This window comes from Cryptomeria japonica, chromosome 11, assembly GCF_030272615.1.
Source record: "Cryptomeria japonica chromosome 11, Sugi_1.0, whole genome shotgun sequence".
NCBI classification, from domain to species: domain Eukaryota; kingdom Viridiplantae; phylum Streptophyta; class Pinopsida; order Cupressales; family Cupressaceae; genus Cryptomeria; species Cryptomeria japonica.
The window spans coordinates 684,045,499-684,117,587 of NC_081415.1; positions in this window are offsets into that span (position 1 = coordinate 684,045,499).

Consider the following 72,089-nt stretch of genomic DNA (forward strand, 5'->3'; position numbering starts at 1 on the left):
ACTGATACAATAGCAGCCTGCACATGCAGGAAACTCAACAGCCTAGAGCTCACTGCTCAATCACAAAAAGGAGTCACACTGACTACAAAATTGGATGATTAAATCCAATGGCAATGTACTGCTCAAAATAGGATCTGCAATGCTAGAATCAGTACCAGTTTAAGCTCTGTCAAATACCTCTACCATAAACCTTTCTTCACTCTGCTATGCTCTTATTCACTCATCAAAATTATTACATCAAAATGCATATACAAATATTCTCTCTCATTTACCACTTGCATTAATTACCTATACATATTTCGTATATCATTTTACACTTGCAAAATGACCTATAATATCTCATACATATATGAGTCTTTACAGTACATCATGTCGGCTATACAATAATATTACAATACTAAAACAATATAGTTTCCATGTTGGTTGGGGTGTTGGTAAGATCTTCTATCAGTGTAGACTGGGTGTCGGTGAGAATAATCTTGTTGTGCCTACTAGTGCCGGTAGATGATGTCTATTACTGTTGTAAGCCATGAACCGTGTTACCAGTTGGTTGCCATCAATGACAACATCAACTATTCTCATCTAAGTGTATAATGCCAATATTTACATCAAGCAACACACTTTCTTTTGAGTCATTTTAAGTCAAAACACCTGTAAACATTAAGTCCTCATCAATACTGTGTCCTCTTGTCACAAATAAATGGTCAAAAAATTTAGATTTGGTCACAACATCAACTTTACAAATTGGAAAAATTGCACTCAGATTTTGGAAACGCGTCTCTGTCTAGCAGAAAGACGTCAATGTCATGTAACCACATCTATGTAGGATATAAATGCATCTGTGTTATCATAGCAAATTACATTCACAAAATTCTCAGAAACATGTCTGTGCAGTGTCTAATCATGCCTATGTTGGGTAACCGCATTTGTGAAGTATACAGGCATATTTGTGTTCAATATTGGAAAAAATCTATAGTCTAGCAAACAAGAGCAATCAATTTCAAAACTCTTGAGCTTCCTAGGTTATTTCTCCACGTTTTCATTTAGCATTTAGCCTATTTTTGGGTCTCGCAAAGTTCATCATTTCTTTACATCTTGCATTACATCCACATTTCTCTAAACTTGAGTCAAAAGGTCACTTTCTTGTCCTCATCTTGCTTTGTTAACACAATACATACAACAAAATTTTGCTAAGTGGTCCCTCATCAAGGTCTATCACCTTTGGGTCTCATTTAGTCTTACTTGGAGTTAAGGTAAACTTACCTCATCAAGAGATCTATCATCTCTTTGGAATCCACACCTACTCTACTACATACATACTTGGTCTTACACTTTGGACATTGCAAGTACATGTCATATTCATTTGCATTCCATCCAACTCTTGGTCTTCCATACTATTTCCATTTTGATACAGTCTCACACATCTTGGTCAAGACCTAGTTCATGGTTGAAACTTGTTCCCAAAAATCTAGGAGGGAAGCTAAAGAGGCTCAAGAGTCCGCAAACATGAGTGGTTATGAGTACGACAATGATATCTTTTCAATTTTGAACGTACCACATTACCTGACATGGACAACTATAGACACTTTGAGAATATTGAGAACATGGACAATATAAACAACAATGATGCATACGATGAAAATGTTGACAATATTTTAGTACACCCAGCAGAGGTAGAAGATGCAATCATGGAACCTCATTTCAACGAAATGATACAAGAAATCATGAAAAAATATAGACAATATTTCCTACAAGTGATGGCACAAAGTGGAGCTAAGATACCTTATGATTTTGACATGTCTCAAATAATAGAAAATCGGCCTACTCAAGGAAATCAAGTCAACATGGATAAAAGGATACCTAATAGTGGAGGCAGTAGAAGACCATCTCTCGTGCCTGAGTCACCATCATCCTTGTTTCAAAAACCTCAAATCCCAAATACATATGGTCAAGCTTCTGATACTCAAGAAAGAATACCTCATGACCAATTCTATCTACGCAGACCCTCATGGAGATCCTATGTAGATAAATACACCCAACTGCATACTAATACTAAGGACCAACCTCAAAAGCAATTAGGTATCCAGAGGCATGCTCAAAATTTGGACACAAGAAAATCCCGTGTCAAATTTGGGGGCAACACACAAGAGAAAACTCATGATATACCTTATGACCCTGTACCAAGTGGTCCCTACATGCAATATCATTATAGACCTCCTCCATATGAGTATGTTTAATATCAATACCATCCATATATGAATTATCCTCCTCCTCCACCAGGTGGCTCATGCATGGTATATGGTCCAAGAAGTCGGTCTCCACCCAAAAGAAATTTGGAACAACAGATCAGGGACTTACAAAATAAGATGGAGGACATCAATACACTAAAACCATATTATACAATGAGAGATATATGTGCCTATCCATTTGATAAAATAATTCCAATGCCTCCATTTCCTACACACTTCGTAACACCAAAGTTTGATAAATACAGAGGCAAAGGAGACCCTAAGGCACATATAAGATAATTTTTCATAGCTTGCATTGAGGTGGCAATAGAAGAAACGTACTTGATGAGATTGTTCCCACAAATCTTAGGTGAACAAGATATGGAATGGTTCTCCCAGCTTCCACCTGAAATTAAGTCATGGGGTGATCTATAAGAAGCTTTCATACAAAATTTCTCATATAACATATAGATAGATATATTAGTTACCACTTTGTGCAATACCAAATAGAAAGATGGGGAGTCATTTTCATCATTCTTACAAAGATGGAGGAATTTAGCTAGCAGATGCTCTTGCAAAATTCCACAAAAACAAATGGTAAAGATGTTTACGCAAAATGTAAACAGAGAAATTGGTTATTGCTTGAGGAAATCTTGCTTGTCCACTTTCAAGGACGTCATTAAGAAAGTCTTAGCAACAAAGAAGGTCTTAATTGAGCAAGGAGTCATCAAGATATTCAAAGAAAATAAAGAGGATTTTAAAGGAAAGGACAAGCCACAATTTTGGAACAAGAACAAGAACACAGTAAATGATGGTGTTGTTGATGCTAACAGAGTGAGACCAAAAATCATTCTTTTAGGGTCAAGTTATTCTACAAATAGCCAAGTAAATACTCAAGCAACTTCAAAACCACTAAGGAAATACACCCCATTGGGAGAACCATTTGAGTCAGCTTTTAGGAAGCTAGTGGCAAACAAGATAATAAAAATTCAAGACAATCCTCCATATGAGCCAAAATTCAAACCAAATTGGTGGAATGACGATGAGTACTACGAATATCAAAAGAGTAAGGGATATAAAATAGGAAATTGCCATCGCTTGAAGAACATTATACAAGATCTTATTGATAAAGGTGACATTGAGAATGATGGACATACATCCAATCAAGAACATGAGATATTTAAGAAACCATTTCCTAAACATGACAAGGGAAAATCCAAAGCCATAGATGAGAAAGCTAACTATACCAAAGTCTCCTATGATTATGATTCAATCGTTAACCAAATATCGATGGACAACTATGTTTCTACTATTATCATAAAGGACAAAATGCCTAAAAGTTATACTCAAAGAGCCAAATTTGTCTTAGAAGGCATTGGAACTTCTTTTGAATCTATCTTTGAATGTAATGTCACAACTTGTTGAGGTAAGGTGACCACTTCCTCATTGATCAAACCTGAGTATGACCTAGTAGAACAATTAGAGAAGACACTCATACTTATCTTAATCCTAGAACTGTTGCATATCTCTCCTTCACATAAAGCCTTACTTGACAAAGTCCTAAGAGAAACCTCTATACCCACTGATATGAACGTGGACCAGTTTCAAGCCATGGTGAGATACCTTTCTATTCCACATTCCCTTACATTCACAAAAGATGATGATGCCTATGTAAGCCAACTGCATAATGTACCTTTACACATTGAAGCCTTCCTACACAAACATCAAATAAAACAATTTCTGATAGATGGAGGAGCTGGTCTCAATATATGTACATTGTATACTCTTAAGCAATTGGGATATTCTGAAAAAATTGTGAATGCTACAAACTAAATTACCATCAAGTCCTATGATGATGAGGAGCACTCATCCAAAGGCATAATCACTTTACCTCTCAGAGTTGGGCCAGTTATGAAGGATATGGTTTGTCAAGTCCTTGATCTAGATCTCACATACAACATACTCATGGGATGCCAATGGATTCATGAAATGAGAGTTGTTCCCTCAACATATCATCGATGTATCAAGTTCCCACACAATGGAGTTGAAGTGACCATCAAAGCTGATCCAAACCCATTCATATTACAACAATCTATGACCTAGATCAGAAGTAACAATCCTAGTCAATCGAGAAGATGATCCATCTTCAACATATGTGGATCTAGAATCATTGAAAGCTTATACATCAAAACAAGTAGAGCTAAAAGAAAAGTTAAAAGTTAAAGACATGGGATGTGGTGAGTATATCTTTCATGTTGATCAACTCCCACTATCTCCTAAGGTATTAAGTCAATAGGAACAATCTATAAACAATTTGTAAGGAATTGGGTGTGAACCACCTAGTGTTGTGGCTACTAAGTCTGAATGCAAATCTCCTCTAGTGGTGCAAGCATCTTTTGATATCAATAGTCCTAAGAGTGGTTCCAATGAATAATCTATTGAATATATCACCAGCCCTATTGAGAACTCACATAGTTTTACCATTCCATCCACTCAATCCATTTCCACTCTGCTCCTAGGCTTGGATCAACAAGAATTACAAAATCCCTCACTAATTGGGGATCGAAAATTAGTCTTTGAAAAGAAAAATCTAAAAGTAAAAAATAAAGAGAAGTCCTTTAGTCCAAATCAAAATCAAAATTTATTGGACTATGCAAAAATCAAGGTCAAGGATAAAAATCCTCTAAAAGAAAATGAGAAAGAGTTGATCTTCCCTTATATCAAAATAACTAGGGGCAAAAGTTCTAAACTTTTAAGTAAAAAATAATACTTGTTGATCCTAAGTCTCCATTATGCCATCCCACTTTCACTTCTTTTCGCAATCATAAGCCTTCATCACTCATCCACTTGTCTGCAGATCCTTTCCCTTCTGGTGATACATCATGGACCTTTAATGGAGCTTCCTAGCAAGACTTTGTTGTTAGGGATGCCCAAACTTCTTTAGGTGACATGCATATGGGCCTTTGTAGATCACACACTAGTAATTCTATCTTGGTTCCTTTATCAAGGAAGACAGTCACTCAAGCTATATATCATTCAGTCCAGGAATGATGCAACTACAATCATAAGGTAAAGCCTCACACATTAGAGGTGGGTGACTTAGTTCACAAAGAAAATCCTAAAAATGAGCAAGACAGACAAAAGAAGGGCCAGTTCGAACCAAATTGGCTTGGTCCTTATGTCATCACACCCATCTATGGATCAGGTGCATACCATCTTTCGACACCAAAGGGAGAACCTTTAGAGGATCCTATCAATAGCATGCATCTTTGGAAGTTTTACACATAGCTCTTCAGAATATCTTAATTCAAAAATACAAAAAAATAAAAAATATCAAAAATACAAAAATATCAAAAATTCAAAAATACAAAAAAAATCTTAAAAATAAAAAATCGTTACTTGGTGAAAACCTGGCAAATAGGCGCCTTGTGACACAAAAAAATTGACAAATCAAAAAAGGTAAAGAGAAATAAATTCATCCAACAGTGAAAACCAATTCAGTGGCACCCTGGACAAGTACCATGGTGAAAACCTGGTTACTGGTGCCATGCGTAGAGACATTGCCACTCCCTCCTTCAGGATTCAATATCATCCTTCACTTTGCACACACTCATAGCCTATCCATCCATAATAAACTTACTTATTACCATCATGGATTTTTATTGATCTACCTAAGATTGGTTTGCCATTCGTAATAATTCTTCCTTTTCCTCCCTTTCCATCCATAATAAATCATCTCCTATCTATGGCTAAGGCAAATCTTCTATCTTCCATCCCCCTTTCTTGATTGACCTCCATCATCTTTTCTTGGGTCTGTGAATCTTTCTATCACATGACTGAGTATAATGGCATACCAAAAATATATGCATTTCATGTAGTTTGTACCTGCATTTCCACATATTAGCATTTCATACATATAGATATCACAATTGCACCATATCCTGTAGACAACACATGTTAGCACATTTTACATTTTCATCATGTAAATAGTTATTTGCATTATCATATTCATCTACAATTCACACATTCCCATTTTCATTTGCATAACATATCAAACATAAAAGAACAAAAAAAATATTGCATTTCATCATGTATATATATTTGCATCCATATTATAAGAATCACATAGAAACATGCATCACATAGAAGCGATATCACCTGGGTACAAATGCATATAGTTTCCACAAGGATGAATCATCTCATATATATATCAAAAATCATAAGTGTCATGATACAATGATATCAAAATACATATGGATACACAATCACCCAAAGGTGTCTACATCATCATACAAACATGGTAGAAAAAACTAATACATAGGGAGCCCTCTAAGGCTATGATGAACTCCCTCCCTTGAAGCTAGCTGGCCTCAATGGATTCTGAGCCCTGGAAGTCCCTGCCCCAAGATCATCTCTCCTGCCCCCTCTATTAGGTAGTGGTGGAGGACCCATGACCCCATCACTAGATGCATGTCTCATGTCTCTCCCTCCAGTGGTCGTCGTAGTCCATGATGGTCTTCGGAAGCTCCTAGCCCACTGATCTAGTGGCACCACTCCATAATACAGGTCTCTCTAGTAGGTTATCTCATCCCGTGCCCACATAACACAAGCATATCTGGCCCTTGTGTCCTCTGCTGCTTATTTTCCTGCCCTCCATGCTATCTTAGCCTCCATGTAGCACTAAATAACATGATCTCTCTCCTGCTTAATGTCCCTCAAATTTGTCCTGAGCCTAGCCCCATCTCGCACCAGATCCTGGATCTTAGCTGCTTGTCCTTGGTAGATCTCTTTCTAGTATAGTAGCTCATCCACCTCCTCTCCTCCCCCCTCACCTTATCCCTGTGGCTGCTCCTATGGATGTCCCTGTCCCTATTCCTATCTAGGAACCTGTGTTGCTAGCACTTGTAAAGGCAATCCACCTCTACCCCTAACTACATGAGCTTGCCTCTCCTCTCCTCCATCTCTCCTTTGAGCCACTCTCTACTACATCATCTTCCCACTCCTCACAATCTCGATAAGGCCTCCATATCACACTTTCTACCTCATCGATCATTTGACGCCAATAATCTAGCCTCCCAATCCATGGCTAAGAAGTAATCATATCATACAGATGCACATAATTGTGCCCATGTTCCCTGCCTCTAAATTTTATTGGTCATGTAATTGGAAGATGCTCATATGCCCATACCTACAATAATGTCACTCCACACCCCAATCCCACTAATTCATGATACACAAACTGATGCAACTCATAATATAAGTGTTCCAACAAACATGGTCCCCATGCAAACTTGGTGTGCTTAGTCACCAATGTCTCTAGAGTCCTCCCCCATCCCACAACCAACCCTCGTGTCGCCCTGTACGAACAAAGGAACCCATTGATAACTCCTACCAGCACCACCAGTAGCGCCAATCCTATCATTGTCATGGTGTCCCAAGCCACACGTCTGACCCTCATCTCCAATCCTGGATCCTAGAACACTCATCTCAGTGCATCTCAATCTCCCTCTCAATCATAAGGAACAAACTCCCCATCAGTTGGTATCCACAGTATCCTGTACACATCCTCTAAGGTGACTGTCATCTCACCCATTAGAAAATGAAAAGTACATGTCTCTGAGTGCCATCTCTCAGCTAATGCAGTCAGAAATCCCACGTTCTCTCAAAACTCAGGCATATACATAATGTATTGTAATCCCATGGCCTCCACTACTACTCTATCCTCAAATGTTAGCTCTACTTGTAACCCCTGCGTCAAAGGAAATCTCTCCCATGACTCCAACATAGGTAGGTCCTCCTGCAATCAAGAAAATCAACTGTGTCAATCCTAGTGGTACTCTCTGTTATCCTAGTGCTTATATCTATCATATGGCACTCTATCCTAGTAGTACTCCATGTTCATCACAAAGTGATACTCTTTTATCCTAGTTCTTATATCTATCATATGGCACTCTATCCTAGTAGTACTCCTTGTTCATCACAAAGTGTTGCTTTTATCCTATCTTTTTGGGCACCTACTTGAGTGCATCCTCTTGAGTATCTTATCCAATTGACAACGTATGTTCTATCACATAATTGTCAATTTCAGCCTAATCCAATTGACAACGTATGTCCTATCATAGAATTGTCAATTTTCTATGGTACTCCCTGTTCTTCACAAAGTGCCTCGTTGTATCCTATCCCAGGGCCTTTGTTTGAGTGTATCCTCTTGAGTAGTTTCCTGATTGGAAACATATGTTCTATCATAGAATTGTCAATCCTAGCCCTATCTATTATCCTAGGTCTCCCTAAAGGACCTGTTTGAGTGTATCCTCTCAGTAGCTTATCCAATCAAAAGCGTATATTTATCATAGAATTGTTGATTCGACTTTGAAGACATAAATGTGCATTCATGACACAAACACGCTTACATACTTCACAAACGTTTCTGCATTTCACAAATGCGCCTGAAACACATAGATGTGCCTCTGTTTTGCACAAACCTACCTACCCTGCATAGATGTGCCTGCATTTTACATACGTGCTCACATTTGACATAGACACTTTTCCAACTATAGATGTGGTTACATTCGACGTGGACATGCCTAACCTACCCAGACGCGCTTGACACTAATGCAGATGCGTCTGACCATTTTTTCCCCTGCTTAACAAGTTTCTACAACATACCTAATGTGCATTTATTTCCCTACCTAACATGTATTTATGACAACAATTAATGCAACAAGGTACAAGAAGGTTTTTTGGTACTCATTGGCTCTCCTGCATCTGCTGGCCTCTGATATCGGCGAATGCGATCGAATCTGTGCACCAATGCCATCATTGTTGACTATCGACTACTATTTGTTCTCTCTACACTCTGATCTCTTAGGTGTGTGGATGACAATGAGGATGTTTTCCCTCACAGTCTATCTTATAAACTACCCTAGACCTAGTCTCTCGCATCAGTCTTTTTTATTCCATGACTCTGTCACTTTATCCTATCTTGTCAGTCCTTTCTAGCCTTTCTTTCTTATCGAGAGATTGTTTGAGATCTTTTCAAACATTTTCATCCAATCTCTTGAGGGGGCATATCATTCCCATCTTGGGGCAACTTTGTATCATTTTATCTTATCTTGTTTGAAACAACATGACAAGCTGCATTGTCTTAAAGAGGGGCAAAATGTAGACACCTAAAATTGTCCTGTCTAATTAAATAGATATTTTTATTTATTTAATTTTTTTATCCTAATTCTTCTATTAATTAAATAAATCTTTATTTATTTAATTAATTCATTAATCCTCTTCTACCCTTATTTCTCATTTAAATAAATACATTTATTTATTTAATTGATCCCACTTCTTCTATTAATTAAATAAATCTTTATTTATTTAATTAATTCATTAGCCTTTTCTACCCATGACACGTGTCATTCATCTCTTAATTCCTACATTACCTACCCTCTCATTATTTTCTTATTTCTTCTACCTACCCTCTAATCTTATCCGACCATTTATCTTTTACACCTCTTAATCTTATCCCTCCATTTCGTACAGCTTTTTCTATATAAGAGGATACTTCCTTTATTATCAACCCTCAACTACACTTTCAAAATTTCATATGCGATAAAGCCTACTTGCAACTACATTTCCATTCTTTGTTGAGCTCTTGTGCACACATAAAATCTAAGAGCAAATATATCAAGCAAGATCAATGTAGATAGGAAGAATGGAGAATCAAACCCTATTGGACATGTGATGGTATAATCTTTTTGATTTTGTTGATTTGCATTGTCTTAGGTAATGTTCATATGTTATGGTGGATCTTTGTTGTTGTTAGGATAGGGTTTTGTGGTTGAATCTATTTTAGTCTTTCAATATTATTGTTCCATTATTCACTTTTCACCATAAATAAAATTTATTCTTAAAAACTTGCAACCTGAAGCCACAAAGGAGGAGATAGATGAAATTCTTGTAAAGGCTAAATCATCTTTTAGATCTAAGAAAAGGTTGATAAGACTATTAATTGGTGAGACCCAATTAGTTCATATGGAAATTGAGCAGATATTGAAGAAGTTAGTGGGTTTGATATGTGATGAGGAAGAAGAGAAATCAGAGAAGTTTAAGGAAGAAGATCTCCTAGATGATGTAGGTATTGATGATTTTTCACCGGATGAGATTTTTTTTACTAATCAACTGGAAGATGACAAACTAGTTAATGTACAGAGTGAGATAGTTATAATTTTAGATGATGATATGGAAGTTAAGGTAACCAGTACTGAAGAGGAAAAGAAATATCACACTGAGGATATAGATGATGAAGGTGTTCAGATGAGTGAACAACATGAACAAGAACCGAAGAGAGGAGAAGAAAATCAAACTGAGCAAGAGCCACCGGTAATCACTCAAATAGTTGATACACAGACACCATCGATAAAGGACAAGGAGAAGGAAGAGGAAAAGACAAATGAGAAGAAGAAAGAGGAAGAATTGAAACCAGAACCTAAAGTGACACCCCTATCATTTACTTCTAAGCAGAAAATTGATGATGATGAAGACAATGATGCATTAAGTATACAAGGACCCATCAATATGAATGTATTAAGTTTTACAGAACTAATGGAGATTGCATTTGATGTGCAATCTAGATCTAAGAAGAAAATAATGAAGGAACAACAAAAGGAAGATCAATCAATACAATGTGTAGTTGAGATTTTGTCTAGAATGTTACCGAAGGACACAAATAGACTATTGACAGTGATTGATAAGTTAGGTCAATTGGTTGCTGATGTTGGTGAACAAATGAAAATTTTTGAAGATGCAACATTTCTAAATGTGGAAAAGGAATACAAGAAGAAAAGGGTAGGACATTTGATGAATGATATTGATAAAGACAAAGTTTCTCTGATGGTTAATAAAGATCATATTAAAGATGCAATTGAAACCAAACATAAAATCCTTTCCATTGTTGCAAAGTTTTCATTATTTAGTGATGATCTGATAAAAAGGAAACAAGAAGCTGAAAAGGAACTTGAAGTTCTAAGTGAATCATTTATCCCCCTAAATGATTCTGCTATAAATTATGGTAGATCGGTTATTGAACTTCAACATAAGCTAAAAGCTTATGAGGATTAACAAGTCAAAAGGACTAAGTCACTACAGGAGCTACAAACACTTTTGATCCCTAAGGTTGAAATTTTGCAGAGAGGCTACAAGGAAGCTGAAGCTATTCTAGATACACCTAAGATGAGTAAAATTTATGCCATGGAGGAGCAAGCTTGCCAGATTCGAACACATGTTGAGATAACTGACACTCTTTTGGAAACTTGGCACAATGACTTGAAGTAGTTAAAGTCTCATTTTGGAGATGCATTTTCTAAGATGGCATTGTAAAATATTTTGAACTTTTATATCTATATATAATAATGCAAATTTTTCTATATATTGCATTTATCTTTCATGTATTTGCTTACCTTTTCCATTGCTGTCAAAGGGGGAGTAGTAGTATGAAATTGTCTATTAATAGTATATTTTATACCACTTTGGGTCTAATTACCAATTATTTTTTTTTTGAAAAACTCAATGTTTCAACAACTCCTACTCTTGTAAATAATTTTTTTTTTAGATGTAAAAATACCCTTTTATAGATCTATGAGTTAATTTTCTAGAATATATGTCTTTTAATATTTTAATTATTTTTAATTTTTATTGAAAGTAGGTCATCAACACTAAAATATAAGGTTGATTATCTTGTAAAGGAAAAATACTAAAATTTATGTAAACAATTTGAAAAAAATAAATGCACTAGAGAAAAGAGTCTATGTCAAGATGATGTAATTATTTTCTAATTTGGATAAATAATTAGGAAAAAAAAGTGACACCAAATGGAAAGAGTTATTTTTCAGTACATGCAAATTTTCAAATTTTTTGAAAAATATATATACATAAAAAATAGTTAAAAATATATTTTTGCAATAATGTTTCAAGTTATCAATATACACAAAAAAATTGAAGAAAAAAGGTAGAATTTACTATATAAAGTGTGGCACCTCGTGTAACTTCAATTTCAGCATTTTATCAACAACTAAATTATAGTGTTTACTTATAAGAAAGTATATTCAAATAATTTTTAAATTTAAAAAAAAATTAAAATCATAAAATACACAAAAAAATATACATTTTATTAGTTTACATCATTTCAAAATTCAAAACATACATTTCACTTTCTATTGATTCAATTTAAAATGTTGAATGAGCATTGGCCATTTCCTTTATAAAAGTGTGACATAGTTTTTTGCTTTTATGATTTGATCTTATATTCTTTATGTTATCTTGTGGTTGTCATGATGAGTCCCTTGGTTGATAGGTGTCAACCTAGGTCTTGAGTGTGATTTGGAACCCCATGTCATCTGCTAGCATGGGGGGTGGTTCCTATTTGGTTCTAGATGGTCAGGTGGTTTGATGCCTTCTTCCATTGGGATGTTCTTCTTTGATGCTAGTATGTGTGGCTATGGATTCTATGATTCTTCATTATGCAATGGATGTGCACTAATTTATATGTATTGAGATTGTACAATGTATTCATGATGGTATTGTAAATATAAAGAAGACTATGTACTTGTATCACGCACTCGTATGTAATAAGATACAATATTGATGTAAAGACTATGATCTTGTAATGAAATAAGATGATGTTTTGTCCTATGGTTCATGTTGTATAAATTCTCATTATGTTAGGATTGAGATCATATGAAAGATTAGGAATTGGATGATTAGATTTAGTATATTCTTGTTATGTCATATGATTCATATTGGTATAATAGCATGAGTATCTAATTGGAAGGTAGAATAGTATTTGATTTAATAATCTTGTATATGTGAATGGTTAGTAATATTGATGCATTGTGTAAAGGATAATATAAGGGAAATAATCTAGTTCAATTTGTTGAAGAAATATGTAGGTAGTTTCATGATGTAAGATTAAGGGGGAATAGGAACATTTGATTTGGTGTTGTAAAATGAACCCAGATAGTTAATGGGGTTGTATGAATATGCCTTGGTAGATCATAATCTCATGATAGGAAAAGTATTGAGAAGACCTTAAATACAATGGATGTTAATGATTTCATGATATGGATGTATTATTGTGATTTTGCTAGTAAGTAGTGGCATTAAGATACCTTAGGGAGAAAGTGAATGGATGAATGAAAGAGTAGATGTAAGCATTGAGATGATAATTGTTATGATATCATTTCCACTTGCATTTTGTGTTGTTATGGGTATGGTTATGTTCATGATGTTATATGCATTCCTATGATGTTGATCTATGATTTAGAGTAATGATAGTTATTATGTTGCATTAGCTAATGTTCTAAAAATAATTATCTCTATTTGTTGGTTAATTTAGTTATTTTCTTTAGGGTATTTTGGCTGGCATTACATCCTTCATCAACACTATCTCTTCTTTTATGAATTAGTGTGAATCTTTGTGAATTTTTGGATGATTCTTACTCTGTGACCTAGTGCAAATATTTTTAAAAAAATCTAACAAAAATACCCAATATGTTATGTTTTGGTGGATGTGCATGTCCTAATTCAAGGCTACCAATGGAATTGAAGAAATGTCTCAAAGGTTGTGAGGTGATCAATGACTAATAAATAAAAATATAAGGTGGTGTCTGGACTTTTGGGGATTCCTAGTACCAAGGGAACCTCCAAATCATTCACATTTCTACATTAGTTTCTTATGAGGATAAAAGTACTAACAAAGGATAAATAACATTAATATAAAGTGATGTTGGGTTTTAGAGTGGATTAGGAATCGTCGGGACTTAGGGGTAGATTAAGAATTGTCAAGGGTTTAAAGTGGAACATTTAATGAACATTGAAAAAAAACCAAAGTATTTAATAAACCAAATAATGTTTGCCACAACTTCCCATGAAAAAACAAAGCAATAACCCTAATTATGAATTTTGTTGAAGTCTCTTAAATCATAGTATATTTAAAAATTTTAGGAATCTGAAAATGGGCTTAACCATTTTTATTCCAATTCAAAAAAAAATTCTTCATATCCTAAATATTTCATGAATCATTATTTAATTAAAATTTTTAATACAATCTCTAAATTTATTCTTAAGTAGAAATTGCTAACAATTTATAGTCATATCATTTAAACAATCAATGAAAATGAAACACGTGATCTACATGAACAAATTTCGAATGTAACACATTAATAATAAGTTATTAACATTGTGAGGTATGAATTAGGCATAAGCATCATAACATATAAATTAGCCAACCACAAAACTAAAATGATATGAAATGTAATCCTAACACATTCAATAGAGGCATGAAAATGAAATATAAAGAAAAGAAAACCAAATGCAAACCATTTCTTTCATTGTTCCTCCATTGTTCTTCTTTCTCCTTCAAATTGATGTGGATCTCACCTACAAAATTCAAGTGTGTGGCAAGAAAGTTGATAGCAAAAGAAAAATGAAAATGACAGTTCAAGGATACTCAAAGTGTTGCTAGAAATGAATAAAGAAAGAGCTCAATTTATAGGACAAAAATCTCCAAAATTGAAAAGGGGTATCAGCTAAAAAATTAGCATGATTTGGGAGACAAAATATGACAAATGCTATGTCAAATTAATGAAAAGTTTCTATGCAAAAGGAATGACAAATTGAAAGTGATTTATTCTTCCAAATTATGAGAAATTAGCCTCAATTATTGCTCATTGATTGATGACAAAATGGAGAGAAAATAGCTTCTCAATTATGACAAATTAAGTGCAAAAAGAGGAGCCCAAATTAGTGGAGAAAATAGAGGGAAATGTTAGGAGAGAAAAATGTGGGAGAAATTAATCATTTTAATTTATTAGTTTCTCTCACAAAAAACCAATTAGACAATTAAATATATAATTTAATTGTGACTCAAAAGACTAATGAATGATTAAATATGATGAAAGTGAAGAATGTTAGGGAATAGAATTGATTGATGGATATAATAGTTGATATGACGAAATTAAACTATCATGAATTCTTGTGTCTTTGTTAGAGTGCAACATTTTCATCATTGAGCATTATTATATATCAATGGAGTTTTTTCACACCAGGGTATGAAGAACCAAGGTGTGAATAATGTCCCATTGCAGTAACAAACACATAGTAGATAAGAAGTGAATCCATACATTCTAGGGTTGTTGTATTAAGGGTTGAGGTATGTGTGATAGTCACAAGCATAATTATCCTTGACTTTTATTTTTGCATAGGATAATCACTGAATTAACAAACCAAAACAGATAGCCAAAATCCCTATCCCCTAGTACTTCATGGAAACGCACCACAAACAACAAATAAAGAAAAAGGATTGTGAACCCTCCCAACTCCTCTCATCACTTGTGGGCATGCTTGAGTAGCATAGGAACATGACCTATCATCAATTAATAAAGATAAGACTAACAAGGACAAAATCTAGTAGCCATACTAATTTATGTCATTATTTTGATTGCTTGATGATTGATAAGAATGTCTGGTTTCAGTAAGTACCTTGTATAAGACCAATCTGTCTAGTTTCAAGTGTACCCTTTCCTATATATGATAGGTTGATGTTTGATAGAGTTTGATCTATGGATTGATTAACAAGACATGTGATTGGTATGATTGTAGACCTTTGAGAGTTTCTCTATTTTTTATTTGATTTGATGGATGGTCTTGATAAACTTATAAGGTACTGAGAGGTAGGGTGAATCAGTGCAAGCAAAAACAACAACACAAATCTGATCACCACTTTTATCAATTTGAAACTTAACAAGCATGCAAGGAAAATAACCACATAAGCTAACACCCAATAAAACATGCAACTCACAACATAATATTTTTCACTTAGAAACCTGAATGGGAAAAACAACTATGGGAATTGGTACCCACAAGGTCAACTATCTACAAAATAGGGATCCGACTAGTTAAGGTCTTACAACTGCTCTATTAGGAGCACACTCAGTTAATAGTGTCTTAGCTTGGTTAAGAGCTATTACAATAAGGCCTGCTAGGACCAAAACTGTTAGGAGCTACCCAGCTATGAGATTTACACAACACAAGTTAATGTGTTATGTGGTTAGAGGATTTAAACCTTCGGACCTATAAGGATCCTACTGCACCCTATTAGGAGTGACCTTGTTAGAGGATTTTATCTTGCTGCAACTGTTAGGGAACAACAAGTGACTGATCTGTTGTTAGCACCTTTGTGCCTGATTAGATCTACTTCTATCACTAACTAAAAATAAATACAAAGCTTCTTATATCACCACACAATAAAATTTGCACTATAGATCTCATGTCTGATACATCATCACACAATATACTCCTTTTTATAAACAACTCTGCTAAGTTGGCTAAGAACCCTTGGAACAAATTCCTAGGTTGAATGTATCTAGTCAATCTTTCTCAACACACTTTACTCATGACGGCCACATAATTCATAACTAAAAAATAAAACATTATGTCTATCGGTTTACCAATCTAAGTAACTCTGCTCTACCGGATAATTGTTCTTCTTGACTGTTACTATTCAGTATATCATAACTCACTCATTCAGTTAAATCTATCAATGCAGTTCAAGTCATAGAATTTTACAAATTTCATGAAGATAAATTCCAAACTGAAACACTTAACTCTTCACCGATCTTCCATACCGTTCGCTTGATCATAACACTATTCATGTTTATCGATTCATTGTTTAACTACTTCCACTACTAGTTAGGCTTTACCAGTTGGACTAAAAGACTTAGATGATTGACAAAACATGGTTGCCATCAATGACAACACAATACAAGTAAGAAATCAACCTATTACATCAATAACATCATCATCAAGCCAACAATATCCCCCTTTGGCATTGATGGCAACACTTAGGAAAAAATTTGTCAACTAACTGTCACATTACAAAAATTATGACTCATGACTCAAATACATACAAAACTCCCCCTTAGAAATTAAATGCTATTAAAAAAAATTATGTGATCAATATACTACTCACCATTTGACAGCAATGACAAAGGTAAGCAAATACATGTGAAACAAAATGAATACAATACACCAAAATTTGTATTACCGGTGCAAAGAGTATAAGAGTCAACAAGTTACATATTACATTTTTGAAAACATATCATCAAAATTAATCTTCAAAGCTTGCAAGTCATTATCCCATGTTGCCAACAAAGTGGATGTCATCTCAATGTGTGTCTGGATATGGTATGGAAGATCTTCCATGGCATCTAGAGTGCTCATCTCTAGTGTTAGTAATATTGCCTTTGTTTCCTTGTAGCCTCTCTGTAAAATTTGTAACTTGGGAACTATATGTGTCTGTAACTCCTATAGAGTTGCAGTCCTCTTAACCTTTTCTGCCTTGTATGACTTCAACTTATGCTGTACACTTACAATAGAATGGCCAAAAATTGTAGCTGAATCATTTAGAGGATCAAATGATTCACTCATAACCTTTATTGCCTGTTATTCTGCCTTGATCTTCTTCTCTATATCATCAAGAAATAATGAAAAATTACAAATTGTAGACAGTATTTTACCTCTGGTCTTTAGTGCATCTTTTATCTATTCCATATTATCATAAGACCTACCTTGTCTCTCTCAATTTCCTTGATCAAAATTGCAATCCTTCTCTTCTCACATTACTTCTCAACATTCTTGATTGTAGCTTCTTCCAGGCTCTTCGTTTGCTCACCTGTTGATGTAACCAAATGTTCTAGTTTGTCAATAGGTGTAGGAAGACTATCAATATCAATCTCTGGTAGTATACTGGAAAGTATATCTATTGCACTTTGAATAGTTTAAGCTTCTTCTCTCTATGATTTCATAATATTTTTCTGTGTCTTAGATTTCATAGCATATGCAATCTCCATTAGCTCAGTAGGACTCAATATATCCATATTGATTGGTCCTTGAATACTCACAATGTCATCTTCCTCATCATCATCAATTATCTTCTTTAATGTAAGTGACCAAGAGGTTACTTTCTACTCATGCTCTTGTTCTTGCTTCTCTTCATCTTTCTGCTTCTCATCTATGTTTACTGGTGGCTCTTTGGTTTGCTTAGCATTTGTATTCATCGGTTGCTCAACATTAATCTGTTCACTTTCCTTCTACATTTCTTTTGTATCCACTAGGGGCTTAGTAATTTGTACATCAGGTGTCTGTACATTTTCCTCACTCTCAATCTCTTCTTCATCTTTGTCTTTATCCTTACCAATGTAGATATCTTCTAGTAACACTCTCTCTTCATCAATGATAATGATTGTTTCTTGTTTAGTGTTTGTATCAACTATTATGTCATCAAACATAATTTCATCCGGTATGATATCATCAATGTTCATATTATTAGAGAGATCTTCTCCCTTTAATCTCTTTGGTTTCTCTTCTTCAGGTACCAATCCTAAAAACTTCTTCAAAATCTCCTCAGTCTCATCTTGTACCGACTGGGATTCTCCAACAAGTAATCTTGTAAGCCTTTTCTTTGATCTAAAGAATGGTTTTGAATTCAAAAATATATTTTGCAAATCCTCCTTTAAGGCTTCCGGTTGTAAACTTACAAGAACAAATTCAATAATTTCCTTGTCTTGTTTTATTGTAGCTTGCCATCTTGCATCTAATTTACTGTACAAAGAATTTGGTATTTTCCCTTGCAATTCAATTAGATCTTTACCAAACTTATTCATTAACAAAAATACTGCATCTTCAATTTGCCTTTTCTCTTCTTCACTAAATTTGTCATAAAGTTTATTCAAACCGGCTAATATACCATACTCCTTAATGTGTAACAATAATTTTTCAAAGGGAGTAAGTTTAGTTACCATTTTCTTAACTGATTTTACATTAGATGCTCCAACAACCTTTGATTTCTTACCACTCACTCTCATCTCTTTCTTCTCTCATTCACACTATGTTTCTTCTTCATCTGGAGCTCTCTTGCTTGCTCCTTCTTCCTCTTACCGATTACTACTGGTGCTTTAGGTGCAGGGGGCTTGACTTCTTTCCCCTTTCTCTTGAATTGAATTTTAGAAGGTTTCTCCTTAGCAGTTGTGTTTCTTGTTTGTCTATCGGTACTAGTATTGGTTCGGGCACTAGAGGATTCAACAACCTTCTTTGCTTGAAATTTTTCTCTGGCCTCAGCAATTGCCTCCTTTGTAAATCCTTGTTCAATAGAAAATTGTTCCACTTCTTTTCTTACCTTCTTTTCAATAAGTGGTTTGGCAAGCTTAGAATGCACCTCAATAGAGTTTCTTTAAAGGTTCCAAATCTAGTTGCATTAGAATCTACCAATTGTTCTAGGAGATGATCAACATAAGTAATCAGTAAATCAGCTTCAACTGCATAACTAATCAGCATCACCCATGATGTCCTAGGGTCTACTACCTCCATCTGACATGTGTCAATATCCACCATGAAACAAATAGTATCTTCATGCCTTTTAACAAATTGGTTCGGTATCCTTCCTCTTTCATGCATCCTCTTCTAAAATTATTTGAAATATTCTCAAATTATCTTTGTAAACTCATTACCAATCATCTTGATGTTTTTCTTAATCTATAACATTGTCAGTGTATCATTTGACCATTGAATATCACCGATACTGGGAAAGGAGTTCAAGAAATAGAAAAATAAACCAATAATCAACTATCCAAATTTAAAATTCTTCCCTTTATCCTTAATAGATTCAAGATTTAGTATCAACTGGGTTCTTAAGGCTTCAACAAGATCATAGTTTGCATTTTCTTTTATCATCTGGTAGGCAATGTGAATTAAAGCTCTGAGAATGTTGTTTGTTTTGCTTGAATGATAAACCCTATATCCAATGATCATAGATGAAAATTTCACCTCAGGGTCTTGAATCTCATTTATAGTCATAGCTCGACCACCCCATTTAGACTTTGTCAATTGAGAGACTTTATCCTTCAGGATTGTCCTCAACATAGGAACTTCATCAGTTGCCCATAATCTGGTGACCACATGAATAGCTTCCTTATTCATCTTATGTGAGTGATCTAACCACATGAATTGATCATGTATCCTACTCAAAAATTATTTGATATGATCTCCTTCAAATTCATCAAGAAAGTTCATGGCATGGTGAACACCTTTGTTGGTAACCTTTCTGAATTGATCCTTTATAACTCCTTTCTTATCACACAAAGTCTGATACTGATCAAAGATAGCAAAGGTTCTCAAATCTTCTAGTTTGCAATGAATAAAGGATCTAATATCTTTGACATGCAACACATCATAAGGTACGCCGGATAGGGATCCAGTAGGATTGGTTTTAATCGATTTATGTGGATGCCTCTTCAATTTAGGTTGAGGCCTTTTAGTAACATCTACAAAGTGTGGTGTATCCATTGCAAGATATCAAACACATAGTCAGATTCTAGATAAATACCTTTCACCACCTCCATAGCTAGGGTTTTTGAACTAAAGACACTTTTACCAACTCACTTCACTGCAAATCTCTTCAATCTACAGTCAACCTACACCAATGCAACAATCACAGGTTGTATCTCTACTTCAATCGCTCTCCAAATTCTCTCAAGAATGCAAAGGTAACAAATGAAACTTGTAAAACACTTTTAATTTACCTGTTACAAACTGCATTAAATGCAATACCGATTGAACTTACCCTAATCATCGTTCAACCCTAAAAATTGTAACCAGTTCTCATAACACATCCAATATATGGGTTATATGACAAAATCACTTCTCAACATCATAATGCATCAAATTATGCTGATTTGACTTACCGCACAATCATTTAGGGGGTCAGGAAATAGATCTAACAATAAGCTCCCCTAATATTTATACATAGCTTAGTTTATCGGTGAGGGACTATCCACACTAGGTGAAGAATTAGGATCTTTTGATGGTTTCTCATCACTCTTCTTTCTCCAGATCTTGTTCATATCTTCTCTGATTTCCTCCAAATCAACCTTCTTACCTTTTTGACCAATAGACTAATCAACTGGTTGGTTCATTCTTTCTCTACAAAACTTTGCAAGGTGTACCAATTTGTGACAATGAAAATATGCCATTCTAGATGCTCTCCAAGGTCTTGCATTGCCTCTACCAGTTCTTCTCTGGTAGTTCATAGAAGCATGTCCATAGTTGTGATAAATAGAACAAGTTACATTCTATCTATACTCCATTTCATAAGGACTAGATTGGTTTACATAAGGTTTCTTCCAATTAGGGTTTCTCTGATCATTAAAAGATCTCTGCCAATCACCACCAGACCTCTGATTCATGTAAGGTCTTTGATTATTTATTCTAGACCTGCACTCAACAGCTCTATGCCCATACTTGTTACAAGTGTAGCAATAACCATTAAAAGTGCTAGGCATATATCCATCATATATATTAGGTCTATAACCATTAACAACACTGGATCTACTTCTACAAACATTAGTACTATGACCTACCTTATGATAGTTAAAGCATACTAGTTTGTAGGATTTCTTACCGGTGGTTTTCTTGTTCTCAGGTGCATATTTACCTTCATGCATGATGTCTTTAGTACCGGATGACTCTCCTTTCTCAAAGGTTGTGTATCCCAAGCTATGTGTATCTCCATTCTTCCTTTGTGACTGGATCTTCTCATCAAGCATAGTAGAGCTCTTGTTGTATTTAGCCAATATCTCATTACAATCAGCCAACTCCTTAGTAGTATCTTCATTATTTTTCATAAGACTTTCGCTAAGGGACATAGCCATGTCTAGATCAACATGTATTCCTTATTTTTCTTCTTTTTCCTCACGAAGATGTGCATGCAAGGTACCAATCTCCTAGTTCATCTTTAAGATTTCATCATCCTTTTCTCTAATTTTGTCTTCAGCAGCCCTCCTGGTTTCCAACTCTTGATTCATCATGATGATAAGGGTTTCCAAGTCTCTCCTCAGATTTGACTTATCATCATTCATCTTTTCCACCTCATTAGCTAATGCATAAATATTAGCTTATTCAGATGAACTATTTTCACTAATTTCATACAACTGTTCAACCATCTCTCTCCTCTTAGCCAATGAAGCTTTATACTTGACCCTTAACTTACCTAGGGATTCTTCAGATTCTGCAAGCCAGTTAGAAAGCTCTATACAACTCATATCCCCCATGATATCCTTAAGGATCCTTCCCAAGCGATTAAGCCTTAAGGGAATTAGGCTCTGATACCAATTGATAAACTTATAAGGCACTAAGAGTGGGGGTGAATCAATGCAAGCAAAAAAAAACAACACAAATCTGATCACCACTTTTATCAAATTGAAACTTAACAAGCATGCAAGGAAAACAACCACATAAGCTAACACCCAATGAAATATGAAACTCATAACACAATGTTTCTCACATGGAAACCCAAATGGGAAAAACCATGGTGGGAATTGGTACCCACAAGATCAACTATCTGTAAAATAGGATCTGACCGGTTAAGGTCTTACAACTGCTCTACTAGGAGCACACTTAGTTAAGAGTGTCTTAGCTTGGTTAAGAGCTATTATAATAAGGCATGTTAGGACTAGCCCTATTAGGAGCTACCTAGCTATGGGATTTACACAACACAAGTTAATGTCTGACCTGGTTAGAGGATTTATAACCTTCGAACCTATGATGATCCTACCGTACCCTATTAGGAGTGACCTTGTTAGAGGATTTTATCTTGTTGTAGCTATTAGGAAATAACAAGTGACTGATCTGTTGTTAGCACCTTTGTGCCTGATTAGATCAGCTTCATATTTTCTTCTATCACCAACTAAACATCAATACAAAGCTTCTTCTTTCACTGCACAATTAAATTCGCACTATAGATCTCATGTCTGATACCTCATCACACAATATACTCCTTTTTATAAACAGCTATGCTAAGTTGGCTAAGAACCCTTGGAACAATTTCCTAGGTTCAATGTGTCTAGTCAATCTTTCTCAACATGCTTTACTCATGTCGACCACATAATTCATAACTCAAAAATAAAACATTATGTCTACCAGTTTACCGATCTAAGTAACTCTACTCTACCGGTTAACTATTCTTCTTGACTGTCACTATTCGGTATATCATAACTCACTCATTCAATTGAATTTTCTGATGCGATTCAAGTCATAGACTCTTACAAATGTCATGAACATACTTTCCAAACTGCAACACTTAACTCTTCATCGATCTTTCATACCGGTCGCTTGATCATAGCACTGTTCTTGTTTACCGGTTCATTGTTTAACTGCTTCCACTACCGGTTAGGCTTTACCAGTTGGACTAAAAAACTTATATGACTGACCAAACATGGTTGCCATCAATGATAACACAATACAAGTCATCAATCAACCTATTACATCAATAACATCATCACCAAGCCAATAAGTCTATGCTTTCTTTGTATCCACCCAAGTATTCGATCTGTGAGGGATAATTTACTGCTTTGATTTTTCAGTTTTTTGCAATTTTTAGTGTTTTTTTAGGACATATTTCAATTTATTTTATTTTAAGGACATTTTATGATTTTTTTGGATTTTTTTAGGACTTTTATGATTTTATTTTTTATTTTTTCAACATACATTATGGATTTTTTAAATTTTTTCAAGACATTATAGGATTTTTTTTTTATTTTGAGAGATTTTTGAATCAATGATTCACATAAAAGGCATGTTAGGATTTAATCTTAAGAAAGATGTATTTATTTTCCCAAATGTATAGGAAGGTATAGAAGATTATGAATGTATGAAGAAACTAGTGGGCTGAAAATGTATAGGTAAAAGATGGAGGTAGCTTATTATGGAATTAGAGATAATTTGGTTTGAAAATATTATATTACAAGGTGGACACATGTTTATCCAAGCTAAGGAATTGGTATGATAATATAAGGTGATGGTTTGGTGCATTGAAAAGTATTGGTTCCACAAGGATGGACATGTCAAGAGTATTCTGAAAATGTGTTTTATATTTTATGCCCTTGGTTTTGATCAAGATCAAGGGATGGATTTGTTGGCAATATGGAGGAATTGATTATGTGTTGCATTGATTCTTTGTGATTGATGTCAACACTATTTGTTATGGTTGGTTACCGAAAGACAGGTTTTGGTTAGCGGTATAAGATCTTGTGTTATCGGTAAGGGTTTAAGGTTTTACCATCAAAGCTTTTACTGAGAATCTTTGACAGGATGCACAAGTGGTGTTGGCGCGGCTTCTAGATGGAATTTAGGATGTAGAAGGAGATCCTTGATCTTACCTCAACTGATTGGAAACATTTCTTTGGCGTGGTGGACCCATATTAGGTCTGGTACCTATCTAGGTTATGGACCGATATCATTTTAAAGTGTTCTCTATGCATTACCAAGATGTTTTATGGATTGGTTAATGTTGTTTTGATCTTAAGCCGACATGGCATATCATTGTAATATGGATGTATGTAATGATCTTATTGTAATATCTTTTAGGTGGCTGACCTAATTGGTTTAGGCCTTAGGGTTTGTATAAATTGATGTAACATCTCATTGTAGATCGTGGTGGAGAAATATGTTCATGGTCATGGAATGAAATATCATATGCGAAGGAGATCTGGTTGTTCATAGGTGATCAAATTGGGTTTAAGTAAGACGTCAAAGGCCTCTGGTATTGAGCTTAACTAGGACTGTAATCAGGCATGATAGATGCTATCTCTAGCAGTTCATTCTTCTAGATTGTTGTCCAATTATCTTGAGGTGGTTATAACCTCTTTGTAGTCAGTGTGCTTTCCTACATGTGCAAGTCCCTTATTGTATCACATACTTTCTGTAGAAGTATCATCTAACTGTGGGCAAGCTTCCCATGGTGGTTTTTTTCTTTACCAGGTTTTTCACGTACAAATCATGGTGTTATATGGTATGGTTGCATTGTGTTAATTCTCTATTTCATTCTTAAGTTTTATTGCTTACTAGTATCTATTTCTATTATTTTGGTATTCAATATTTATGTGCTTTGGTTAAAGGTTATAAAGTGGTTTGATTAATATAATATGTTTACAACTGATTCACCCCCCTCTTAGTTGTCCACCGATTATCCTAACAATTGGTATTAGAGCTTTGGTCCTGTTTTGCAGAAGCTTAACCGCTTGAGGTAGATCTTATGGCAACTAATACTTCAAATCCACCGACAACTATTTTCAGAAGAGAAATCCTTAAGCTTGATGGAAAAAATTATGGGATATGGAAAATCTGAATGGAGACTCATCTTAGATGTCTTGGAAAGGATATTTATGAGATCATTGAGAAAGGATATACACCTTATGATTCAACATCTGGCAATCTTGCTCCTGTAGACCTAGACAAGAATATTGAAAATGTTTGTATAGCTAGAGAAGTGCTCTTGTGTGCACTTATTGATCATCAAATGATGGGATTGACTGATAAATCACCGGCAAAGGTTATGTGGAATAAATTTCAAACTCTGAATGAAGGTGATCCTACTGTCAAAATTTCTAAACTTGATGGCTACCGGGTAAGATATGAGAACTTGAAGATTGAAGATAATTAATGAATTGCTACATTTATAGAAAGAGTAAGTGAGATTGTCATGGGAATTCAATGTTGTGGAGGATCTCTAAGTGAAGATGAAATAGTTTCCAAAGTCTTGAGAGCCCTTCCACCAACTTACAATATGAAGGTGACTACAATTAATGAATTGAGAACAATGGCGAGCACTTCAGTTAACAAAGACATTCTGATTGGGAAATTATCTTCTTTTGAGCCTGAAGAAATTGGACCTTCTAGAGCTACAAAGTCTAAACCTGCTTTTCATGCATCATCATCTACCAACAAAAGTGATTGGAAATCCTTATATGCAAAAGGATTGGAAGATATGTGGAAAGAGGATGAAGAATTTGAGCAACTTGAAGCCTTATTTGCTAGAAGAGTACCTAAAGGACTGACAGGAAGTAAGTATGAAGGAAAAGCAACTTTTAAATATTTTGCATGTAATAAGATTGGTCATTTTGCATCTAGATGTCCTGAAAGGAATGCAAGATTTGAAGAAAGAGTTAAGAAATCATTTAACCCTAATCAAAATAGATATAGATTCAAGAAAAGCAAACAATTCTACATTGTAGATGAGGAAGGAGTAAGTGATGACTCTGAGGATCAACTGACAACATACTCTACTAGTGGACCCGACAATGGAAAGGAATGGGTGTTCTATGCTTTAAAGGAAGATGAACCAAAACCGGCTATCAAGAATGAAGAAAAGGCCCTGGCACCAAGATTTGAAGACAAGGATGAATGGGTAATTGATATTGGATGCTTGCATCATATGACTGGAGATAAAAGAAAATTTATGTCCCTGCAAGAATACAATGGCGGTCAAGTCAGATTTGGGGATGACAAAGCATGCATGATCAAAGGTCTCCAGAGGTAATAAGATATGTTTGATCGCTCATATTTATGAGAGTTGGTTATGGCATAAGAGGTTTTGTCATCTTAATTTTGATTGTATTATTAAAATCAATTCAACAAGGGCAGTTAAAGATATACCTAAGATTATAAAGCCTCATAATCTGATATGTAAGGAATATCAATTGGGAAAGCAAGTTAGAACTTCTTTTAAGAGCATACATGATAAATCTAATGATGTTCATGATTTGATTAATACTAACTTATGTGGTCCAACAAGGAATAGAATCTTTCAAGGTGATAGATACTTCATGCTAATAATTGATGATTATTCTAGAATGACGTGGGTCAATTTTCTAAGGGAGAAGTTTGAAGCTTTTAAGAAATTCAAGATCTTTAAAGAAAAGGTAGAAATAGAAAATGGATTGAAAATCAAATGTCTGAGATCAAATCAAGGTGGTGAGTTCACTTCTCATTAATTTAACAATTATTGTGAGACAAATTGAATTAGGAGACATTTATCTACACCCTGGACTCCTTAGCAGAATATGTAAAGTTCTGATGCCAATAGCTAACAAGATGAGAGGGGGGGGGGGGGGGGGGTGAATCATACAAACTTAATCTTCCATAAAATCAACAGATTCAACCTCAGTAACTTAAACTTCAGCAATATAACCAAAAATTGCTAAACATGCAAACTCATAAACACATAATCATCATAACACATATAACACCAGATTTAACATGCAAACCCAAATAGGGAAAAACCACTATAGGATTTCGGACCCACTAAGAAATATACTCTTCTAGAGTATGCTCAGTTAAAAGAAAATCTTGTTAAAGATTACAAACACATTGCTAGATGTGACCCGGTTAAGGGATTTCCCTCAGATCTGTTAGGATCTTCACTTTGTTAGAAGTGACCTTGTCAAAGGACTTCAAAGACTCATTTAGAATGTTACCTTGCTAGAGGGTTTACAAATAAGACTGTTAAGTCCACTTGGTTAAGAGATTTTCTGTCACTTAAAAAATAAACAACAGTAATAAATATATCTGCAACTTCACATCTAAAATGCTAAAGCAGATTCTATTTTGCTCAAAACAATCTTGTCAAAGGACTTATCTTATTCGTCTGTTGGGCTCCTTAGTCTGTTATTCAAATAGGTCTTCAAGCTTTTGTGCTTGGTAATCACTATGTAGCATCCCTATTCTTACACTTGCCTGCATGCATTGTTCATCAACAATTTATTATTTATAAACAATTTGCTAACCGCTGAATCTCCTTGATCACATTTCCCATGATAAATCTTAGCCATCAAATCTTCAATCTTGACCAGGTTCAATGCATCCTTTGATCTGAAAATGTTTTACCTTGCCTAGGGACTTGCATTCCTTTCTTAGAACTTGCACAAGGTTATTGCGGTTCAATCTGTGTTGTAGATCTTCCTGCCGATCTTCTATTGTCGTAGATTCTTAACAAACTTCATGCACGACATACCAATCATTTAATTAACTCCATCTCATCATTTTCCTTCATTAAATAATGCTTTTATTCATCCAATGCGATCTGTCATAACTTGGTTGCAACTCGGTAAATACTAAACTTTACTCAGTAGACATTCCTCCTTCATTAACTGATATCGATAACCTTAGGGTTTACCGACTAGGTTCTTTGCTCGGTGACATAGTATATTATTAACCTTGCAATCAACAATATTTGTAGGATATCAAAACAATGTAAACATCATGATCTAATCATTGTCTAACTCGGTAATAGTTGCCCATTGAATAACTTATTTCTCCCCTTTCTTATCACATTCTTTCTATCTATTTTACCGACCACTTAATTCTCTTCAAATCAATCTCCTCAAGATATGGCAACATCATACTAAATCAAAAAATCAATTTCTTGACATCAATGACAAAATAATGTTATAAAAATAGTTATCATCCTTTTTCAGTTATATCAATAATCTCAAACAACCTTCTCAATATCCTTAATGAATATCAACAATCTCCTTCTATTGAAATGCCAACAATCTCCCCCTTTGGCATTGATGGCAAAACCAACTTTTAATTGGTAATACCAACAAGATATTCAAATTGATTCGGATTCAGATTGTTGTTAGACTTCTCCTATTATCCTTGAGCTATTAAAATCTCCTAAAGTCTTCTCCCTTTTTCATTAGGCTTCTGAGTTGTTGTCTTGCATTTAGTCCGCTCCCTTTTGTAATCTTCTCCCCCTATCATTAGTCTTCTGTTATCTTCTTCATTTAGGATTTTACCATTTAGTCTTCTCCACCTTTGACAACAATGCCAAAAACTAAAAGAACTAAATCATGATTTCTTCCTTTGTGAAGTGATTTGCCTTGCTATGTATCATCTCAGTCTTGGTCAAAGCAACTTGTCTCTATTCACTATTTCCTGCACACCTTTAGAAAACCTTCTAAAGTGCGTAAATCAACATAAATCCACACATAATATTATGTAGATTCATCGAATTGATGCTTTCACCAAATTTTGTCAATGAGTAGAAGATAGGGGTAGGACCCCTAGCTTGCTTTTGAGATACTCAAAAGTATCCCTTGGTAGTGGCTTTGTGAAGATGTCTGCTAATTGTACCTTTGAACTGATATATTCCAGCACAATTTTCTTCTCTTGAACTTCTTCTCTGAGATAATGATACTTTATAGAGATATGTTTTGTCTTAGAGTGCATTACCGAATTATTTGAAATGTTCATGGCACTAGTATAATCACAGAATATAGTTGCTGGCTTGATAACTTTCTCATTTATACCTTCCAACAGTTGTTTGATCCATGCAATATTGGTACAATTCAATGTTGCAGCAACATATTCAGCTTCTGCTATTAACTGTGAGATACATCCTTGTTTCTTCCTAAGCCAACTCACTAGTCTTTCTCCTAAAAAGAAAGCTCCACCACTTGTGCTTTTCCTATCATCTATGTTCCTTGCCCAATCAGCATCAGTATAAACTTTTAAATCAAAATAATTTCTCTTTTCTTATACTAAGCCACAATCTTCAGTGCCTCTCAGGTATCTAAAAATTCTCTTGATTGCTGTCATATGGGTTTCCTTGGGATCTGCAGAAAATCTTGCAACAATACCTACTGCATGTGCTATATCCGGTCTACTATACACAACATATTACAACTTCCCAATCATAGATCGGTAAAGTGTCTCATCAATAGATGCAGATTCATCATTCTTTGATAGTTTACAGTTAGTGGTCATAGGAGTACTTACTGGTTTAGAATCCTCCATTCCAAATTTCTTCAAGATTTCCTTTATGTACTTGGATTGAGTAATGAAAATCTCATCTTTCATTTGCAGTATCTGTAAACCTATAAAATACTTTATCTCACGGATTAATGACATCTCAAATTCTTTGCACATTTCATTTCCAAAGTTTTTGCATAAGGAGTCATTACCACAAAAAATAATATCATCAACAAATGTGGTTGAGATCAGTATACCATTGTTCTCATCATTCTTCATGTACATGTTGTTGTTTTCACTTGTCCTTATAAAACCAATCTTGATTAAGTAAGAGTGTAGTCTTTCATACCATGCTCTAGGTGCTTGTTTTAGACCATATAAAGCTTTGTTTAATTTACATACCTGATCTTTACTCTTGTCTTCAACAAATCCTTCAGGTTGTTCAATATAAACTTCTTCTTCTAGTATACCATTCAAAAATGCAGATTTAACATCCATTTGATATACCTTGAAATTTTTGAAAGCAACATATGCCAACAATGTTCTTACTCCCGCAAGTCTAGCCACAGGTGCAAAAGTCTCACCATAATGTATTCCTTCTTCTTGAGCATAACCTTTGCAAACTAGTCTTTCTTTGTTCCGAATGACCTTACCTTTTTCATTTAGCTTGTTTCTGAAAATCCACTTTGTACCGATTACATTTTTGTCCTTCGGTCTTGGGATCAGTGTCCATGTTTCATTCTTCTTGATTTGATCGATCTCTTCTGTCATAGCATTTACCCAATCTTCACTGTTAAATGCCTCTTTTACTATTCTCAGTTCAAATTCAAATATCAGACATGTGTTCTATATCAGTTTGTTCCTTGTCATCACTGGATCATCCTTATCTCCTATAATCTGACTTGATGCATGATGTCTACTGACATATTTGGCTATTATAGGCTCAGTAGGTTCTGTATGATCTTCTTCATCACTCTGTAGCTAGACATTATCTTCATTTTCTTCAGCAACTTTCTCGGTAGGACTTATTGGTTGAACATAAACGAATTCTTCATAATCTTCTGGTTCTTTGGAATTTCCTTCATCATTTCTTTCCGCAAATTCATCAATTTTCACATTTGCACTTTCTACTATTTTGTTAGATGATTTGATCAAACATTTAAATGTTTTACTTCTAGAAGAATAACCAAGAAATGTTCCTTCTTCACTTTTCTGATAAAACTTTCCATTTCTGTCATCTTTGTGTACTAGCATCTACTTCCAAAGATTTTAAAATAACTCACATTAGGTTTCTTGTCATACCAGATCTCATATGGTATCTTCATAGTTCCTTTCTTCAGTTGTACTCGGTTCAAGGTGTAAACTGCAGTGTTAATTGCTTCCCTCCAAAATGTCTGAGGTACCCTTTTTTCTATCATCAGGGTTCTGGCACAATCTACAATTGATCAGTTTCTTCTCTCGGCTATCCCATTTTGCTGAGATGTTCTCGGTGTAGATACTTGTCTTTTTATACCATGATCATTGCAAAATAAGTTAAATTCATCCGAAGTGAATTCTCCTCCTCTATCAGATCTAAGATATTTTAGCTGTCTTCTTGTTTCATTTTCAACTCTTGCCTTGTACCATTTAAACATTTGAAAAGTTTTTGATTTTTCTTTTAAAAACATAACTAACATCATCCTTGAGTAATCATCCACAAATATTATGAAATACTTATCACCATAATAATTTTGAACTTTCATGGGACCACAAAGATCAGTGTGTACTAGATCTAAAATTCCTTTAGAAGTGTAGGACTTACTTGTAAAGCTTGATGTTGTCAGCTTACCCATCTGGCATCCTTGGCATATAGCATTCTCAGGTTTTTCCAGACTCGGTAGACCTCTTACTCTGTGCTTCTTGCTTATTTTGATCAGATTATCAAAAATGACAAAACCTTTTATGCCATAACCAGGTATCATCTATGTTTGCATAAAGACACTTGTTCTGAGTTGAGTCAAGATGAAATGCATTACCTTTTGTTTGTCTCTTGGTAGCAGCTAACTTTCCATGCTTATCATGAACTTTGACAATTCCTTTCTGAAATTGTATTCGGTATCCTGTATTGTTTAGCTATGCTACACTCAACAAATTGTATTTCAAACCTTCAACCTAGTATACATCATCACATTTAGCATTTTCAAGAAGTGTTATAGATCCTTTACCTTTCACCGGACATGGTGCATCATTACCAAATCTTACATATCTTCCATCATAGTCTTCTAATTTAACAAACTTGTGTTTATTACCTATCATGTGATGTGAGCATCCACTAAATATGATCCAAGACTCATTATTATTTATGTGAGATATTAGAGCCTTTTCTTCATACCTTTCTTCATTTGATCCATCGTTAATAGCCACATAAACAACTTCCTCTATATCTGTTTCATCAGATTTGTCATCGTTGGATTCCTCATCAGCTACTAGGTATGTCTTTCTGTCTCACCTTCTCAAGTCTCCGTGTCCTCTATATTGGTTGTCTTTCTGCCTGTTATCTTAGTATTCTCTCTTTTCACTAGATTCTTTGTCAGGACATTTAGAAGCCATATGTCCTATTTTATCACAATTGAAACTTTTTAAAGGTAGATTTTCTTTATACTTACCTTTTCCTCTCGGTAACCTTCTAGCTAATAATGCTTCAAACTCTTCTTGCTTCTTGATTTCCTCATACAGTTTATGCACTTCTTCCATGTTCTTATGAAATCTTTCACTTGCTCCATTGTGATTCACTTCAGAGTACTTACTCATTCTATCATTGTAATCATCAAATTCACCAATATGAAAAGAACTAAATGCAGATTCTACTTTATTTACCGAATACCCACTATTATCAAAATTACTTAACTCAAATGCATGTAGCTTACCAATAGTAGCATCCAAAGAAATTGGCATGTTAGGTACAGACCTCAATTCATTGATTGCAGAGATTCGAATGGCATAATCAGGTAGAAGGGTTCTCAACAACTTGTTACATCCTTTTCTTCAATAGTTCCTCCTGCTCCTTTAATTTGATTGGCAGTCTCCTTTAACCTTGTACTGTATTGGGTTATGTTCTCACCTTCATTCATTCTCATGGATTCAAGTTGTCCTCTTAGACTATCTACTTTTTCTCTTCGGACATTTTCATCACCGCCATACACAGATATGAGCTTTATCCACATTGCTTTTACATCATTGCAACCTTCTAGATCATTAAACTCCAAGTCAGTCAATGTTGATGTTATTTCAATCATAGCTTGAATATGTTCTTGCTTTGCCTTTATCTTTTCCAAGGTCATCGGAATGGTGCTTGGTGGTATGTAATCATTCTCCGAATAATATGTTGCATATTCTCCAATTCCTAAACAATGGAGCTTCATCCTTTTCTGCTATGTGGAGAAACTTGACTTGTTCAGCTTTGGTGCATCCCTTTTATACATCTTTAGATCTTTACCTCAAGTACCTTTAAACTTTTCTTCTAGATTCCAAAGCTTTGATACCAATTGTAAAGTTCTGATGCCAATAGCTAACAAGATGAGAGGAGGGGGGGGGGGGTGAATCATACAAACTTAATCTTCCATAAAATCAACAGATTCAACCTCGGTAACTTAAACTTCAGCAATATAGCCAAAAACTGCTAAACATGCAAACTCATAAACACATAATCATCATAACAAATATAACACCAGATTTAACATGGACACCCAAATAGGGAAAAACCACTGTGGGATTTCGGACCCACTAAGAAATATACTCTTCTAGAGTATGCTCGGTTAAAAGAAAATCTTGTTAAAGATTACAAACACATTGCTAGATGTGATTTGGTTAAGGGATTTCCCTCAGATCTGTTAGGATCTTCACTTTGTTAGAAGTGACCTTGTTAAAGGATTTCAAACACTCATTTAGAATGTTACCTTGCTAGAGGGTTTACAAATAAGACTATTAAGTCCACTCGGTTAAAAGGTTTTCTGTCACTTACAAAATAAACAACAGTAATAAATATATCTGCAACTTCACATCTAAAATGCTAAAGCAGATTCTATTTTGCTCAAAACAATCTTGTCAAAGGACTTATCTTATCCCTCTGATGGGCTCCTTACTCTGTTATTCAATTAGGTCTTCAAGCTTATGTGCTCGGTAATCACTATGTAGCATCCTTGTGCTTACACTTGCCCGCATGCATTGTTCATCAACAATTTGTTATTTATAAACAATTTGCTAACCGCTAAATCTCCTTGATCACATTTCCCATGATCAATCTTAGCCATCGGATCTTTAATCTTGACTAGGCTCAATGCATCCTTCGATCTGAAAACATTTTACCTTGCCTAGGGACTTGCATTCCTTTCTTGGAACTTGCACAAGGTTATTGTGGTTCAATCTGCACTGTAGATCTTCTTGTCGATCTTCTATTGTCGTAGATTCTTAACAAACTTCATGCATAAAATACCAATCATTTAATCATCTCTAGCTCATCATTGTCCTTTATTAAAATAATGCTTTTATCCATCCAATGTGATCTGTCATAACTTGGTTGCAACTCGGTAAATACTAAACTTTACTCGGTAGACATTCCTCCTTCATTAACCGATATCGATAACCTTAGGGTTTACTGACTAGGTTCCTTAGGGTTTACCGACTAGGTTCTTTGCTCGGTGACATAGTATAGTATTAACCTTACAATCAACAACATTTGTAGGATATCAAAACAATCTAAACATCTTGATCTCATCATTGTCTAACTCGGTAATAGTTTCCCATTGAATAACTTATTTCTCCCCTTTCTTATCACATTCTTTCTGTGTCTTTTATCGACCACTTAATTCTCTTCAAATCAATCTCCTCAAGATATGGCAACATCATACTGAATAAGAAAATCAATTTCTTGACATCAATGACAAAATAATGTTATAAAGATAGTTATCATCCTTTTTTAGTTATATCAATAATCTCCAACAACCTTCTCAATATCCTTAATGAATATCAACAATCTCCTTCTATTGAAATGCCAACATAATGGAGTAGTGGAAAGGAAGAATAGAACCATTTTGGATGTAGAAAGAACCATGATGATGGAAGCCAAATTGCCTCACATCTATTGGAGAGAAGTGGTGAGTACAATAGTAAACACATTCAACAGAGTTCACATCAAAGGTAAAACCAGTAAGACCCCTTATGAATTATGATTTGGACATACACCTACTGTTAAATAGTTTAGAATGTTTGGAAGAAAATTTTATATCAAAAGGGATTATTCAATTGGGAAGTTTGATCCTAGATGTGACAAAGGGATATTTCTTGGATATACAATTCAAAGAAAAGCATATAGATGTTATAGCAAAAGAATGTAGAAAATTGTGGAGAGAGCTAATGTGAAAGTGGATGAGCAATATAGAAATCAATCTATATCATATGATAGGGAACCAGAAATGGAAATGATCATAACTAAACTGGCAATACCTCAACCGGAACAAGACATTGAGACAGTTACACTGGTACAATCAGGAAATTCAACTGTGACTAATGATCATAACAATGAACCTGAAGTTCAGAAGACACCAAGGTATGTAAGGTTAAATCATTCTAAAGATCAAATCATTGGAGATAGGAACAAGGGAGTTATGCCAAGAAGAAGACTTGCAAATGAAGAGGTATGTCTTATTTCTCAAATTGAATCAGCATCGGTTATTGAAGCTTGTAAAGATAACCATTGGTTAAATGCTATGGAAGATGAATTAGATTAGATAGAGAAGAATGAGACTTGGACTTTAGTTCCCTGGTCTAAAAATAAGAATTTTATTGGAACTAAATGGGTTTTTAGGAATAAATTAAATGAGGATGGTCAAGTTGTAAGAAACAAGGGTAGATTGGTTTGTAAAGGATATTCTCAAATGGAAAGAATTGATTATGTTGAGATATTTGCACTTGTAGCTAGAATTGAAGTTGTTAGACTATTTCTTGCCTATGTAGCATACAAGAACGATAAGGTCTATCAAATGGATGTTAAATGTGCATTTTTGAATGGTAAACTTGAGGAAGAGGTATACATTGAGCAGCTTGATGGATTTTCACTAATAGATAATAAAGATATGGTTTGCAATTTAAGGAAAGCATTATATGAATTGAAACAAGCTCCTACAGCTTGGTATGCAAGGTTGGAAAAATATCTTTTGAAGCTTGGTTTTACTAAAGGTAGTGCTAACAGTAATTTATATTACAAGATCACTGATGATGATATTCTAAATATTGAAGTATTTGTTGATGATATCATTTTTGGAGGTGAAGATAAATTGTGCATGGAATTCTCTAATAATATGAAGAATGAATTTGAAATGTCCATGATTAGTGAGATGAGATTTTTCTTAGGGCTATAGATTACTCAAACTGATAAAGGCTTCTTTATCTATCAAACTAAGTATCTAAGGGAATTGTTGAAAAAGTTTGGTATGGATAATTCCAAACCGATAAGTGCTCCTATGGTGATAAGTGAGATATTATCTATCAAAGACATGTCTACATCAGTAAATTCAACAAGGTATAAGTCTATGATTGGTGGCTTGTTATATCTAACTCAAACTAGACCAGATATTATGAATGCAGTAAGTATTGTTTCAAGATATCAAAGTAATTCTAAAGAAAATCATGAATGTGCAGTAAAGAGGATATTCCCGTATTTGCAAGGAACAACAGAATATGGCTTATGGTATTCTAGAGATGATAACTTCACTTTATGTGCATATACAGATTCAGATTGGGCAGGAGATACTGATGACAGGAAGAGCACTTCTGGAGAAGTTTTCTTTCTTGGAAAGAAATTGGTTTCATGGATCAAAAAAAAATAGTCATGCATTTCTTTATCTACTACAGAAGTTGAATATGTTGCAGCAGCAACTAATTGCACTCAAGTCTTGTGGATGAAGCAAATGTTGAAGGATATCAAGGTAAATTATAGTGAACCAGTAGTTATCTATTGTGATAACTCTGCAGCTATTGACCTGTCTAAGAATCTAGTATTTCACTCTAAGACTAAACACATATCAATAAAATATAACTTTCTGAAGAACAAGGTGGAAGAAAGGGAAGTGAAATTGGTTTATGTGAACACTAAAGAGCAGATTGCAGATATATTCATTAAACCACTATCTAAGGAATCATTTAAGTATTTGAGAGATAGGTTAGGGGTATCTACCCTTCTGGCAGAAACTTAATTGATGGAGTAGACCATTAGTTCGGTATGCATCATCAGCTTTATCCTTTGCTCCGGGTTGATGTAGTGGTGCTACTACTCAGGGGGAGTAGTCAACTTTGAGATTCACAAGAATTTTGATATCTATGTCATATCTTTAGCATTGATGTCGAAGGGGGAGAGTTATATGTAAAAAATTCATATCAGTTTCAAATTGGATTGCACCCCTCAGGGGGAGTTGGTGGGATTTTTTAGTTTTTCATTGTTATATCTTCTATGAGAAATGTTTGGCACTTCTTGGCACTTAGATGTTTTCTTTTTCACATCTAGTGTTGCCATCAATGACAAAGGGGGAGATTGTTGGCAATATGGAGGAATTTATTATGTGTTGCATTGATGTTTTTTCATTCATGTCAACACTAGCTATTATGGTTGGTTACCAATAGATAGTTTTTGGTTACCAATAGAAGTTCTTGTGTTACAGGTAAGGGTTTAAGTTTTTACCGGCAGAGCTTTTACTGAGAATCTTTGACATGATGCACAAGTGGTGGTGGTGTGGCTTCTAGATGGAATTTAGGATGCAGAAGGAGATCCTTGATCATGCCTCAACTGATTAGAGACATCCCTTTGGCGTGGTGGACCCAGATTAGATTAGATACCTATCTAGGTTATGGACCGATATCATTTTAACATGTTCTCTACGCGTTACCAGGATGTTTTATGGATTGGTTAATGCTATTTTGATCTTAAGACAACATGGCATATCATTGTAATATGGATGTATGTAATGATCTTATTGTAATATCTTTTAGGTGGCCAACCTAATTGGTTTAGGCCTTAGGGTTCGTATAAATTGATGTAACATCTCATTGTAGATCGTGGTGGTGAAATATGTTTGTGGTCATGGAATGAAATATCACATGCGAAGGAGATCTGGTTGATCATAGGTGATCAAATTGGGTTTAAGTAAGAGGTAAAAGGTCTTCGGTATTGAGCTTAACCAGGACTGTAATCACACATGATAGATGCTATCTCTAGCAGTTCATTCTTTTTGATTATTGTCCAATTATCTTGAGGTGGTTATAACCTCTCTATAGTCAGTGAGACTCCTTTGTAATGAGCAGTACGCTCTAGGCAGTGTGCCTTCCTCCATGTGCAGGCCCCTTATTGTATCACATACTTTCTATAGAAGTATCATCTGACTATGGGTAGGATTCCCACTATGGTTTTTCCCCTTATCATATTTTCTACGTATATATCATAGTGTTATGTGGTATGGTTGCATTGTGTTAATTCTCTATTTTATTCTTAAGTTTTATTGCTTACCGGTATCTATTTTTTTAATTCCGGCATTCAATATTAATGTGATTTGGTTAAAGGTTATAAAGTGGTTTGATTAATATAATCTATTGACAACTGATTCACCCCCCCCTCTCAGTTGTCCACCAGTTATCCTAACAAGATTTGGATAGGATGGAGATAGGATTGGACAAGATAAGAAAGATCAAAAGTGATAATGGGTGATGGAAGTAATAAATGGATAAGTTAAGGGACATGGACTAAAGGGTGTGGGTAAGATGAAGTAAATAAGATGTTTGTTTCTTATGAATATCCTTAGCCTTGTCAAGATCAAAGGTGGAAAAACAAGATGGATGTAGATAGGGTGATGTATAGTGGATGAAGGATAAGGTGAGATGTGGTAGGAAATATGGAGTGGATGAAAATTGTCCCCAAGTATAATGTGTAAAATCATCAAAACATCTAACACCACCCAAATAAGTGTTCCTGAACATTTCAAAGATAGAGACCCAACCCACAATTAGAACCTCTGGAAAATTTGACTAAACATATCTAGGTAGTAGGAAGCATACTCAAAAGGGAAGAAGAATCCCAAACTGGATCAAGATACTTAGTCTTTTATTTCCAATTTGTGTGCAAATGCATTCATTCTGATTCATATGAATATTAGAATCTTTAGAATCCGACATGACTAGATACATGAGTTATCATGAATTCAAAATCATCCTAGATAGAGCCTCGCTACCAATGAGCATCCATAGCCCCAATGAGATTATTCGCATGTTCCCAAATCCAAGTATTTTGTTATTTCATTTCATTTATTTTCTTGCTCATTTTTCTCTTTTGACCAAGTTTTGATATTGCTTTTCTTTAGCTCGCATAATTTTCACATGATGGCTTGTAAGCAATGATGCTCACATAGGCTTGAAAATTACAAGGGTGCTAAAGATGGATTTTAGATTTTTCACTAGCCACATCTTCAACTAAAGGGCTATAATGACCTAGAGAAAATTATTAAATGTATGAAATATAGTAATCGAAATATGTTGGTATCAAGATACAATAAGTGATCCTATTCCAAGTCAAGTATAAATCTTAACCAAAAGATAATGTTAAAAGAGGAACAGGCTCATATTCTAAATCATTTCATAAGATAATATCTAGGAACCAGACTAAATATGAGATTGAGAATGCAAGAGCATGTGAGAAGGTGACAAAAATTCTTATCTGCACAAATGAAGATTACTACTTAGGTTACCTAAGCAATATATATGGTAGGATTTATTCACAAGAAAGGTGTATTTATTTTTTATAATATGGTGGAAGGACTCAAGCATCTCGTTCTTTGGATGGTACCCTTGAAACATGTGCTACGTTGGATCATGGCTATTAAAGGAATTCTCAAACATGTTGGTAGGGTGCTGGTAAAGGAAAATGAAATGGATGATAGGATGGAATGGGAAAAGGATTTATGCAAAGGATTGGATCCGACAGATGGAAGGATGGAAAATAGTTGTTGGATAATGGATAGGATGTTGGAATATTAGTAGAAGGATGGATGGAAATGTCTTCAAGATCAACATTTGAAGTTCTGATGCCAATAGCTAACAAGATGAGAGTGGGGGGGTGAATCATACAAACTTAATCTTCCATAAAATCAACAGATTCAACCTCGGCAACTTAAACTTCAGCAATATAACCAAAAACTGCTAACCATGCAAACTCATAAACACATAATCATCATAACACATATAACACCAGATTTAACGTGGAAACCCAAATAGGGAAAAACCACTATGGGATTTTGAACCCACTAAGAAATATACTCTTCTAGAGTATGCTCGGTTAAAACCAAATCCTGTTAAAGATTACAAACACATTGCTAGATGTGACCCGGTTAAGGGATTTCCCTCAGATCTATTAGGATCTTCACTTTGTTAGAAGTGACCTTGTTAAAGGATTTCAAACACTCATTTAGAATGTTACCTTTCTAGAGGGTTTACAAATAAGATGGTTAAGTCCACTCGGTTAAGATATTTTTTGTTGCTTACAAAATAAACAACAGTAATAAATATATCTGCAACTTCACATCGAAAATGCTAAAGAAGATTCTTATTTGCTCAAAACAATCTTGTCATAGGACTTATCTTGTCCCTCTGCTAGGCTCCTTACTCTGTTATTCAAATAGGTCTTCAATCTTCTATGCTCGGTAATCACTATGTAGTATCCATGTGCTTACACTTGCCCGCATACATTGTTTATCAATAATTCCTTATTTATAAACAATTTGCTAACCGTTGAATCTCCTTGATCACATTTCCCATGATCAATCTTAGCCATCAGATCTTCAATCTTGACCAGGTTCAATGTATCCTTCAATATGAAAATGTTTTACCTTGCCTAGGGACTTGCATTCCTTTCTTGGAACTTGCACAAGGTTATTGCAGTTCAATCTGCACTGTACATCTTCCTCTCGATTTTCCATTGCCGTAGATCCTTAACAAAATTCATGCATGTCATACCAATCATTTATGCATCTCCAACTCATTATTGTCCTTCATTAAATAATGCTTGTATTCATCCAATACGATCTGTCATAACTCGGTTGCAACTTGGTAGACATTTCACCTTCATTAACGGATATCGATAACCTTAGGGTTTACGGACTAGGTTCTTTGCTCGGTGACAGTATAGTATTAACCTTACAATCAACAACATATGTAGGATATCAAAACAATCTAAACATCATGATCTCATCATTGTCTAACTCGGTAATAGTTGCCCATTGAATAACTTATTTCTCCCCTTTCTTATCACATTCTTTCTGTGTCACTTACCGACCACTTAATACTCATCAAAACATACTTCTTAAGATATGGCAACATCATACTGAATCAGAAAATCAATTTCTTGATATCAATGACACAATAATGTTATAAAGATAGTTATCATCCCTTTTCAGTTATATCAAATAATCTTCAACAACCTTCTCAATATCCTTAATGAATATCAATAATATTTCTTTCTATTGAAATGGCAACAATCTACCCCTTTGGCATTGATGGCAAAACCAACTTTTAAATGGTGATACCAACAAGATATTCAAATTGATTCGGATTCAGATTTCTATTAGACTTCTCCTGTTATCCTTGAGCTGTTAAAATCTCTTGAAGTCTTCTCCCTTTTTTCATTAGGCTTCTGAGCTGTTGTCTTGCATTTAGTCTACTCCCTATTGTAATCTTCTCCCCATGTCATTAGTCTTCTATTATCTTCTTCATTTAGGATTTTACCATTTAGTCTTCTCCCCCTTTGACAACAATGCCAAAAAGTAAAAGAACTAAATCATGATTTCTTCCTCTGTGAAGTGATTTGCCTTGCTGTGTATCATCTCAGTCTCAGTCAAAGTAACTTGTCACTATTCACTATTTCCTGCACACCTTTAGAAAACCTTCTAAAGTGCGTAAATCAACATCAATCCACACATAATATTTTGTAGATTCATTGAATTGATGCTTTCACCGAACTTTGTCAGTGAGTAGAAGATAGGGGTAGGACCCCTAACTTGTTTCTAAGATACTCAAAAGTGTCCCTTGGCAGTGGCTTTGTGAAGATGTCTACTAATTGCTCCTTTGAACTGATATATTCTAGCACAACTTTCTTCTCTTGAACTTCTTCTCTGAGATAATGATACTTTATAGAGATATGTTTTGTCTTAGAGTGCATTACCAGATTCTTTGAAATGTTAATGGCACTAGTATTATCATAGAATATAGTTACTAGCTCGGCAACTTTCTCATTTATACCTTCCAATAGTTGTTTGATCCATGCAATATTGGTACAATTCAATGCTGTAGCAACATATTCAGCTCCTGTTGTTGACTGTAAGATACATCCTTGTTTCTTACTAAGCCAACTCACTAGTCTTTCTCCTAAAAAGAAAGCTCCACCACTTGTGCTTTTCCTGTCATCTATGTTGTCTGCCCAATCAGCATTAGTATAAACTTTTAAATCAAAATCATTTCTCTTTTCATATACTAAGCCATAATCTTCAGGGCCTCTCAGGTATTTGGAAATTCTCTTGATTGCTCTTATATGGGTTTCCTTGGGATCTGTAGAGAATCTTGCAACAATACCTACTGCATGTGCTATATCCGGTCTACTATGCACAACATATTGCAACTTCCCAATCATAGATCGGTAAAGTGTCTCATCAATAGATTTAGATTCATCATTCTTTGATAGTTTACAGTTACTAGTCATAGGAGTACTTACTGGTTTAGAATCCTCCATTCCAAATTTCTTCAAGATTTCCTTTATGTACTTGGATTGAGTAATGAAAATCTCATCTTTCATTTGCAGTATCTGTAAACCTATAAAATACTTTATCTCACCGATTAGTGACATCTCAAATTCTTTGCACATTTCATTTCCAAAATTCTTGCATAAGGAGTCATTACCACACAAAATAATATCATCAACAAATATGGCTGAGATCAGTATTCCATTGTCCTCATCCCTCTTCATGTACATGTTGCAATTTTCACTTGTCCTTATAAAACCAATTTTTATCAAATAAGAGTGCAGTCTCTCATACCATGCTCTAGGTGCTTATTTCAGACCATATAAAGCTTTGTTTAATTTACATACCTAATCTTTACTCTCGTCTTCAACAAATCCTTCAGGTTGTTCAATGTAAACTTCTTCTTCTAGTATACCATTCAAAAATGCAGATTTAACTTCCATTTGATATATCTTGAAATTTTTGAAAGCAGCATATGCCAACAATATTCTTATTCCCTCAAGTCTATCCACAGGTGCAAAAGTCTCACCATAAACTATTCCTTCTTCTTGAGCATAACCTTTGCAAACTAGCCTTGCTTTGTTTCGAATGACCTCACCCTTTTCATTTAGCTTGTTTCTGAAAATCCACTTTGTCCCGATTAAATTTTTGTCCTTCAGTCTTGGGATCACTGTCCATGTGTCATTTTTCTTGATTTGATCAATCTCTTCTATCATAACATTTACCCAATCTTCACTGTTAAATGCCTCTTCTACTATTCTCAGTTCAAATTCAGATATCAGACATGTGTTCTATCTCAGTTTGTTCCTTGTCATCATTGGATCATCCTTATCTCCTATAATCTGACTCAATGCATGATGTCTTCTGACATATTGGCTAATATAGGCTTGGTAGGCTCTATATGATCTTCTTCATTACTCAGTAACTGGACATTATCTTCATTTTCTTCAGCAGCTTTCTCGGTAGGACTTCTCGGTTGAACATAAACAAATTCTTCATAATCTTCTGGTTCTTTGGATTTCCTTCATCATTTCTTTCTACAAATTCATCAATTTTCACATTTGCACTTTCCACTATTTTATTAGATCATTTGATCAGACATTTAAATGCTTTACTTCTAGAAGAATAACTAAGAAATATTACTTCCTCACTTTTCTAATCAAACTTTCCATTTTTGTCATCTTTGTGAACATAGCATCTACTTCCAAAGATTTTAAAATAACTTACGTTAGGATTCTTGTCATACCAGATCTCATATGGTGTCTTTATAGTTCCTTTCTTCAGTTGAACTCGGTTCAGGGTGTAAACTGCAGTGTTGATTGCTTCTCTCCAAAATTTTTGAGGTATGTTTTTTTCTATCATTAGGGTTCTAGCACAATCCACAATTGATCTGTTTCTTCTCTCAGCTATCCCATTTTGCTGAGGTGTTCTCGGTGTAGATACTTGCCTTTTTATACCATGATCATTGCAGAATAAGTTAAATTCATCAGAAGTGATCTCTCCTCCTCTATCAGATCTAAGACATTTCAGTTGTCTTGCTATTTCATTTTCAACTCTTGCCTTGTACCATTTAAACATTTGAAAAGCTTCTGATTTTTCTTTTAAAAACATAACTGACATCATCCTTAAGTAATCATCCAAAAATATTATGAAATATTTATCACCATAATAATTTTGAACTTTCATGGGACCACAAAGATCAGTGTGTACTAGATCTAAAATTCCTTTAGAAGTGTAGGACTTACTTGTAAAGCTTGATCTTGTCATCTTACCCATCTGGCATCCTCAGCATATAGCATTCTCAGGTTTTTCCAGACTTGGTAGACCTCTTACTCGGTGCTTCTTCCTTATTTTGATCAGATTATCAAAATTTACATGACAAAACCTTTTATGCCATAACTAGGTATCATCTATCTTAGCATAAAGACACTTGTTCCAAGTTGACTCAAGATGAAATGTATTACCTTTTGTTTGTCTATCGATAGTAGCTAACTTTCCATGCTTGTCATGAACTTTGACAATTCCTTTCTGAAATTGTATTCGGTGTCCTGTATTGTTTAGCTGTGCTACACTCAATAAATTGTATTTCAAACCTTCAACCTAGTATAAATCATCACATTTAGGATTGTCAAGAAGTGTTATAGATCCTTTACCTTTCACTAGACGTGGTGCATCATTACAAAATCTTACATAGCCTCCATCATAGTCTTCTAATTTAACAAACTTATGTTTATCACCTGTCATGTGATGTGAGCATCCACTATCTATGATCCAAGTATCATTATTATTTATGTGAGATACTAGGGCTTTTTCTTCATACCTTTCTTCATCTGATCCATCTTTAATAGCCACATAAACAACTTCCTCAGTATCAATTTCATCAGATTTATCATTGTTGGATTCCTCATCAGCTACTAGGCATGTCTTTCTGTCTCTCCTTCTGAAGTCTCGATGTCCTCTATATTGGTTGTCTTTATATCTGTTATCTCAGTATTCTCTCTTTTCACTAGATTCTTTGTCAGGGAAGTTAGAAGCCATATGTCCTATTTTATCACAATTGAAACATTTTAAAGGTAGCTTTCCTTTATACTTACCTTTTCCTCGTGGTAACCTTCTGGCTAATAATGCTTCAAACTCTTCTTGCTTCTTGATTTCCTCATACAGTTTATGCACTTCTTGCATGTTCTTACAAAATCTTTCACTTGCTCCACTATGATTCCCTTCAGAGTACTTACTCATTCTATCATTGTAATCATCAGATTCACCAATATGAAAAGAATTGAATGCAAATTCTACTTTATTTACTGAAGATCCACTATTATCAAAATTACTTAACTCAAATGCATGTAGCTTACCAATAGTAGCATCCAAAGAAACTAGCATGTTAGGTATAGACCTCAATTCATTGATTGTAGAGACTCGAATGGCATAAGCAGGTAGAAGGGTTCTAAGCAACTTACTTGTTACATCCTTTTCTTCAATAGTTCATCCTACTCCTTTAATTTGATTGACAGTCTCCTTTAACCTTGTACTATATTGGGTTATGTTCTCACCTTCATTCATTCTCATGGATTCAAGTTGTCCTCTTAGACTCTCTACTTTTTCTCTTTGGACATGTTCATCACCATCATATATAGATATGAGCTTGGTCCACATTGCTTTTACATAATTGCAGCCTTCTAGATCATTAAACTCTAAGTCGGTCAATGCTAATGTTATTTCAATCATAGCTTGAATATGTTCTTGCTTTGCCTTTATCTCTTCCAAGGTCATCGGGTTGGTGCTTGGTGGTATGTAATCATTCTCCAAATAATATGTTGCATATTCTCCAATTCTTGATAAATGCAGCTTCATCCTTTTCTGCCATGTGGAGAAACTTGACTTGTTCAACTTTGGTGCATCCCTTTTATACATCTTCGGATCTTTGCCTCAAGTACCTTTAAAATTTTTTTCCGGAGTCCAAAGCTCTGATACCAATTGTAAAGTTCTGATGCCAATAGCTAACAAGATGAGAGGGGGGGGGGGGGGGAGGGGGTGAATCATACAAACTTAATCTTCCATAAAATCAACAGATTCAACCTCCGCAACTTAAACTTCAGCAATATAACCAAAAATTGCTAAACATGCAAACTCATAAACACATAATCATCATAACACATATAACACCAGATTTAACATGGAAACCCAAATAGGAAAAAACCATTGTGGGATTTCAGACCCACTAAGAAATATACTCTTCTAGAGTATGCTCGGTTAAAAGCAAATCCTATTAAAGATTACAAACACATTGCTAGATGTGACCCGCTTAAGGGATTTCCCTCAGATCTGTTAGGATCTTCACTTTGTTAGAAGTGACCTTGTTAAAGTATTTCAAACACTCATTTAGAATGTTACCTTGCTAGAGGGTTTACAAATAAGACTGTTAAGTCCACTCAGTTAAGAGATTTTCTGTCACTTACAAAATAAACAACAACAATAAATATATCTGCAACTTCACATCTAAAATAGTAAAGCAGATTCTTATTTGCTCAAAACAATCTTGTCATAGGATTTATCTTATCCCTCTACTAGGCTCCTTACTCTTTTATTCAAATAGGTCTTCAAGCTTCTATGCTCGGTAATCACTATGTAGCATCCATGTGCTTACACTTGCCCACATACATTGTTTATCAATAATTCCTTATTTATAAACAATTTGCTAACTGTTGAATCTCCTTGATCACATTTCCCATGATCAATCTTAGCCATCAGATCTTCAATCTTGACCAGGTTTAATGTATGCTTTCATCTGAAAAATGTTTTACCTTGCCTAGGGACTTGCATTCCTTTCTTGGAACTTGCACAAGGTTATTGCGGTTCAATCTGCACTGTAGATCTTCCTCCCGATTTTCCATTTCCATAGATCCTTAACAAACTTCATGCATGACATACCAATCATTTATACATCTCCAGCTCATCATTGCCCTTCTTTAAATAATGCTTGCATTCATCCAATACGATCTGTCATAACTCGGTTGCAACTTGATAAATACTAAACTTTACTTGGTAGACATTCCGCCTTCATTAACTGATATCGATAACCTTAGGGTTTAACGACTAGGTTCCTTAGGGTTTACGAACTAGGTTCTTTGCTCGGTGACATAGTATAGTATTGACCTTACAATCAACAACATATGTAGGATATCAAAACAATCTAAACATCATGATCTCATCATTGTCTAACTCGGTAATAGTTGCCCATTGAATAACTTATTTCTTCCCTTTCTTATCACATTCTTTCTGTGTCACTTACCGACCACTTAATACTCATCAAAACATACTTCTTAAGATATGGCAACATCATACTTAATTAGAAAATCAATTTCTTGACATCAATGACAAAATAATGTTATAAAGATAGTTACCATCCCTTTTCAGTTATATCAAATAATCTTCAACAACCTTCTCAAAATGTGCATCTCCCCTCATCATTTTTCACCATATTACATTTTGGTGAACCTGACATCTTACATGCTTTACATTGAAAATTATTGCATACTTTTCATTTACAAATTTAATTTTCTTGCAATTTACACAAACTTAGTGGTTAAATCATTCAAAGCCCTAGTTGCTAAAATTGAAATTAAACTTGTATTTTGCTAAAAAATCCATCTATTTTCTTAGATCTAAAAATTACATTTCTTTTCAAATTTAATTCTTTCATTGTCTTGTTCAATTTGCAAATCAAATTTACAAAATTAAGTGGTTAATTGTCAAACCCTAATTTTTAAACATCAACTTGAACTTGTGCAAAAATTGGATTTACATTTAATTTTCAGATTTGTGACTGTTTTCAGACTTTCTTCTTGCCTAAAATTCAAATTTTCAATTTCCCTCCTTTTCCCAAAATTCAAAATTTCAAAATTCAGTGGTTAGGTCCTAAAACCCTAATTTTTAAATTTAATTGGATTTTGTGCAAATTTCAATCAGTTTTAACCAATTTCAGCTTTCTAAATATTATTTAAGGTGGCCCTATCCACTAGGTTTGACCTTTTTCAAAATTGTAATTTAATTTCTTATCTTTTTCGAAAACCCTAATAGGGTCCTATTTCGACATTCAAACCTTAATTTCACCTATCTAGAGATCGTAAAATCAATCAATTTTTTGGAGTTAGCTCTCAAATCATCACAACTTTTATCCCTAAAAATTTTCAAAAAAGTTGGGAGGACCGTGCATAACTTACACACGGTCCTTGGCTTTTTTCCCAAAATTTTGGGAGACTGTTATGATTGTATTCAATTGCTTAAATCCAAAAAATTGGCTGATTTTGTCAAATTTTGATCCCTCTAAAATTGAAAACACTTCCCAATTTCAAAATTGCAACTTTCAAGGAAACATTTAAAATTAAGTGGTTAATTATAATATGCCCTAATTTTAAGATCTTAATTATGTCAATTTTAAATTTGAAATTAAGTGGTATCCCATTGGCCCTAATTTTAAATTTCAATCTCTTTTTATTAATTATAAATCTTTCTTGGAGATTGTGTCATTTCTTCTTTCCATAAAGTTCAAATTGTATAATCATCATTTTCTTGAATTTTGCATTATTCAATTTTGTAAACTTTGTTCCCAAAATTCAAATTTCAAATTTCAAAATTTTCCCTCTAATTCATGAGTTTTACAACTATTAGTCCTACCTATACTATCCCCATTAGATGGAGCATTAGAATTAAGGCTTCCCAAGGTTTAATTCCCGAAGAGATGGAGCCTAATTTGGGTGACTTCTACAATGAGGATATTACTAATTCTTCCCATCCTAATAATATCTCTACCTACCTAATTGATGATTCCCATGATGAAAAAGAAGCTTTAAGTAGAGTTTATATAGATCAACTTTCAAAATTGGATAATTTCCAACAATGGATGTCCTAAGAATATCCTAATAGTGAAGCTCTTCCATCAATTGAAGGTCTAAAATGCATGATTCAAAGCGATACGAATGGAATTGATATATTGTGTGGTATTGCTCACATTTTTTATTCTAATGTTATGCCTATGAAGAGTTGTGCTGAGAACTTAGGTTATTCACAAGCTCCTACACAAACCAATCATTCCATCCCTTTGACCACTTCTATGGCTAGTATTCCTACTTTCACTTCAAACATCATGGCTACTTCAACTCAAAATGTCATACCTACAACCATTAGTCATGGGGGAAATCCCTCTTCTTCATTAAATCCTCCATCTTTATCTATGCCTTCAATGAGTATTCCTATTGTCTCTCAACTAATCAATGTGACACAAGGGGACAATTCATTCAATCATTTAACTCCTCCTTTTAGTGTCCCATTCCCTACTCAATCATCACCTATGCTAATTACCATAATGTCCCACCACCTTATTCTCAATCAATGCCTTCTTTCAATAACACCACACCACCTTCTCAATCAAACATGTCTAACATAAATTCTTCAACTGAAGCAACCATTAGTAACCTTTCTCAAACTGTGTCTTCATTCAAAAAAAAAATTGCTTCAATGAGTCAATCCAAGTTTAGTGTGCCCACAATTGATGTTGCGAGCCCACTTTCTCTTGATATTGTTAGAGTTGTCCCTCAATTGGAACTCTATAATGGAAAAAGGTTATCCTTCAACACATGTCAAAATATTCCAAACTTTGTGTACTGACTTTGCTCATGATCAAACAATGCTTGCCAAATGGTTTACTATAACATTAATAGATAAGGCTTTACAATGGTACTGTTATTTGCCTTCTTATTCTATTATTTGTTTTCAACAATTATCAAATGCTTTTATTCAATAATTTCAAAACAGCATAGGTCCTACAATCACTTTGACTGATTTAATACATTGTAAACAAGGTGTTAAAGAAAAAGTGACCGATTTTATTGGTAGATACAAGAATTTGTATTCTCAAATATCGTTTCCAATGCCTAATAATAATATTCAAATAATTTTCATTTCTAATTTACAAAAAGACATTAGGGAAAAACTTATGTTATGTGAGTTTACTTCCTTTCCGTAGTTGTGTGCAACACTTCACAATTATCAACTGACTGTGAGTAAAATGGAGAAATCTACTCCTATGGCTCCGAGTGATAAGGGTGAGAGTGCTCAACAACCATTTGCAAAGTTCAAACCAAAGAAAGGCTTCATCAAATTCAATGACACCATCAGCAACAACAATGTGAATGCTACAACAGGTGTGCCTCCTATTTCAAAAAATTTCAAAAGAGAGAAAGAGTTTACTCCTTTGAATGAATCTTTGTATAGCTTCATGTCTCAGTTGTTACAAAGAAATGTTATCAAACTTCCTCCAATAAAACTAGTTGATCCTTCTAAAGCAACTTCACCTAACTTTGATAATAAGTCTATTTGTCAATTTCATCATCAACCTGGTCATGATACTAAAAAATGTTTTGCATTAAAATGTAAGATTCAAGACTTGATTGATAATAATACTATATTTGTGGCTGGTGTGAATGATAAGGGAAACAAATCAGTGGCTCCTTCTAATCAAAATCTTAAGATTTTCACTGATCCTTTATCCTCTCATACCTCTAACATGATTGAGACTGAACAGACTTATTTCTCTCCCTCTGATTTCACTTTTCCAACTCAAAATATGGTTAATTTGGTAGAGAAACAAGAAACACATAAGGATCCATGTATCACATTTGATCTTGCTGAGACCATTAAGGCACATGATGGCCCTTTATACATAGTTGCAAAAATCCAAGGCGAACCTTGTCGTGGTGTGCTTATTGATCTCTCTTGCATGGTTAATGTCAGCACTGAAGATATCTTTATACTTTACATTTGCATCAACCAATCTATAATGATACTAATGTGGTCATTAAGTTATTTGATGGATTTTCTTGTCCTACTATTGGCTCTATCACACTTCCTATTGCGGTCCATACTAAATCTATAGATGTCACTCCTTCATCTGAATAATTCCATGTGAAGTTAGGCTACCCTTGGCTATCTTCCATGAAGGCTATTGCTTCTCTAATCCATAAGTGTTTGAAATTTCCTCACAATGGAGAAATCATAACTGTTAACCATAGCTTGGTTTGACCAACTGAAAGAAGCCCAAGTGTTCCTATTGATTACTTTTGGCCTCAACAATTTGGATCTCTTCCACCAAGAAGTGACACTCTCTTTCAATCTTATCAAAAATGGAAGAAAGATATGATCTTATCCTTAAGACAACCTATTCCTATGGATGAGACTATGCCTTCTCCCAAGAAGAACAATAATATTCCTCCTAAGGTTAGACCTATACCTCCTCCTCATGATGGACCTGGTCTCCTTCCTACACAAAATATTCCTCCTTTATATGGTGTAGTTCCATTCCCTTCCTCTTAAAGAGAGAAGAGACGCGCCTCTCCTCTTGTCCAACCTAAAAGACCTCAACGTAAACATCCAACTACCAAAGATGAGAATATTCCTCCTTCAACAAATACACCTCAGTCTTCTTAGCCTTCGCTAAAACTAGACAGAATCGTTGTGTGAGAGAATGTAGATGAAAAAATAATGCCGTAGCTCATAAAGTTGTTTCTCAAACTATTCAATCTCCCAAAACACCAATAGTTGATAGGATTCCATTTTCTCTTAAGCAAGATGTTGAACCTAAATCTCCAAATCATAAGCTGCAAAACACATGTGATGGTTTTACTTCTATTCGTGTTAGAGCTCCTCTTTTTATAAATATTGATGAAGAAATAGGTGAAAATGTTATTCATAATGGAAATACAACTCCTAATGCTTCAGATAGTGAATATGAATATGTTGATGTTGATAAACATTTATCTGCAAAATTTTCAAAAGCCTTAATCCTAGCTCCTAGAAATGAACAAAGTGACTTAGCACATGAGCATAGTCCTTGTTTGTATCTCGTGATAGCTCCATCTATTGTGCTTGATGTCGCTCCTCTGGCATGTTTCTAGCCTTCCCAAAATAATGATCAACAAGATTGGGAGGTGGATGTCGGGCTAGACTAGCTACATTAGTACTGTAGATCCTCTACCTCTCTCCTTTCTTGCTCTTTTTTTACCATTATTCTATGTGTATCCCTATTCTTCTATTTGTTGTCCCTAGTGATGTCTACTTGAGGACGACGCAAATCATTGAGATCTCATTTGGTCTCTTTCATGTTGACTCAAAAGACATGTGTTCCCTTTCTTCCAAGGTGGTTTCCTTTTTTGGGGGAATGAGGACTAGTCTATGCATATATATACATGATATACATGAGTTATCATACAACATACTAATCTTGAGGAAAATGAAGTCACCTCATGCTTTTTGTTTTGTGTTCATTATCTTTGGGTTTATTCCCTGATTGGGGGATAAATCCTTGTGATAATATGCTCCCTCTCTTTCTCTCTCTTAGGTGTATCCTACCTTCAAACAATCTCTCCCGATAAGGTGTGCGCGATCTCTTTAATGTGGAGGCATACACTCCGCTCATATTTTCCTTCTTGATACTTAAAGTTACTTAGCAGATTTTAGCTTTGCTTTATAATTTTTGGTATCCTTTCTTTCCATGACTCATAGTGAGGGGAACTTTATTATTTGTAGTCATGGTTCTCCCCCTTGATCTTCCCTTTTACTTTATCAATCAAAGTTGTAAGATCCTTAGTCCACTGGGGCTTGGTGTATCTTGCCTCCTTGATGTGGTGAAATTATTTCAATGTGGTCTCCTTATAATTTATCGATAATATTGGCATATGCTTATACTCTGACTAAAGTGGGGGCTAAATGTAGTGTCATAAAATTATGACCATTGCAATATTCGGCCACATTAGTGGACTAATCCCTAAGCCTGATCGGAGACCTGAAACATGCTCATGTCATCAAAAACTTGCATTTTCCATCATGTTGCACTGACTTTTGTTGTTGCCTATCCTAAATCAGAGTAGGACAGGGGCGTGGAGCCCTTGTCCCCCTAGGACAGAGGTGTGGCACCCCTATCCTCTCAGGACAGGGGCATGGTGCCCTTGTCCTAGCCCTATTTTGGGCCCCCTTTGATCCCCCCTTGCATTGGGTTTATCAATTTATGAGCGGGAAAAGTCTTCCTATGTTGGCCTAAGATGGGAAGTTACCTAAATACCCCTAATTGGAAAGTATACAAGGAGCACTTCCCCTCCTATTTGCATGAGTCGATGATAAGAAAATTTGATCATAAGAAAAAATTGGGTAAACAAGCGGAAGGTCTCTATTATCATCATCAAGCATATAAGAATTCATTCAAGCATTGAGCATTTCAAGTCTCCTTTCAAGGCCAGGTGTTGCATTCAAGACAAGGTTTAAACCATTGAAGAGGAGATTTCTATCAACATTCAAGACATCCTATTTCACATATCCATTCAAGAAAATTCATCTACAAAGGTATCAACATTACAATTACATCCCCTCCTTGAGGTGGATTTACTTCAAACATTTCCTTTCATTTACTTGCAGCATTTTTCAACCACTTGGTTAATTCTAAAATGGGGTTTGACCCAAAGGAAAACCCCCAATCCCAAAAAAATATCCCTCTTTTTTGTGTGTAGGTTGCAGGTGTGTGGCTGTAATTGCAGGTTTAGGATTCATTTTCAAAGACGGAAAAACCCTTTTTGGCATGCAAATTTTTTGGAGGACCGTGCAATACTTGCACATGGTCCCTACAAATTTTTCTTAGATTTGCAAGGAAGCTTTGTGTCGACATTCTACTACTAATTCTAGGTGCACAACTTCATCCTACATCTCTATCTCAAGATATAATCGTTTCTTTGTCATTTATGCACTTATTCTCAATTTGCTTAATTTAACTAGTCTATTACAAAAGAGGGTTAATTTACTTTCCTAATACCTTCCAAATTTACTATAATTCACTTAGTATTCAATCTCTTATCATTAGGTATTGGATCTAGTGAATGTAACCCCTCTTTTGAATGTAATGTGTGAAAAATTGAAGGGAATCACTTGTGAAACTTCCATCCCTCTTTTGAGAGGAGTAAAGCTTTCCACTTGATCTCCCCTCATCATTTTTTACCATATTACAAGAAGAAATGATAGGGTCATGAAGTAGAATAGATTGGATGAAAGTGGAGGAACCCATTTGATATGTATGGGATTTATGAACAACTTGGGTAGATGCAATTGGATCTTTTGGAATATTAGGACCATGAAGGGGATAAGAAGGGATGATGGGATCCTCAAGTGGATATGGAGGATTATGACATGGAGGTGAAGGGAAACTCTGATCTTGACTTGGAATAGGAACATCGGTAATTGCATTTTTCTCATGATTTTTGAATGGAAATATTGGAAAGGATGGAGGAATGTCATGATCTTGCTTAAGGAGAGGATTATAAATGGGATTTGAAAAGACACTTTTCTCTTGAGGTAGAAGGGAATCATCTTGGCTGGAACAAAAAGGGGTGAGGGGATCATTATAAGACACTTGAGAGATGGGATCATGGTCAAAAATTGGAAGGGATAGAAGGGTTTGTCCTTGATCTTGATTTATTTTGGAACTTGTTTCTTCATACTTTTGATTATCTTCTTGACAGTAGGATTTTGGATATGTAAAATGGATTCTTGAATGGATTCAATATTTTGGCATGATGGTACTAGATTCAAGATAAGATTCTCAAAAGTAGGTATGCTTGGGAAAGGAGTATATGGAGGCATTGTATCTAGGATTTTTTAATTGTATAAAGGATTAGTATGAAGAAATGGGAGCTTGGATTTCTATTTTGGACAGCCCTTGAAATGTTTCATCATTAGATGCATTGTTTAATGGAGATGGTAAGGATTGATCATGGGAATAAAAAATGGTGGGAGATATGAGGACTACTTGAGAGTCATCTTCTTTATGAGAGGATAAGCCATTGCTAGAAACATCATATGATTTTCATCTTGCATGGAAAGCATGTCTTGGAAAGCTTATGTGAGAATGTTTAGAAGAGCATGTGAACTATTTTGAGGTTTCGATAATGGCTGGGTTTTGGGTTTGGTTGTAATGAAGTTCATTTTTGTTATGGTCTTGAGTGCATGGGTTTTGACTTGGGACTTGGTTGAAGTTTGTGTTTGTTGGTTGAAGTTGATTTGTCATATTTTTTTGTGAGAAGGGTGTTGGTACATGGGGTTGTTGGTAGAATGGATTTGTGAATTGTAAGTCTTGTGGTTGGATTAGAGTAATGAAAATGAGGAGATTTTGGTTCTTCTATATTCAATGTTCATCATTTGTTTTTGTAATTTGTAGACCTGTTGTGTCAAGATTTCTATGGGTGATGATGGAATAGGGATGGAAGGGGATAAATTCTTTGCATTCCCTATGAAATGTGTACCATCATTTCATGATGCTTGTTCATTGGTTTTGGACTAGGGTTTGTTGGATATTGGCTCATATGTTGTCATTGATGTCAACATATGTTGATATTTTTGATGAGGAGATTGTTGGGACATTTTGATAACATATTCTTTTGTGTATTCTAGTATTGCATTTTGATGGAATGAGTTGGTTTAGCATGTGTGTTGCAGTTGAGTTTATGCGGTTTAAAGGGTTTTTGGTATGTTGTTTGTAGATGGTACATTCCCATTTGCAAAGGTTCACATGATGATGTGATCAAGCTATGAGATCTAGTATTGGGGATTCTATGCAATTGTTTGTGTTATTCAGTATTCTAGTTTGTGCTCTACATTGCTCCAAAATAACTATATGTTTAGGTGTGGATGTGTTTTGGAAGTTGATGTGTATCTTCAGTTTGATTGGTTCATGATTTGGAAACCCACAAGAAAATATTTCACGTTGACAATCAGATATGTTGATATTCTTGAGTTCAAGTAATAAGATGATGATGATCTGAGTTATTGCAATTATTGTGGTGTAATTCACATTGCTTGTGAATATCTATAGATCGTGTTCTATGTGTATTGGTGGTCCACATTGATTATTGTGTGTGTTATTGAAGATCTTCTTTGTTTGATGGTGTTCTTCATGTTATGCAACATTCTTTGTGGTTGTAGTGTGTTGTGAATGATTGAGGTGTAATTGTTGGAAGTGTTGCATGTTTGCGGTATTGCTTTGGGTCCAGACTATGTCTTAGCTTATATTATTTTGGTCCTCATGTATTGTTGTAGCGTGTGAGGATATTATTTTGTTATTTGTATTGAGGGTTTAGATGACCTATATTTCATGGGTGGGTTTGTATAAATAAATATAATAATCATGCAAGATGTATGTCTGTGAATATATGTGAGTGTGTATGATCAAGTTGTATGTGCATACAAGTGATTTGATCTTTTAAAAGTGTAAAGGAGACAAAAGTGTTGCAGAGCAGACTGTGTTCTTAATTGGAATTGTACTCAAGCATATGGAGATGCTATTTTCACACTTCATGTGATCCAAATTGTTGTCCGAATGTTTTTTTAAGTCAAAGAGACTTCATGTAAGGCATTGAGCCTTCCCTAAAGGTTGTAGCCTTTCTAGGTTCATTATTTTGAGCAGTGAGCTCTAGGTAGTGTGTTCGAATGCATGTGCATTTCCATTATAATATTTTATTTACTCTTAACGGTGTATTATCTCATTGTGGGTAGGTTCCCATCATGGTTTTTCCCCTTAAATGATCTTTCCATGTTAAAAATATTGGTGTTATGTGTATTATTTATGTGGTGTTGTTTCATGCTTTAATTGTTAATCATCAGATCAGTTTTGTGGTTTAAGTTGCAGTAAGTTTTTGTGCAAACTGATTCACACCCCATCTTAGTTTGTTGCATTGTTTCCAACAATTGGTATCAGAGCTAGATCCTCCAGAAGAAGCTTGACCACTTGAGGAGATCTGGGATGGCAACCTTTGCTTTCAAGAAGGATAGTCCAAGATTTGATGGAATGAATTACACCCTCTGGAAGATCTAGATGCAATGTCATCTGAGATACATTGGAGAAGAGTATTGGACTATTACTAAGAATGTATATAATGTTCCACAGAATGGTCCTACTACTCTAGATGAGATAAATGAAGCAAAATTGAATATTAGAGCTAAGGAAGCATTTCTGAGTGCCTTTATCAGATTTTGAGATGACTAATGTGATAGACTTAGAGACCTCTCATGAGATTTGGGTAGAAGTGGAGACCTTGCATGAAGGTGATAGTTATGTGAAGATTGCTAAGTTGTAGAGATTGAAAGGTAAATATGATAACCTGAAGATGAGTGAAGATGATAACATTGCGTCTTTTATGTAGAAAGTAAATGAGCTTGTGTGTGGACTCAGATATGTCAGTGGAGTTTTAGAAGAGTCTAAGATTGTTGCTAAAGTGTTGAGATCCTTGCCTCCTACTTACAAACATAAATTTTCTACTATTGATGAGATCCGGACTATGATAAATATGACAAGAGACATGTTGATTGGTAAACTTGTTTCTTTTGAGTTGAGTGAGTTTGGAGACTCTTCTTAAGATTGAATCTTCATTCAAAGCTAGGGAAGTAGAGACATGATCCGAGACAAAGTTCTACAAGAGTATCTAGATATGAGAAAGAGATGAAAGAGATGGAAGATGAAGAAAGAGATCTTGAGGAGCTTGACGCACTTATTGCTAGAAGATTGCCTAAAGGTGCTAGTAAGTATGAAGGGAATTTGCCTCTTAAATATTTTTCATGTAATAAGATAGGACATTTTGAATCAAGATGTCTAGTGAGAGATAGAAATCCTAAGAAGACATTTAATTCATATAAGCCTAAATATAAGAAGAAGTGTTATTATATGTTGTTGATGAAGGTGTGACAGATGATGAGTCGGATAAGGGTAATTCAAGAGAGGAACGTGTTTTCATTGCTATCAAGGAAGATGATCCTGTAACTATAGATTCTACAAACTACATTAATGAGGAAAAATATTTAGCTACTAAAGTTGAGGACAAATATGAATGGGTAATTAATAGTGGTTTCTATCATCGCATGATAGGTGACAAGAGTAAATTTATAAACTTTGAAAGGTATGATGGTGGTATAGTAAGATTTGATGATAACAAAGCTTGTGTAATTCATGGTAGAGGTTCTATTTCTCTTGATAGTAAGCATAATACTAATGATGTGTTGTATGTTGAAGGTTTAAACCATAATTTTTTGAGTGTTGGTCAAATGGTTGATAAGGGATATAACTTGCAATTGAAGAAAGGCAAATGTGAGACCTTGAGTAGCTCTGGAACTGAGATTGCATCAAGTACAAAGACTAAAGGTAATATCTTTCACTTGAATGTTGGTTGTAAAAGTTATCTGATTGCTCAAATTGATGAAAGTTGGTTATGGAATAAAAGTATGTGTCATATAAATTTCAATTGCATGGTTAAGATAAGTTATACTCAAGAAGTGAGAAATCTACCAAAGTTAATAAAGTCTTCTAAACCAATATGTAAGGAATGTTAATTAGGGAAGCAAATAGTATAACTATAATGGATTGTTGGATCTTGTGCATACTAATCTATGTGGTCCTTCTAGAGTGAGAAGCTTGCAGGGTGGCAAGTATTTCATGTTGATGATTGATGAATATTCAAGAATGATGTGGGTTACCTTCTTAAGGGAGAAGTCTGAAGCATTGGAGAAGTTCAAGATTTTCAAGGCTAAAGTTGAAATTGACACTGGATTGAACTGAAGTGTCTGAGATCTGATAGAGGTGGAGAATTCACTTTCAGTGGGTTTAATGCATATTGTGAAGAGCATGGAGTTAAGAGATAGTTACCTGCTCCTAGGACACCACAACAGAATGGTGTTGTGGAGAGAAAGAATAGAACAGTTCAAGAAGCTACTAGAACCATGATGATTGAAGGAAATGTTCCACATGTATTTCGGAGAGAAGCTATGATTACTGTTATATACACTCTTAGTCGGGTAAATGTCAAAGGTGATACTAGTAAGACTCCTTGTGAGTTATGGTTTGGTCATGCTACTCCTGTTAGATATTTCAAAAATTTTGGTAGTAAATGCTATATCAAAAAAGATGAAGATCTTGGAAAGTTTGATGTTGGATGTGATGAAGGAATCTTTCTTGGTTATTCTACTAAAAGTAAGGCCTACTGGTGTTATAATAAAATATTGAGAAAGATGGTTGAAAGTGATAATGTGAAGGTTGATGAAGGTACGACGAGATAGAGTAGATCTTGCGGATATGATTCTAATGATTAGGATGCCAGTTCAAATAAAGGAAAGCAAGTGCAGACCCAAAGTCAAGTTCAGATTGCTCCGAAAAAGCCCAAGAATGAAGGTGCAGATGCTAATGTAGAAGAAAGAGTTCAAGAACCTGAAATTCAAGAAAATCCTAAAACCCCTAGCTATGTAAGGTTGAATCATTCAGAAAATCAGATTATTGGTTATAAGAATAAATGTGTGATGACTAGGAGAAGACTTGAAAAAGAAATTTATTTGATTTCTAAGTTTGAACCTAAGAATGTTGATGAAACATGCAAAGATGAAAATTGGATTAAAGATATGGAAGAAGAATTGATCAAATTGAGAAACATAATACATGGATTCTTGTTCCTAGACCCAAGGGTAAAAATGTAACTGGAACTAAATGGGTATTCCAAAGTAAGTTTAATGAATAGGGTGAAGTTGTCCAAAATAAAGGTAGACTTGTTTGTAAAGGTTATTCATAGATGGAAGGAATTGATAATGAGGAGACTTTTGCTCCTGTAGCTAGAATTAAAATTGTTAGATTATTTCTTGCCTATGTTGCTCACCAAGATTTCAAGGTTTATCATATGGATGTCAAATCAGCCTTTCTTAATGATGGATTGGAAGAAGAAGTCTACATTGAGCAACTGGATGGATTTTAGCTTACAGATGAAAAGGAAATGGTTTGCTGGTTGAAGAAAGTAATGTATGAATTGAAGCAAGCCCCTAGAGCCTAGTATGCCAGATTGGATAAGTGCTTGATGAAGCTTGGATTCAATAAAGGTACTGTTGACAGTCATTTTTATTTCAAGATTGATCAAAATAACATTTTGATTGTTGAAGTTTTTGTTGATGACATTATCTTTGGAGGAAATGATTGCCTATGTAATAAATTTGCTAAAGAAATGCAGAATGAATTTGAGATGTCTATGATTGGTGAAATAAAATTCTTTTTGGGATTGCAAACTACTCAATTGGATAAAGGTATTTTCATATCTCAATCTAAGTATGTGAAGGAATTGTTGAAGAAATTTGGTCTTGAAGACTCTAAACATGTCGGTATAGCTATGGTGACTAAATGCAATCTGACAAAAGATGATGACTCTCTGAAAGCTAATCAGACCAGATATAGATCTATGATTGGTGGTTTGTTGTATTTAACTCAGACTATACCTAATATAATGAATGTTGTGTGTCATATCACAAGATTTCAAGCTGATCCTAAGGAATATCATGTTACTACTATAAAAAGGATATTCAGATGTTTGAAAGGGGCCGTTGATTTTGGTTTATGTTATTCTAAGAATGGTGACTTTACTTTGAATGCTTTTATAGATACTGATTGGGCAAGTAATGTTGATGATCAGAAAAGTGCTATAGGTGGTGCATTCTTTTTGAATAAGAAGTTGGTCTCTTGGGCAAGTAAGAAGCAACATTTTGTCTCTTTATCTGCTGTAGAAGTTGAATACATTATTGTTTCTAGGAATTGTACTTAGGTAATTTGGATGAAGCAGATGTTGAAGGATATAGGAGTTATTTATAATAAGTCTATTAATATATATTGTGATAATTCAAGTGATATCAATATTTCAAAGAATCCGGTGTTGCATTCCAAAACAAATAATATATCAATCAAGTTTTATTTCTTGAGAGAGAAGGTGAATGAGAAAGAAGTCAGATTGGAGTATGTATCTACAAAGGAATAGATTGTAGATATCTTTACGAAGACTTTGCCTAAACATACATTTGAGTATCTCAGAGAGAAGTTAGGGTTGATTTCCCCTTCTGATAAGAATTAAGATGCATGGATTTGCATAAGTTTGGTGAACTTAATAGAGATATTTTATGCTTTGAATTGATGAGTGTGATTGCTACTCAGGGGGAGTAGTCAGTATTAGTATTGGTGGTTCAGATGTTCAGATTTGTGAAGCTAATCCAAGGAGAGAAAATTGTGATTTATGAGCCTTTCTCATTGATGTCGAAGGGGGAGAGAATTATGTGAAAAACTCTATGAGAGATTGGAGCATTTTGAGATTTGAACTGTTTGTTAAAGGGGGAGCTGATCCTTGTGATTTTGAGGGAGATTATTGAGAGATGATTTCTTTCTTTGCATTGATTGTTTTTCACATTCATATGTTGCCATCAATTCGAAAGGGGGAGATTGTTGGATATTAGCTGATATGTTGTCATTGATGTCAACATATGTGGAGATTGTTGGGTATTTTTGTTAACATATTCTTCTGTGTATTCAAGTATTGCAGTTTGATGGAATGAGTTGGTTTAGCCTATGTGTTGCAGTTGAGCTGATGTGATTTAAAGGGTTTTTTGCATGTTGTTTGCAGATAGTTCGTTCCCATTTGTAGAGGTGTGTATGATGATGTGATAGAGTTATGAGATCTGGTATTGGGGACTGTAATGCCCCGCCAGGAAACCCCTAAGGGTTTAGGTTAAAAACACTCGAATAGAGTGTAAATATATTTTTTTTTATAATAATTAGGAGCGTTGATGAAAATTTGCAACATTAAGATAATTAGGAGTTATCTAAAACTTAGATACCACAGCGGAAGGCTTAAACGAACCTAAGGAGTTTCCCAACGCGATTACATAACCTTACACCTAGCTCAACTTGCGTTAATTGATCCATTAAATTTGGATATCTTAATTGTGAGATAATGCATAAGACATGATTATATATACATGTTCAATGATATGACCTCTTAGAATTTTAGGAAGCGTCCATTGACTTTGGGAGGTTAGGAGGCCATTGTGAGGTTATCTACTCAATGCACATTAACACCTATTTAATTTAAGAGGCCTCCCTTAGGGTTCAATGTGATAAATATAACAAAGTTCATTCCTTGGTTTTAAGATAACCACCCACATTTGATATCTTTCTTAAATATTAAAAGTTTGGTTAATAAGATGAGATTCGTTCATTAAGGATTAAACTTCCATAAATAGAGTGTGGTTCCCTCGTTAAGGTTTGAGCATAACCAACTAAAGATTCATAGTTTCTTTATGGAGGATAGAATGCAAGTAGCCATAAAGTTCATTCATTGAAGTTTTAATAATGCTAATAGATGGACTAAATTCATTAAGGTGGAAATGAATTAGGAACACATGAGTTATTCCTTTAAATTAAAATATAGTTAGCAAGATGATATTCAACATTATAGGATTAAAATACAAGTTCATAGTGACGTTCTTCCATTAGGATTAGAATATAACTATTTTGTTGCGTATCACTCTTATTAGTTAAATGGAGTTAATACGAAGAGATACATTTACTAAGATTAAGATATAAACAACTGATTGAATCCTTCCGTTTTGTTCAATTTTAGCGATCACAAATAGATTCTTTTATTAGGGTTATAATGATGGATAAATAGTTGAGTTCACCCAATTATCAAGTTAATTTGGTAAGGTTTATTTGTTAAGATTAAAACATAAATAACTAAACAAATTTATCCAATATAGTGAAGCATAATTAACATGGTGTTACTCATTTACTAAGGTAAAAAGGTAAATATCTATATGAGGTTCATCCTTTAAATTTCAACTTAGAATTTAAAACATTAATTCAAACTTTGTATTCCCATTCACATTCGATCAATTTACATGGTTAATAACAAGTTAATCCAATGATGTAACCCAGCAAGATTCTTTCCACTATTACTACTTTTAATTAACATTATCAAAATACTTTTCCATAATCTTAATTACAATCTTCTATGAACCTGATTACTACATTTGTCAAGATGAACAATTTTATGCACTCAGATTTAAATTCATTAAATTCACACCATACACTTATACAAGATATCCACCATACATGATAACTTAAAGCATGAGACAAAGGAAGCTAAATCATCACATAACACAGATATGATCTCGGAGTTCACCCCTAAAGGACTACATCTTCGGGTCTGCTCAACTGCAAGACCCCTCTGGCATTTAATATAGTTAAGAATACATAATTAATATGACTTTTACATCTTTGCCACTTAGGCGAACACATCCAGTATACAAATGACCACCTTGGTCCATAAATACTTCTCTACAAGTTTTCCAACCAAGCTCACATAAATGTAAGCATCACTCGTCCAGATATGTTACTTAATCCCTAGATAGACATCATTGACAAATTGGTCTAGAACTATACACTAGTACCCCGCTCTAGCAACACATCTATGCCCTAATCAAAGAAAATATACTAAAAAAGGAACCTTTGAAATGAAAAGAAAACACCCCCAATGATTTATAAATCCCTTGCGTATATATAAGACAAGTATACGTGAATCTCAATTTATATCTAACCAATTAAAATTATCGTCTGAGCACTAAAGGTTAATTCACTGACAGTATTCGTTACAAGGGACCAAGAAGCCACATATAATTAATATTATATGTTGATATAAGAATTACCTAAAATATCATTTATTAAACACCCACATTTAACCATAGTTTATAATTAATAATTATTAATGCCAGTTATATAAATCAGAGTGTAGCAAAAACATATATTACTATATGAGTTATCGAATTTTCAATATTCTAAATTCCAAATATTATTTATTACTCAACTTAAATAATATTAAATAAATAAGGAAGAAAAAGTCTAAATTTAAATAATTAAAAACTCCATATAAAATCATTATAATTTCTTTTTTTTTTATTTACTATCATATCCTTAATTTATTTTTTTATTTTTTTTCTTTCTTTTAAAACAATAAAAAAAAAACTAATAAATAAAAAATTTTAAAAAACATATTGAAATTGGGGTTACCCACGTGGAACCTCACGTGGGCCCCCTTGGTAGCCCACGCTACCATTGGTAGCGCTGCTACCAAATGGTAGCAGGCCACTACCTCTGGTAGCGCTGCTACCATTTGGTAGCAGTTCACTACCAATGGTAGTGCTGCTACCAACTGGTAGCAGGGCTACCGTGGTAACCCATTTCCTCCCAGCCGTATGGGGGGGAATATAATAAATTTTATTTTTCTTTATTTTTTTTTTAAAGAAAAAATAACAAAAACAGACCACAAACAATCTGCCATAATGTGCAGTCAAAAAATTTTTACTTATTGAGTATTTATTTATTTTTTTAAAAATAGAATGTGTAAGTATAACAAAGAAATGAAATACTCACCAAAACACACAGTCTGAAAACATTTCCCAGCAAACCCCTATTTTTGAAAACAATCAACATTTCTCTTTCTCTTTTTTTTTTCCCAGAATGTTTAAGCATTTAAATGGGAAGGTTTTCTTCTTACAATATGTTCAAGAAATCCATAACAAATTTTGATTCCAAGAACAACCCAAAAATCAAAACTGAAACTAAATCCTAGAAACATTCATGGGTATTTCTATTTCTTTTTTTTTTTCTCTTTTCCAACATTTCATGGAGAACATTCAACACCATTTTTTATTTTTTTTTCAACAATAACAAAAAGGGGTAGATTGGAATCCTACCTTCAAACGCATTCCGGGAAGAGTTTTGATGAAGAGCTCCACCTGCAACTCAAAGCAAATCTCCCATTTTTCCAAATTTTCCCCATCTCCCTTTTTTTTTTTTTTTTCCCAAAAAGCTCTCAAGAAAGAACCCCCCAAAAATATTCAAAAACTAGGTTAAAAATGAGAAACCTCTCTTTTTGCCCTAATTTTCAATTTCGAATTCAAGCATTTATTTTTTTTTTGAAAATAAAAGAAACATGAAAATGGAAATCATTATTTTCCACTACTCAATAAATCTAACTTGTTTTATTCTAATTAAAATTAACATGCTTCTATTTCTTATTTAATTCTAATTTTAAATTCCTTCATATTACTTTACCCAACACTTTATATTTTGAACTACTAACAAGGGTTAGTTATTTAAATTAATGTAAACTTCAAAAATCAATCCTTTATACTATATCAATTTTGCAAGTAAAAAGAATAATAATTTTCTTTTAAATAATAAAATTTATCCTTTCTATTCCAAAATGCGAAAATGATGAATTTATTTCTATTTCCCAAATGACTTTAAATCTTTCCTTTCTAAAACGCATAACTCATTAAATTCATTATTTTAAAATTAGCTATTAAATTAACTCGTGATAACATAATAAAGCGACCTTTTTAATAAATGACTAATCTTATGAAAGAAATCTATTTATTTTAATTCCTCAACTTTTAATGCATAAATGAACACATTATTTCAATTAAAATGCTTTAGGCTTGCTACAATTATAATTAAAGCGATCGCTTTTTAAATTAACGATTATTCATATAAAAGAAACTACCTATTTTAAATTTCCAAAATACTAGTGCGTACTTCTACTCATTAAATTGAATTAAATACTTAGGGTAACAAACTCCACTTACCCCGCGCGAGGCAGATAAACCGAGGAAGTCCACCAAATCATATGACACGCAACCCAATGCAAGAAAAGCCCCAAGAATCCACACACGATGCTCACCTGACCATGGCTAAGGCAAGACAAGAGTTCAATGACCCCCAAATCCGAATTCTAAGGATGGAGGAGGTTTACTCAAACCTGCGAACCCCGAAGGAGATGAACCTCGCCTTAGGTGGTGTCGTACCTGAAATCTTCTGCACCCATGAATCACACAAGCATACATATACATATACATTTTCAATGAAGGCGTTAGCTCAAGATTTATCACAAGGGTTAGGAAACAATTACATTTACACAAGAATCGATGCAAAAGCACAATAATAAGTATGCACAATTATTTATATTATCTAAACTACACATTGCATCACGGTTAACCTACCATTCAAGAATGCCACATAGGAAGTCAATCAAGGTCAAACGGGTTTTTACAAGTCCGACTAGGGTAGGGGCATTACATTCTCCCCCCCAGGCTCCGACTTACTCCTGGAAGTCGCAAAGCTAAACGGAAGTCCTACAACACTTATTAGCCCTTAAACTCAATTAGCAATTATCAATTTGCACAACCAACTATTTTGCCATCATCTTAGAACATTAATCATAAATCCTCTACGAGTGTCATCATCCATTAACAAAAATGCATCTAACATCATTCACATCTTCAAATATTCTATAATTTACACACAATCATAGTAGAGAAACGAGACTTTTTCCCTTTTTATTACACCAAATTTAGCAATTTAAAATATATAGTCACAGTTATCATACTCATTTATCAAACATGACAAGAAAATATGCTCTCAAGGTCAATTTCTTTCACCAATTCATCTCTTTCACAAAACTTTATCACATAGAACTAGCTTCACATATCAATTTTTACAACCAAGTTACTTTCGACAAATAAGAGCAACGTAAGAACTCAATTGTTTACACTTTTCAGACACACAAGAACCTTTCCAATGACTATGCCCCATAACATAGTGACAAGTTAATACCATTTATTCCATGATTGTACATAATATCCATCCACAAGACTGGTTTGCACAACACAAAAGGCCACATGTGAGCATGTCTAATGCTCGGTCAAAGGTAACATATACGATCCACATCTCTATGCCCGCTCTCAAAACAAATACATGATCAACAATTATCCAACATCTCACTCAAGGGCTTGATGGTGCTAGGGTACACCATAGCGGTGCTACCTTCCATACAAGTCCCTCGTGAATATCCCTTGTTGCATAAGGTGTTTAGCCTCCAAGAGATAGTCACCACTCATAGGTAGGTAGTGGATCCTAGCTGTCTCACAGCCTCACATACCTCCATCCTCAAGGTTCCCTGCGTCTACTTCCTCGTATACACTCATCCAAGACCGTCTCCTACGTTCTTGGAGAGGAATTCACATTGCAACACAAGACCAGCATACGAAAACAACAAGGATAAACCGGTTTAGCCACCAAGGTACAAAAGAATAAAGATAATAATTGTCAATTCCAACAATAAGACAAGAAAATAATTTCCGGATTTGCAACATCAAATCAAATAAAATCAAGATTGCAAGATCGTGGCTAAACCGTCAAGGTCAAAGTAAAATAAATTGCTGGCCCACAAAGAAATAAATAAATAATTAAAAGAAAATCATAATTGCACATTACATCACTATGTGACTAGTAGCTAGCCACCAACGAGGAAGGAAGGAACAATCGTCTAGCTATCCTAGTAGCTCATCATGTGGTGTGGCCAAGTCACACACCCGCATGGCATGGCAGTGTGCACCTCGGCATCACCCCGCATCACGTCGTCACGTGGCATGGCTCTACCCTACACCTAGCGGTAGGCCGCATGGAAATGTCTACTACATCCCGCATCGTGTCTCAGCATGGCATGGCAATACTCCAAGCGGACAAAGCACACAATGGACGTATCCCGCATGGCAGTGTACCCCACGGATAAGGCACGCGCCGGTCACACTCCGCATAGCGATGTTCCTCTCAGGATACTCACCGTAAGCCAGAGGTATACATGGCTAAGGTCTACCCACAAGTCTACCAACACTAGTCAGTTGGCAACTTATGTAAGAACAATAACACGCCTCTCACGAAGACAAGGCAACAGATGCTCCAATAGAATCCATCAATATGCTCAAAAACTGTCATCTATATGCTCATAATAAAGGATAGGAATTAGGCTGGCACACATGAACCTCGTAAATCGGTTCATCACAAGGGGAAGTATAGAGTACACCTATGTTATAGTTCATTACAAAACCATACTTTTCCTCAAAATAGGGAAGCTAAAGTCGCTTCGCGTCGACAATACTTGTACGCTGTTCATACTATTCAAGGAATGGTGACTTCTACTACTACCCCTTCACATACTAACTTATCAAGAACCCGTGGGTTGGCACTCAGTAAGGAAACAAATAAGCAACATCACATAGATAGTTATGGTTTCCCATACTCATAAGCAAACATATCCCCCATGGTTGATTACTTCACCATCCCATGGGCACACAAAACAAGTACGGGTTTTCTCACAACACACACAGAATAGCACCATTACTGGTTTAGTCACATTTACGGGGAGTACTTTACATTATGCTAACATATACTTAAGGGAAGTTTTAATTATGCTTTACACATGAATCACCAAACAAGGTTTACTCTAGATACACATTCTGAAATTCTCAACAATTCAAATTTACACAAAGAAATAACATCATTCTGATATCTTGCTCAATTTCCCCTAAGCATTTTCATTCACATTACTAACTATGCAATTTCTTTTTCCAAGGTGAAAAACTTTCCCCTTTCAATTAGAAGCCCAAAGCAACATACAATTTCATATGCATTATAAGAATTCCTTCCTAAACCACTGTATCCCAAATAGTATTTCAAAAACAACAATTCCTATATTTTAGACAAGAGGAGGGAGAGAGTTGGAAAATCAACTATTTCCTACGAATACACAAGAATTTTCAAGATCACACCATATGCTCGGACATAAGTCTATCATTTTAGTTGCACGGTTTTCATTTTGCTATCTTTTAGGAAGATGCCAAAGCATCCTAACATGACATTTCTAATCATTATTGTTGCACTATAATGTTCTAGTTTTCCGATCAAGAATTCAAGACAATCAAATTTTCTTTTGTAATACAAGTCTTCTTGAGAAGAATCACTATTCGTAATACAATACAATACAATACAATACTACATCAAATCTAACATTGAAAATTCATAATATGACAAGGAGGTAAATGAAGAGCTATCTACTAGATTTTTACACATTTAAAGAATACAATTCAACAAGTTTTTCATTTACTCTTTCTTAAACACAATGAGACAATTATCTATATCCAAAGCAAGTTAAATGGTGTGTCACTTAATAGGTCCTAAATTACACTAGTTGAATAAGCACATAAAACAATCTTTCGAGGAGCACATTAATACACTCCTGAAGCTACTACAACCTGTCCTCTTTTGGTATTCCTTTCACATCAAGCAATTATCACAAAATCACTATGCGCATTTTAATGCACCTTACTTAAGATGGAATTTAATTATATTACTCTTACCAAGCACATGGAGAACCCTTCAATGCAAACATACCTTTTTCTATCATTAACCAAAAATTAACTCCCAAACCAATCCCTTTCACAATTTAAACCACAAAACATTATGAGGCTCACACAAGGGCTCAAGATATATCATCCTTTCTCTTGCAATAAGAAAACTTAAATAAGAGATAACTACACATATCAATTCCTTTTAATTTACTAGAGAGAGAAAAGAAGATGAGTCATAATCACTCAATGTACTACATAATAAGCATTAACATTTGCCATACTAGTCTTTCAAGTGGACAATCACTAAAATAGATCAAACCATAGACAAGCACATTTTGTACTTTTAGATTCAAGATATTAACAACTCACCCAAATGGATTAGTCAAAAGAGTAAAACAAATCAAGAACGAAGGTACATACGACTCCCTTTCAAAGTAATAGAAATCGTAGACCAAGGCCTCAATAAGCAGACAAAACACCTATAATTATTCCCAAAACACCCACCTCAATAAGGTGAAAACAAGGTGTGAACACACACGTTACACACAAGTAGGGTTTGTTAATTCACACCCTCACATCAAGGAGGACAAGCATAAAACATAAGATAGACACACACACAACAACTAAGGACACAAGCGAAACCAGAGATCCTAGTGTTGCAACATGGGCTCTGATACCAAGTGTAATGCCCCGCCAGGAAACCCCTAAGGGTTTAGGTTAAAAACACTCGAATAGAGTGTAAATATTTTTTTTTTAATAATAATTAGGAGTGTTGATGAAAAGTTACAACATTAAGATAATTAGGAGTTATCTAAAACTTAGATACCATAGCGGAAGGCTTAAATGAACCTAAGGAGTTTCCCAACGCAATTACATAACCTTACACCTAGCTCAACTTGCGTTAATTGATCCATTAAATCTGGATATCTTAATTGTGAGATAATGCATAAGACATGATTATATATACATGTTCAATGATATGACCTCTTAGAATTTTAGGAAGCGTCCATTGACTTTGGGAGGTTAGGAGGCCATTGTGAGGTTATCTACTCAATGCACATTAACACCTATTTAATTTAAGAGGCCTCCCTTAGGGTTCAATGTGATAAATATAACAAAGTTCATTCCTTGGTTTTAAGATAACCACCCACATTTGATATCTTTCTTAAATATTAAAAGTTTGGTTAATAAGATGAGATTCGTTCATTAAGGATTAAACTTCCATAAATAGAGTGTGGTTCCCTCGTTAAGGTTTGAGCATAACCAACTAAAGATTCATAGTTTCTTTATGGAGGATAGAATGCAAGTAGCCATAGAGTTCATTCATTGAAGTTTTAATAATGCTAATAGATGGACTAAATTCATTAAGGTGGAAATGAATTAGGAACACATGAGTTATTCCTTTAAATTAAAATATAGTTAGCAAGATGATATTCAACATTATAGGATTAAAATACAAGTTCATAGTAACGTTCTTCCATTAGGATTAGAATATAACTATTTTGTTGCGTATCACTCTTTTTAGTTGAATGGAGTTAATACGAAGAGATACATTTACTAAGATTAAGATATAAACAACTGATTGAATCCTTCCTTTTTGTTCAATTTTAGCGATCACAAATAGATTCTTTTATTAGGGTTATAATGATGGATAAATAGTTGAGTTCACCCAATTATCAAGTTAATTTGGTAAGGTTTATTTGTTAAGATTAAAACATAAATAACTAAACAACTTTATCCAATATAGTGAAGCATAATTAACATGGTGTTACTCATTTACTAAGGTAAAAAGGTAAATATCTATATGAGGTTCATCCTTTAAATTTCAACTTAGAATTTAAAACATTAATTCAAACTTTGTATTCCCATTCACATTCGATCAATTTACATGGTTAATAACAAGTTAATCCAATGATGTAACCCAGCAAGATTCTTTCCACTATTACTACTTTTAATTAACATTATCAAAATACTTTTCCATAATCTTAATTACAATATTCTATGAACCTGATTACTACATTTGTCGAGATGAACAATTTTATGCACTCAGATTTAAATTCATTAAATTCACACCATACACTTATACAAGATATCCACCATACATGATAACTTAAAGCATGAGACAAAGGAAGCTAAATCATCACATAACACAGATATGATCTCGGAGTTCACCCCTAAAGGACTACATCTCCGGGTCTGCTCAACTGCAAGACCCCTCTGGCATTTAATATAGTTAGGAATACATAATTAATATGTCTTTTACATCTTTGCCACTTAGGCGAACACATCCAGTATACAAATGACCACCTTGGTCAATAAATACTTCTCTACAAGTTTTCCAACCAAGTTCACATAAATGTAAGCATCACTCATCCAGATATGTTACTTAATCCCTAGATAAACATCATTGACAAATTGGTCTAGAACTATACACTAGTACCCCGCTCTGGCAACACATCTATGCCCTAATCAAAGAAAATATACTAAAAAAGAAACCTTTGAAATGAAAAGAAAACACCCCCCAATGATTTATAAATCCCTTGCGTATATATAAGACAAGTATATGTGAATCTCAATTTATATCTAACCAATTAAAATTATCGTCTGAGCACTAAAGGTTAATTCACTGACAGTATTCGTTACAAGGGACCAAGAAGACACATATAATTAATATTATATGTTGATATAAGAATTACCTAAAATATCATTTATTAAACACCCACATTTAACCATAGTTTATAATTAATAATTATTAATGCCAGTTATATAAATCAGAGTGTAGCAAAAACATATATTACTA